Source organism: Quercus lobata, chromosome 1, assembly GCF_001633185.2.
Source record: "Quercus lobata isolate SW786 chromosome 1, ValleyOak3.0 Primary Assembly, whole genome shotgun sequence".
Classification (NCBI taxonomy): domain Eukaryota; kingdom Viridiplantae; phylum Streptophyta; class Magnoliopsida; order Fagales; family Fagaceae; genus Quercus; species Quercus lobata.
The window spans coordinates 47,846,282-47,918,370 of NC_044904.1; the positions used below are offsets into that span (position 1 = coordinate 47,846,282).

Below are 72,089 nucleotides of genomic sequence, written 5' to 3' on the forward strand. Positions count from 1 at the left end.
ATAACTAGAAATACAACGATACGAATTTTATTTCTTTAGAATGTAATTAGGATTCAAAGCCAAACACCTTCTCACTTTAGGCCAATGTAATTCATTTTCAAATTATAAAGTCAAAGTTTTTATTTTTATTTTGAAAAAATTAAGTAGCAACTTCATGACAAGTCCCTTAATTTAAGAGGACATATCTGCACTAGAATCTCTATTATGAGATTTGCTACTAGAGAATCCAAATAATCTATGACTTATTAGGTTATTGTTCACACAACTACCCACTTCTAGCATTCCCCAACAATTCATATGTAGGATTATCTTCATTAAAGAGCATTCTCATCAAGAATGCTAAATGCTATATATGCTATTTTTTAACATCAAATTTGTAAAAAGCACACTCCATCAAGAATGCTAAATGCTATTAATTTTGATATCTTGTTATAGTGCACTCTCAAAAATGAGAGAGCACTGTAGCAAGATGGTATAATTTTTTAATATTTTCTCTTTCCTCTCTCTCTCATCAAGCTTTTTTTTTCTTTTTCTTTTTTTTTTCTACTCCAAATCATTCTGTTTTTTTTTCTTTTTCTTTTTTTTTTCTACTCCAAATCATTCTGTCTCCCTCTTTCTCACATCAAGCTTTTTTTTTTTTTTTTTTTCTCCAAATTACAACCGATGTGGAGATTGGCATGTAGATCCTGCTCTTAGATTGACTCCGTTCGAAGATTTTTCCTCCGTGTGTTGCTGTTTGATTGTCGTTGGGTGTTTTGTCGTGTGTTGATCGTCGCTATGGGTTTGGCTTTGGCTTTGGGTTCAATGTTGGTCTTCCTTCGTGTTGTTGTTTTTGTTTGATTGTTGTTCAATGTTGTCGTGCATATATCTAATGTTTTTGTTTGGTGTTTTTGTTTTTGTTTTTCAGATTGGTGGATGCTATTGTCGTTTTGGGCTTGTGATTTTGGTGGTTGTGGTTGTTGCTATGGTTGTGGTTATGGGTGATGGTGATGGTGGTAGTGATTGTTGTGGGTGTGGCCAGTGGTGGTTGGTGGCAGTGGGTGTGGGTGTGGGTGTGGGTTTGATTTGCTGGGTTGAGATGGAAGAGTGTGAGTTTGTTGGATAGACAGGTGGGTATGGGTGGCTGGTGTTTGTTTTTTCCCGGTGGTGCTGGATATGGGTTTGCTGGGTTGAGATGGTTTGTGTGAGTTTGCTGGGTTAAGAGTGACAAAGAGGAAGAGAGAGAAAGAAATATATATTGAAGAATAAAGATAAATATATATATATATATATATATGTATATATATATATATATATTTAAATGAAATGGTAAAAAATATAGAACCTTTGATGTTAGGTGTATTGTAAAATGGGTTGTTAAAATTGATAAAATGGCTTTTTGAGATGCTAAATGCTAAATTTTTTACAATCTTTGATGAGAATGCTAAGAGTTTTTTTGGATGGGATGAGTTTTGAGTGATATCACTCAATTTTCTGTTTCCATCATCCAAATCGTGTTGGTCCCACGGATGAGCATTTGTTTAGATGAATTTTGGATCATTATTTTCATTACTCAATTCTCTGATTTTTGAGTGATGAGTTATGGAAACTAAAAATACATTTTAGGTGTTTTCAGTTTTCATAACTCTGTTTTCAATGGCATTTCCGTAATTAAACATACATTGAGGGACCCACTAATCAAGTCAGCCACAACTTTTGACTTTTTTTTTTTCTCACTAACTTCGGTGATGTTTTTTTTCTCACTGGGTTTGGTTTTTTTTTTTTTTTTATATATAATTTACTGGGTTCGATGAGTTTGGGTATTGGGGGTTGAAGGAAAATAAATAAATAAAAGCTGCACCAAGTGATAGGTATGGGGCACACAAACAGTTGAAAAATATTGAGTGATGACAAGTAAGTGATGGTGCCAAACGGGTGGGTGTAGGGAGTTAGAGTATTTTAAGTGATGAGTGATGAGTGACAAAAATTGAGTGATGAGTGATGAGTGACCATTTTTTTTTAACAAACAAGCCCTAAGAGACTAATGTGGCCTACTTAAAAGTTTATCATGATTATTTAATATTATTATATATCTAGACTTATTTTATTTATTTATTTATTTAATATACACCAATACATATATGCACATATATATATACACACACGTTTATTTTCTTTGGACAATTTCTGATCAACTGGAAATGGCATGAATCTTGTTCAAACAAATTTGCATGGGAGATGGGCCAATATATCCGAGAAAATTATTAGGTATTCCCGGAGTACCATAAATGCATAGTCCCCCATTTCACATGAATGATGAGTTCCACCATGAATTTAATTAGTGGGACCCACCATTCATGTGAGAGGAAGGAGTACACATTTATGGTACCCCGGGAGTACACAATAATTTTTCCAATATCCGAAATTCTGAATTCCCTACATTAAATTCAATTAATTGAATGATAAATTTATCATCCCCCACCCCCCAACGAATTTGTTCATCATACATTAAAATTAAATTCATTTTTCTTTATATCTCATTGATGCAGTTCAAAGTCTGTTACGAGTTGAAACCCTAGCTTTAATTCCATGATTAGGTTGTACAATCAACTCTTTTCTTTTCTTTTTTCCTTTTCTTTTTTTTTTTCCTTTCTTGTTTTGAGTACAAGGATTTACAATAAAATATAATTCCTCACCTTTTTTAATATACATCCTTTCTTTCCCTTAGGGAAATAAATATACAAAGAAAATTGTATCTCATTCATGCAGGTCAAAGTAGGGGTTTTGTTGTATTTTGCCTTCTAATTATTTCTTTTTTGGTTTCCTTGACCAATTGGCGAAAGAATCTTGTAGCTTACCCTTTGTTACACTAACTTACTATATCATTTATTTCCTTATCTTTTTTCTCAATTTTTTTTTAATATTTTCTTATCTTCCTTTGTTTCCCAAAAAAAGAAAAAAAAATTCAAATATTATAGTAGTTCGTAGTCTTGTACAAGTATTTCTTCTATATTATAGGTGCCTATACTAGTCTAATTAGTAAAGTTTTTTCATGAGACTTAAATTTAAATTGAATCTCGTGCAAACTAGGGATCGGGGGTTCAAGAGAGAAATAAATTTTTTGTTCCCATTGTGTAACCCAACAATTAAAAAAGAAAATTCTTGTAACAAGAATCGTACATCATTTTCAATGGTCATTTGTAGCATTTCAACCCTTTTTGTGGGGTTTAAATGGGGTCAATCTCCTCCTCAACTTTCATCTAAAAGAACAATAAATATTTGAATTTTTGAATAAGAAAAATACCCAGATGAAATATATTATGATATAGTATCATAAAATATCGTATGAGAATAGCATAATGAACATTTGAAGTTAAAATTATTTATTTATGTGGATTTTAAGTAACTCCATTAGTAAAGTTTTTTTGTTATTAAATAAAAGATTTAAGATTGGAACCTTATCTACAAAAAATAAAATAAAATAATGTCTTGACTTGATAATAAAAAACAATTATCATAAAGTGAATGTTATGGGTTACAAATATTCTATTGTATTTATTGTCTATTAAAAAAATATTTTTATTCATATATTTATATATAATTTTTTTATTAAAAAAAAGAGGTTAAAAAAAAAAAATATGTGTACAATGATAAGTATCATAAATTTGGTGTCCTTCGTTAGGGTTGGTTCGGAATCCGCTTATTTTGCTGAAACTGAAAACTTTTTGCTAAAAGTACTTTAGATAAAAGTAAAAGTTAGTTGAAATAGTATAATAAGACTCATGAATAGTATCAAAAATTAAAATAAAACCCATAAATAATAATAAAAATAAATTAACAAAAATAATCTTGCCAAAAAAACAGACGCTTTTAGTTACACAAGAGTAGAAGGCACATTAAGGTCATAATTAAATAGCAAGAAAACCGAGGAGAGCAATATTGAAAGGCCAAAATAAAAGCAGTGGGGAACTGGGATTTGCATTGGAGAAATCAGCGGAGCACCCGTGCCTTCTTGGAAAGAAGACCAACTAGCACTGCAGACTCTCTCTCTCTCTCTCTTAATCTACCCTTGCCTTTGCACCCTTATCCATGCAATAACTTCTCTCCTCCATCGAATAAGAGATTTCCAAGAAAATTAAAATTAAAATTTTAAAAAAAAAAAACTTTAATAAAGAAAGCTATATAAAAATTACATAAAGACTCCAAACCCATGCCCCTTCTTTTGCTCCCATGCCCTGTCTCCACGTTAATCACTTCATGTTCTCCATTTTATTTTACATTTGCATGCATGTCTATGATTAGAAATTTTATTTTCCATGAAATCAATTCCTACTTACTCATTAAGTGTCCTTTTAAGTTGATATATTCTAGCAGTGTTTTTAATAAGTAAATAAAGATATTCACAGTGTTTTTAATAAGTAAATAAAGATATTCACAGTTCAAATCTCCTACACTTCATCTATTAAATTAATATAAAGAAAAAATGAAATTCTCTAAACAAAGCACGCATATATGTGTGAAATTTTAATTTTAATTTATTTTTTAGATAGAAGACAATTTATAAGATCACATTATATATTGAACATTCATATAATTAATGTTGCCATTTTATCATACCCTTCTTTTAGTACACACTCCACATACTTTTTTAATTATATGTATATGCCGACAACAAATAAAATAAAAGCTTATGGTTACTTACGGTGTGGACCCACCAAATTTTGTGGATTTCAATGAGAGAGAGAGAGAGAGAGATGGGATTTGGGCTTTCATTTGTCCAATATTATAAAAATAATAATAATAAAAAAATGCATGCCTCATGCGTGTCTGTGTTTGTCCCTTATTATCTCAAATAGAATCCTCTCATAAGCTAACAAGCCCTAGGAATGCTCATTCTCGTCTCTTTCTTGGGCTTTTCATTCATCTTGATTTTATTAAATCCAAAACCCTAGTAGGCTTGGAAACTCTGTTTGGGATTCAAACCTTTTTGACTTTGACCACCTTAACTTAACTCTTCCCCTTCTTTACATTTGAACAACCCAAATATATATATATATATATATATATATATATATATATAAGAAAAAGAAAACTACATGTTACTTCTTGAACTAAATGCAAGTGAGATTAGTATCTTGGATTCAAGTGTTTACTCCATATATAGATAGCTACGTTGATCTTCTCTCTTGACATGTGTGTGTGTATATGTGCCAAATCTCTCTATGGTGGCATGCATGAACTTATTATGTAAATTAACAACATACACTTTTGCTTAATTTGCATTTCTTTTTCTTTTTAATCATTCTGAGAAGGTAAATAAGCTTTTTGTTTCCCTATATAAATGTTTCATACATATATAGTATTCCATTTCCATGTAATACAAGATTTACGGTAAAGTTTAATTTATAAACACTTTCTTTACAAAAATAGCAATGATGGACAAGCAGCCTTAGCTAGCCAAGGATACAAACAGGACTGCTATCAACACTGTTAAAATAATATATAATAATGCCTAAAGTACATATAGTTTTTTTATTATAATATTTTGGTGAGCATTTTTTCTTGCTCTCAAACTCAAGTTTTCTACGGCCTTTTACACATTATATTTCGTTTTTTATTCTCAAAATGAAGCATAGTCTTTTTCTTTTTTTCTTTGGTCAAAACAGCTGGCAAGGGTAATCAATATACATTTTTGGTTATCAAAATTCTCTAACATTTCTAAATTTTAATTTTAGAAAATACAAGTAAAATTCGTACTGATTTTTCTGTTAAGTTTTCAAAATACATTGGAATTGCAAACTATCCATTTTTCTTTTTTCTTTTTAATATTAGACTACTAGTCGTATTACTTATACCTTTTTGTATGATGGAATTTTATATATTAACCTCAAAACTCAAAAGGTAGCACAAAGTTAAGGTGGTTAATTCATGAAGTTACGTATGATCCATGAGAGATTTTAAGGATTAAGAAAAGCTTGAATTAAGGAGTTATGATTATAGCCATTTAACGTAGATATGAAAGACTGAAATTGAGCTTGAAAATAAAGTGAGAAATCCTGTGATCGGCTGAAGCTAATCTAATAGGTTAAATTACATATTTGGTCCTTAGCTTTTGAATTGTGTCAATTTGGTCTATAATTTTTCAAAACCATGTCAATTTAGTCCATGCCATTTTCTCTTTAATGAGAATTGCTGACGTGACAACCGCTAAAATAAAAAATTATTTTATTTTGATGTGGCAATAAATTAATTTTTATTTTGGTCATTTACCAAGTCAGCAATTTCTATCCAAGAGATAATAGTAATAGGGATGGCAATTTTTCCCCGCCCCTCCTTGCTTAGCCCTTGCGCAGGTTTTGTCCACCCCGCAAAAGTGGTGGGGCGGGGATGATGAGATTTTAGCCCCACATGAGGTAGGGCGGGGATGGATTTAGACTTTTTAGACCCACCCCGCTACATGTTGATAAAGGATATAATTGTAAATTTTTTATATCCTAAAACCTACTATTTAAACAAACGTATCAACATTAGTTTATTTTATTTTGCCCGACGTGGCTTTGTGCCTCTATTTTCTCTCTAGCAAGGTTGGAAATAAGGTACCAATTTTGTTATGTATTATTAGTTTAGATTATTTTGTTATGAGTTATATTATGCGATTTTTATTTTTGTTGTGATATTGTCTTGTTAAACAATTGGATAATACTATTTAGTTTTTGCTAAAAATTAGTTTGATTTAATGAGATAAATTTAGTTTTAATTTCAAGTATATTTTTATTAATGAAAGATGTTTTATTAAAAAAAAAAATTTGCAATTGTTGTTGGTCAAATATAATTAGGGGTGGCAATTCCTGTTCACGGGTCAAGTTCATGTCGTGTCGAGTCATGAGTATTTAGTTATATGGGTTGAACCGAACTCGACTTGTTTACTAAACGTGTTAGGAATTCTCAAGCCTAATACGACTTGTTTATTAAACAGGTCAACCCGACCTGATACGTTTAAATCGTTTAATTAACAAGTTATATAAAGGTGAATACAAATAACCTATTTTATGATCTATTTAATTAATATAGTATTTCTATATATATATATATATAGTAATAAACATATAAAAATAACCATAAATTAAGTAATAATATCAAAATAACTAATAAGTTTATAAGTTAAACAGGTCATACGGGTTCGCATGCTAAACACGTACACGACCAGTTTATTAAACAGGTTAGCCATGTCAACTCGAATATGACCCGAATCTATTCAGCCTCAACTCATGACCTGTTTATAAACAAGTTAATCATATCAGGTTCACAGGTCATGTCATATTTTGTCAACCCTAAATTTAACAAGAAGTAGAGTTTTACGGGGTGGGACAGGGTTTCGTGGGGCCCAAAAGGGAGGGGAAGGGCAAGAAAAATTTCTCTGTCATGTAAGGCTGGGCAGGGATGGGTCAAGACAAAACCATGCAGGGTGGGGTGAAGACCCCATCCTTCGACCCCGCCCCACTCCATTAGCATCCCTAAATGGCAAGGACTAAAATGACACGGTACTGAAATGTTAGAGGCCAAATTTACAGAATTTATAAGTTAGAGATCTAATTGAAATATGGTGTGAAAAATAGAGACTAAATACGTAGTTTATCCAATCTTTTTTTTTTTTTTTTTTTTTACAAGATAAAAATTCTACTCTAACCTAATCTAAATATATATGCGTGTGAAGCTCCCTCTTGGAAATTTGAACCCCGGCTCTTACCCCCACACCCCACAAACACTAATACTTGTGGAGTGACCACTGCACCAAGGGTGCACAGTAGTAGTTTACCCAATCTTATATTTATTGAATTTTTTGTTTTCCTTTAATCTTCTCTCTCCCTCATAAAGTTAATTTCAATTTTTTCATTCAAATTTTAAAATTATAATGTCATTTTCTCTCTCCCTAGTAAAGAAATTACATACATAAAAGACGGAGTGCTAATGTGAAATTATAAAAATAAATAAATAAACTAAAAGGACATGGATTTAAATTAATGTGACATGAAATCTAATTAATTTAACAACAAATAGATGGAAATTGGTGGCTTGATGAAATAGATAGCTTTAAAAAAAATTAATGATAAATTAAAACTATTTAAATTTGTAGAGACAAAATCGAACTTAGATCAAATTCCATGATCTGGTGAATTTCATCCAAATCTGAAAGTTGAAGGTTGAAGTTGCTCTTAAGGATATGGGGACAAAATTTTACCATAATAAAAAATAAAAATAAAAATAAACTTAAGACCTTTTTCTTTTTTTTTTCTTTTTTTTTTTCTCTAGATGCAGTTACAATATATCTAAAGCTAGCGTTCAAGGGTCTCTCTATTAAGATAAGATGGGTGTTTCTATTATGGAGAAACTACATTGTTGGTCCTTAAAATTAAAATTTTCCTATTAAACGCTTTTGGTCTCTAAAGTTTCAAGTGAGCGCTATTGATTCTTAAAATTTTTAAAAAAGAGCACTATTAGTCCCATCATTAACTTCAGTTACTTTACTAAAAAAAAAAAAAATCAGTTACATTATTTGCTTATGTGTCTAATAGAAAATTGACATGGCATATTTTAAATGATGTGACAACCTATTTATTATTAAAAAATTACACATCACATTAACCGTGTAAACCTAGTGGTGTCAAATGAGTGGGTTTGGAGTGGGCATAATTGGATTGGGTATATAAAACTCATTTACCCATTAAAACTCATTTAAATAATTGCTTCTAACTCAAACCCAATCCAATTATTATGGGTAAACCCCAACCCACCCAATTACCCAATTATCAAAATTACCAAAATGTCCCTAAAGTGAAAAACTCAAATCTCACGACTCCACCCAGCCTTATCCTTCTCTGGTTCAAAAAGTGAAGTTGGAAAATTTCATCAAATCTCAATAAAGTGAGAGAAATAGATGTTTTGGGTGACTATGAATCTGCTATGGATATAACTGAGGAAAAAAAAAACTCTAATTTTTCTCAGCAACCAAACACTCCCCAAGAAATAGAAGTGGAAGTGAAAGTAGAACCCATGGAAACGTCTTCTTCGATGGCTCCGACTCCCAACTCTCCTCCAACCTTGCCGTCCTCCGCCTTTGCTTCATAACCACCAGCTGTGCCCAGGAGTTGGAAGAACCCATGTACCCTAGTCTTGATCGCATCTGTATAGCCGAGCCATGGCGGCACTTGTTAGTCACTGACTCCGCCATTGTTGAGAGAGTGAAGCAAGAATTTGGTGTTTCTAGGTTGGTTTGCTTAGGTGGGTTTAGGAATCTAAATACATGATTGGAGGTTGAGAAAATGAAAGAAACTTTTAAAATTTGAAAACCTAGTGAAACGATTAGAGAGCTCCAAATTCAGGGATTCTATGCAGAATAAAGCACACCCAGCCACCCAGTACATTTCTCCCAATCTATTTCTAGACTCTATTTAGAGTATGTTTAAATACCGCTTATTTGTTGAAAATTAAAAACTTATTACTAAAAAACACTGTAACAAAATAATTTTTAAACTATAAATAGTGTCGTAGGACCCACGACAGACTTGCTTATGCATGTTTTTTGAAGTTTGGCTAGGTCATGAACAATGCCATGAGACCTAGCCAAAAAATGCAAAATGCCTAATAATCCTTAGGCAAATGCACGCTTAGATTTCGAGAAAACATAGAAGAAAATGCAATCCGAGAACTTTGCATTTGGAGAAGGACCCGGTTTTAATGGGTTATTTGGGATTATTCTTTTATATATATATATATATATAAATATATATATTATTTGGGATTATTATGATGTGTATATATAATGTGATGTATAATTTTTTTAAATAATAAATCGATTGCCACATCAATTCTCCGTTAGACACATAGGTAAACAAATTAACAGAAGTTAACTAAAGGACCAATAAAGCTCATTTTTAAAACTTTAGGAACTAATAGCTCTCACTTAAAACTTCAGGGACCAAACTTTAAGGACCAACAATATAGTTTTGCCTTTTATTATCAATCCTACAACATGAAATTTACAGTATTTGATTTGAGCACAAACACAGTAAACTCAGGCTCTCTTTGTGCCCATGGAATTATACAATCGCGTTATGGAGAAGTTGCAAAAGGTTGCATGTAATACAACTAATAGTTGCAAGACTGATTCTCAAAAAAAAAAAAAAATAGTTGCAAGACTAAATTGATCACTCTAGGGAAATTTATGGACGACTGGCTTAGAAACTACAAATAAGTGTTGTTGCTAAAAATAACTTTTGGTGGAAATTATTTTCAGCGAAATCACTACTTAGAGAGAAATCGGAACTTTATATATTTGAAGAATATGAATTACACTTTTCCACCTCTAACTTTCATGAGTTCATCATCCCATTTATAGTCTCCTCCCAAACTATCAATTTTCTCGATTGAACCTTGTACGGACCGAGAATAGTAGGCCAACTCCTAAATTTTCATGCCTACATCCATTGGAATAACCTTGGCCCAATTTAGGCCCATACAGACTAATGGGCCTTTTTTCTCCCTTTTGCGCATAAATTCTCCTACATGAGTATGCTAAACATTCAAATTCACAAAAATATTGTACTGAGTAGGAGAGTCTGTAACTAAGTGTAGAACTCTCTTGTACACGGGATGTATGCAAGAGGTTCACAGTTGAAAATTTATGATGCTATCATGATAATATACAATTACTTACAAATACATGAACATGTGAAACATCTCTCTTTAAGCACAAAGAATGGCATACTTCCAAGGGCTAATCTGAAGCATCTACCACTCCGGAAGATTTCACATGCTTGCTGACCCTTTGTTCAACCCCCAACCATTTTTGGATATATTTAAAAACTGTTTTGTCGCATAATAATCCACGGTGACTAGCTTCAACTGCTACTCTTTCAACTGCTAGAAATCCATCAGCCTGTGCAATGGAAAGAGAGATTGGTTGACAGAGCTTAACTAAAATGCAAGAGAAACTAATGCTTTAAAAACTTCAACATTGTGTACAACAGGAGCAAATTAAATAATCAAGCAAGAACGTGCTACAAATTTCTGTTCCTGGAACCAAGTAGAATGTAAATTTAATTCAAGATTGCAATGTATACAACATACATACCCAAAGATGAACTTAGATACACAGTAAGATCATAGCAGCATCAGGAACTAATATCACAAAATAAATCTGAAATGTTCACTTAGCCAAGGCTAATAAAAATATGTCGTACCCAGTGCACAAACCTCCCAATTAGCCAAGCCTTATAAAAAAGATTGTACCCAGTGCATAAAGCTCACTTTTGCCAGGAATGGGAATTTATGTCTTGCTTACGCCGTCGAGTTAGCTATCTAACGGATTGATTCTATTAAATATGTCCATGGCCACATTCAAACACATAGGATGATGAAGCAAAATACTTTAGTGTATAAAGTATTCACGTCTTAAATAAAAAATGATCAAATCATGGCCTTTCAATGACAACCTTTCTCACCATGTTCTTTCTTGAGCATTATACACATAAATCACAGATTACATACACAACCATAGTTGTCAAAACATGAATTGTATCGTGAATCGATTTTTTATTTTTCCATATCGTATATCGTATCGTACTGTAAGATATACAAACACTTAATGAAATTTATAAAGAAATTATAGATATACATATATAAAATATTCATTATAAATTTTAAATATATTCAACTAATGACTATTTTATTCATCACTTATGTAATAATATTTAACAAGCTAACTAAATAAATCAAACTAGCACGTGCTTATAACATACACATTCAAATTACTTAAATTCAAAAGTGATAATATATTACAAACGACCCAAAAATAATAATTTATTTTCATTGTATTGGCTAATCAACCTTATCTAAGTCAATGCTATCATCAGGTTTATCATTTTGCAAACCTATTTCTACATTAAAATTTTTTTCATTGTCATTAACATATACTATCTCTTCTTATTCTTTTTATTTAAATAATTTTAAAAATTTCTTCTGGGCATTCTAGTTTCTTGGACTCATAACAATATTGACAAAATAAAAAATAATTATATTATCAATTAATATCTTATTTATGGTATATAAAATAAATTTAAATACTAAAGTGAAGTGTAAGTGTATACTGTGTAGTTCAAAATTTGTAGAAGAAAGAGAGGAGAAAAAAACTTATGATTATGTTATTTTATTAGGTTAAATTAAGTAACCTAATAATTTTGTGTTTAAAACAAGTCTAACAACTTGTTAAATTCAAATAAAAGTACAAAATTTGACAATTCATTTTAAACCATTTATCTATGTATTGTACAATACGTATAATTTTACGATACGATACGATTCATACGATACACACACTGTATTGTACGATTCATGAGCACTTACGATACGTCGATATGATACGAAACTTTTTACATACGATACTATACGTATCGCGTATCGTACGATACTGACAACTATGTGCACAACTGCATGTGTATTAAGCTGATCACAGTATTTTACATCCCCAAAGTTTTAAGGTTAGCACAAATTATAATTGCATATGCTAGAAGGTTACCAGAACTCCGTCTATGTTTGTGCTTAATTCCATATATTGTGTTCACAGCCAATCACAAGCCCGTTAAAAGGAGGATTGTAGTAGATTGACGGCTTAACTAAAATTTAGTCACTCTATTATGAATGCATCCAATATAGATCCTCTTTGGGGCGTCCCCTACATACATGTGGCAGACCCAAACTAATCTTGTTGAGGACCTATAGCCAAACCCAAAAAAATTGGGCCTAAGGCTTTGTTGTTGTTGTTGTTGTTGTTGGAAGGTTATCAGGATTACCTTTTCATCCTGTCTAGACCAAATATCTCTAGTAACATTGGTACTATTCAGCGTCATCCAATATTCCTATAATTTATTTATTTTTATTTTGTTGTGGTGTATCACATGAATGTAGCTAAAATGAGAATGTTAAGATGGATAAATGGAAATACACGGAAAGATTGGATTCAAAATTATGAAATTCTCCTAAAGATAGGGGTGGCCCCTATTAATGAAAAAAATGAGGGAGAGCTTTAGTTACCAACCAAGAATTTGAATTGTTATTTCAAGGTTTTGACACTGGACATCGTTATAGATGTTGTCCTTACATACTATCAGCTGAAATTATGCATCAAATGAAAGGTCAAATAGAGCACCTGAGTTGATTCAGCAGGAACTGTTCCATCTCCATCAACAAAAGAATACTGGGGCTGGAACAAAAAAGGATACAAGTTATAAATAGAGAAAGAATAGAATCAATGTCAGTAGCTAAGGCACAAGATCAAGGCCATGGGTGCTAGACTGTAATCTTTAATTCCAGGTGTATAAAGAATGTTGAATATTGCTGAGTAATCAATAGTTTTTTTTACAAGTAATAAATTTTATTGATGAGAAAACACAATAAGGTTCTAAGATTACATTGATCCATAAAATCTAATAAATTATAGAAAGGATATGCTCCTTCCACCATCATCCACTCAAGCAATGTTCAAAAAAATTGCATCTTCACTTCTAAGATAGAACTCCCACAACCCTCGAAAATTCCAGCATTTCTTTCATGCCAAGTGCACCACATCAAGCAGTGAGGAATAGCCTTCCATATTGCGCTGTTTCTATGTCTTCCCAAACCGCCAACAAGCTAGTAAATCTACAACATCCTTAGGCATCACCTAGTGAACTCCAAATAGCTCAAAAACCATATCCCATAATTCTCTAGCAAAAGCAAATGAGTCACTATCTCCTCGTCCTGCTTACACATACAACACCAACTGGTCAATATGATATTTCTCATCCTTAGATTATCTGCTGTTAAAATTCTCCCCAAAGATGCAGTCCAAATGAAGAATGTAACTCTTGATGGAACCCTGGGTTTCCAAATCCTTTTTCCATGGGAACTTCATATCTCCACTAGGGGCTGAAGTCCTATAGTAAGAACTCACCTCAAAATACTTCTGACCTGCCAGCTTCCAACATATTCCATCCTCCCCCTAAATGTGGTAAGGTTTCCTTCTGAACGTTCTGGTTCTTACTGTTTTTACAGCTACCATGCATGAGTTCTCCAACTTTATTTCGGAGCGAGGCCTCATTGATCTCCCGTTGGAAGGGGAATTTTTACTTGGTCTAATTCTCAAGAAGTTGCTTTGAAGGCTAGGCTGGACAGATTTTTGTTCTCTGCAGATTGGGAGGACACATCTCCAACTGTTTGTCAACGAAGAATGTCTAGGTTGTTATCGGATCACTTTCCGATTGTCCTTGAGGGTGGTTCTTTTCAAAGAGGTAGGAGGCCGTTTAGATTTGAGAATATGTGGCTTAAGGATGAGGGTTTTCTGGATAGGGTGCGAACTAAACTTGGTGGGATTCTTATCATTTTCAAGGCACTCTGAGGTTTGTTCTGGCCAACAAACTAAAACTCTTGAAAAATGACTTCAAAAGATAAAATGTGGAGGTTTTTGGTAATGTTGAAGAACGAGTGAAACAATTGTGGAAAGATCTTTGTGATCTGGAGATGACTGAGGAAAGTTGTGGCCTAATGGAGGAGGAAAAGCTGGAATTGGAAAGAGTCCAAGGTGAGTTAGAAAAAGCTACTCTTTTGGAAGAAATTTGTTGGAGGTAGAAATCTAGAGTCCTTTATATTAGAGGAGACAAGAATACTAAATTCTTTCATCGTATAGCCAACTCTCACAGGAGATTTAATTCCATTGATAGGCTTATGGCGGATGGAGAATTGTCTTCAGGTCCAGAGGTTATAGCAGAGTGTATTTCTCACTTTTATAGGTAGCTCTATTTTGAAAATGTGGCTCATAGACCTACTTTAGATGATGTGGAATTCTCTAGTATCTTTGAGGCAATGCCCTTTGGCTAGATAGGGTCATTTGATGAGGAAGAGGTGTTTGGGATGATAAATGATTTTGATAGTGATAAGGCTCCTAGCTCGGATAGTTTTTCCATGGCTTTCTTCCAGTCTTGTTAGAGTGCTTTGAAGACAGAAATTATGGAAGTGTTTCAGAATGTTCATTCTCAGGCTGTGTTTGAGAAGAACCTTAATGCTTCTTTTCTTGCCTTTATTCCACAAAAGGTTAATGCTGTGAAGGTCAAGGATTTTCAGCCAATTAGTTTAGTTGGTGGGATCTAGAAGATTATTTCTACGGTGTTGGCTAATTGGTTTTGAAGGGTGGCACATGGGCTTATTTCAAATGCACAGAATGCATTTGTGAAAGGTAGAAAAATTTTGGATTCCGTTTTAATTGCTTTAGAATGTATTGATAGTAGATTGAAAACAAGGATTCTAGGGGTGTTGTGCAAGTTGGATGTGGAGAAGTCGTATGATCATGTGAATTAGATTTTTTAATGTAATGCTTCAGCGCTGCCTGTGGGTTTTCAGAGAAATGGAGAAAATGGATAATGTGTTGCATTTCATCTGTCAAATTTTCCATTTTGCTTAAATGGTAGCCCATCTAATTTCTTTGGAAGTTCTAGGGGGATTTGGCAAGGGGATCCCTTATCTCTGTTGCTCTTTATTGTTATGAAGGCTTTGAGCCGTATGTTGGATGTGGCTACAACTGTGGGACAATTTTTGGGCTTCTCTATAAGCAATTCAGCTGGTACTTTGATGATGGTGTCTCATCTTTTATTTGTAGATGACACTTATTTTTTGTGATGCTGACCCTAATCAGATAATTATTTTGAGGGCGATTCTAACCAGATTTGAAGAGGTATCAGGTTTAAGAATTAATTTTGGGAAATCTAAGTTGGTACTAGCTAGAGTGGTGCACAATCTGGATGTTCTGGTGGGGCTGTTAGGGTGCAAGCAATCTTCCCTTACTTTGAAATATTTGGGCCTTTCCTTAGGTGCTAAATTTAAGGAGTTGTCTATCTGGAATCCTATTTTAGAGAAGATGAAGCGGAGATTAGCAGTTTGGAAGAGGCTGAATTTATCTAAGGGGGGTAAGGTAACTCTTATTAAAGTTCTCTCTCCTCTTTACCTACTTATTTTCTTTCCCTTCTTCATATACCTGGGAAGGTGGCTAATCGCATGGAGAAATTGCAGAGAGATTTTCTTTAGAGTGGAATTGGTGGTGAATCTAAATTACATCTGGTAAAATGGGCTAAGGTTTGAAAGCCTATGCAGGTTGAGGAGTTTTAACTCTGCCTTGTTAGGAAAATGGCTTGTTAGGAAAATGGTTGTGGACTTATGGCATGGAGACATGCTCTATGGAGGAGGGTTATAGAGGCGAAATATGGGAATGTATGGGGTTGTTGGTGCACAAAAAATGTGACAAGTGCTTATAGTGATAGCCTGCAGAGATTTATTAGAAGTGGCTGGTTGAACTTTTCTAAACTCCTACAATATGATGTAGGTGATGGTACTAAAGTGAAGTTTTGGAAGCCTGTGTGGTGTGGGGATTGTACCCTCCAAAAGGCCTTTCCAAAACTCTATTGTATTAGTAGGGCAAGGGAATCTTCATTGGCAAAGGTTATGTGTTGGTCTGCTGGGAGGGTTCATTGGAATGTTCAATTTTGTCAATCACCGCAAGATTGGGAGCAAGAACCTTTCAATCTGTTTATGGATATGGTCTATTCTTTGACTGTGCGGAGGATTGGTCCTAACAAGGTTTGTTGGAAGCCAACAAGGAGTAGAAGTTTCGAGGTTAGAGGATTTTATCTTTCTTTGTACCCAACTACTCTCTTATCCTTCCCTTGGAGAATGATGTGGCAATCGAAGATTCCTCCAAGGGTAGCTTTCTTTTCATGGTTTGCTTCCTTAGATAAGATTTTAACTACAGACAATCTTCGCAAAACAGAGTATTCTTGTTCTTGATTGGAGTTATATGTGTAAGAGTTGTGGGAAGTTGGTGGATCACCTTCTTCTTCATTGCCCCATAGCTTGTGAGTTGTGGTCATTGGTGTTCTGTTTGTTTGGAATTCACTGGGTTATGTTGCATAAGGTTATTGAGTCGTTTGAGTCATGGCAGGGTAGGTTTGGGCAACATCACAACATAGACTTTTGGAGACTTGTGCCGCATTGCTTGATGTGGTGTATTTGGCATGAAAGGAATGCTAAAAGTTTTGGGGGATATGAACATTCTATGCTAGAGATTAAGTCTTTTTTCTTGCAAACTCTCCTTGAATGGAGTGTGTGTGGCTGTCACATTTTTCTTGTTTTTTCCCTTCCTATTTTACTTGATCGTTGTAATTTTGGTTCCTGATTTGTGCCCCATAGTACATCTCCAACGTACTCAGATTGGCTTTTTTTTTAAAAACATTTTATGTTACCTATCAAATAAAGAAAAGGGTGGAGATCCAGCTCCTATACCTTGCTATGCGAAATAACTCGGACAAATTCCTTTAACGGAATGTCACCACACCAAAGATCACCCATCTCCTTACTTCAAAAGTTATAAAATGCAAGAAATTAATCCATCTCCTAATATATTTCCAAAGGCTCACCCCAAGAGGCCCATTCATAGCAGTGGTGCACCAACCTCCCTCAGAAAAATACTTCCTATCTATCAACCACCTCAATAAAGCCACTCTCTCTCTCCCAAACCACCATGATTACTAATCAGTTAAAAAAGGGAAACTAATTGATGAGCATATTAGTTTCAAAATGTGACTGTGATGGTTCAGGATACTTTCCCGTTTAACTTATAGCAGGATCAAGATTACACAAACAAATCGAATCACTCACCAGTGAGTGGCATATATCAGACAAGTCCTCAATTGGAGATGTTTCCGAACCATAGCTGCATTAAATATGCATATGTCAAATGCACCTCTAGCATAAAACATTTTCATAATTATGATCAAAGGTTAATTCAGATATTTTCTAAAGAAAAATCTAAATTGTGTAAGTTCAAAACCACCATAATGTAAATTGATACAATCAGAATCCTGCTCTCACCCTTCATCAAATTAATAGTTAAATATCATCAATAATTAAGGTTCTATAAAATAGATCCAAATCCGAGTCTTAGTGAAGTTCCATATTGATTTCGGATTTACAGAAAGGCAGGTCATTTAGCAAACCATTAGTTCTCATCAATTCATACTAACCATTGGATCAAGTTTCAAGATAAATTTCATTTGTATTCACTTTCCCCAAAAACTCCAAGTCAGATATTGTTAACATCAGGAATACGTGCATATGAAAAACAAACGTCAATGGGCATGAATAATTCAAGTTGGTTAAAATGAGTAGGTTTTGGTGAGGAGAGGTTCAAATGTTTGACTGAGTATATCATGCATTCCAAACCCTTTGTAAATGTTCATATTTTGAAACAATCAAGGGACTAGTTGGCCAATTCTTTGAAAGTTTTCATCACTGACTTAACCGAAAAAATCCTAATTATTAAATTAATTCACTTACATACCAAACATCAAAAGGTGTGTCATATGATGTTCCATAAATGTTATAGAAGCAGACCCCATCTGGTAGTTTAGCATCATACATAACTTGACGAGTACCAGCAGCCCATTTCAGAATCTCAAAGTTAAAGGGTAGAGCTACAGATTCTCCATCATGATTTAGCTGCAATTAGTAAAGATGATATAAGCTTTTGGCTATTCATAGAAGACTTTGCAATGAAAGTAGACAACCATGGGGGAAAGAGAGAAAGGACACAATTGCATCAACAAATGTAAGCAACAATAAAAAATTATTGATGATTTGTCAGACATAATACATACACACACACACACATATATAGGAAGTTGCTGACAAGTCCAGGAATAAAGGTTATCAGATTTCATAAGGCTTGAAAAAAGTTTCTAAAAGATAAAATCAAGTAAACGGGAAGAAAGAAACTATATTTCTAGTATTTCTTATTCTTCAGAACAAAAGAGCATTGATCTATCATTTCTTTTAACTACTTTAAGAGTCAAGCAGGGGATGTTTTAATTTTATTAAGTTCTCTAACATGGTGAAATTTTATCTTTCCTTAATTGCTAGAGTTATCTTGATACAAGCAGAGTGTCTTCCAGGGACGTATTCTATTTTATGATATTTGGATTTATTCTTCTCACCTTGGAATCATATTGATTCTAGAAAATTAATGCTGAAAAATCCAAGCGCGACCTTGTGCTATTTGAGAGAAAAGAACTTAAATACATGATATTAAGACCAATACAATAGAAACACCACAAAATTATAATTGTGAAATCACACGAGGAGATTCAGGACAAACATTGATAATTTTCACACCAAAATAATTATGAAGTAGTACCTCATTATGCCTCAGTGCTTCTTCAAACAGAGTGATAATTTCAGTTGGGCCATAGGACTCCAAATCGACAGAAGCTTCCCCATACCCATCATTGGAATGCTTTCGCCAAACTTGAATTTCTGGCTGCTTTTTCCACTTGAATTCTGGATTTCCCAACATCTCATAGATTGATGGGCACTCAACCAACTATAGGGAAAAAGAGGCATATGTTATCGCATAGTACTTGTATTAACCAAGCATAAAAAGAAATAAATGTTACAGTCTAGCATTGAATATGGTGAGACAGAATCATTATGAGATACACTAGGAATGAACTCTCTAAATTGATCAAGATGGCAGATAAAACCAAATAGAGATTCCTTGTCACATGGGACTGGAAGCACATATCTGACTTAAACCAGATAACGTAACAAGCTGACTACGTAGTAAATTGTAAATGCAACTCATGAGAACAATTTATACTAGTCTTCAATGTGGTTCCAAGCACCTCTGTAACTGAACTGCTGACCTAAGTCAAACAGAATCAGGCAGCCTCAAATAATTTTCTACATGTTACCCAGAAAGGGCATATAATTGTCCAAACAGAATTCTGAGGAAGTGGCAGTCATGCTTCCAATTTTGTTCTACTTAATCATTTTCTTCTGAATCTGCCTCTTGTTATCACTACATATCGGCTATGCTTCAAATTGGAAGAAGTTTCATTAAGAAAAATGCTTGGCATGACATAAATAAGTTTCCAATTTTGGGTTTAAATCCACCACTTGGGCTAAATACTCAAATAGAGGAATTACCAGCTGGTGCATCGTCCACCTTGATACAAAAAAGTAGCTCTCAAATCCTTCAACAAACTGTAGTCCAGTTAAGAGAGAATCGTTGATGCATCCTGGTGCACCTGTTAATTATACCTCAGAATTAATATAGGAGCACACCTTGATGAAAAGTAAAGAAGAATAATGGAGGGAGAAACAGAAGATTTCAAAACTGTAAATTTAAGCTAAAATTATTCAGGTTTTCTAAGGATATTTTTGGACTTATGGCTCTCTAGTGATTCATTGAAATGATAGAAGTATAACTTCATTGCTACAATTATGCACCTTTTTTACATTTTTACCCATAAAATTTGTATTTACAATCATTTCTGCGAGCAACATAAGATTTCTAAAAGGAGACCATAACGAACACATTGCTTGCTTATAAACTTCATGCAAGGCAAAGAAACAGAAACAAAAAAATACCTATAAAATCGAATAAATAAATAAAAGTAAGAATATAGCAATTGGACAAAAAATTATGTTTGTGGATTCATGCAGCCAATTCCAAGTAGCTTAGATTAAGTCCAACTTTAACAAAGAAGAACATAGTCAGAAAATAAGGGTATCAGAAATGAGGATGCTACATAACTTGTAATAAAAGGAAAGATGTAATAACAAACAACAGCATTCGTGACCAGCTGAGAGCCAGATGAGTGAAATCTCTTAAGGTGATTCAGTGCATCAAACAACTATAAGAAGGTATCATCAATTGAAACTGAAAGTTCCTCTAAAATCTGAATTACTACATCCTCTTTTTTTAAAGAATTTAGCCCGTGTGTCCAGAAACAAGCAGTACCAGGTCAACAGGGGACCTGTTCTTATGGTTAGGAGTTCAATAAAATCAGAGTGTCATAATTTGGATTTACAGCTCCATCAAATTGCATTTGTAATGCATAGAATGTGAAGGGTAGCAGCAATGTTGGCTCAGCCACTTTTCATGTTTATACTGCCTTAACATGTTCCAGCCAGGTGACATCACTGATGCAGCATCTACGGGCTTTATACTATTTTTTCAAGTGGTTTCACATTTCCAAAAGGTTTTATTCAAAAAAACAAAAAGTTAAAAGACTGGGAAACTTAAACTTACATCAAGCTCATAACTCTGATGAACTTTCATCATATTAATAATAAAAGAAGATGAGTTTTACATTCCTATTCTTTTTATTTCTTTCTTTTTGGCTTCAGCAAAAACCAATTATTTTGACTTTCAGCAATGGAGCAAAGTTATTCTCACAGCAATGTAGAGAACCTTCTCTTTGGACCTATTATGTAATACTTCTGATAATAACTAATAAAAAAAGGGAATGGAATCATTTTCTCTTGATCTCAGAAAAATCAATCAATTATTTGAGGCAAATTACATTGATATTTAAAATTAGAAAATACAAGAAATTATTTCCTGAACATAAAATTGCATAGCATAAAAGAGAATCAGGAAATTACCTTGAAAAGGGCAGGCTATGCAAATCCACTTATTCACATACTTGGAAAATACCTGTCGAAGAATAGTTATATTGCTACTCATGCCTCTTATGGCACAAAAAGAGCTAACTATTTTTCGCATATGTTCCATGAAACAACTAGTCACCAAAAGAAAATTTGCGCACATCATTATGGAGCGACATGAAACACAAAACTAGCAGTCCACCCATTGAATGTGAAATTATATTGACTTTTCTACCACCAGAAGCTTGGTGAGCAGCTTTCAACTTTACTTTAAGACCTTCCATTAATTTGTCAATTCTGCCAACAATACATTGCATATGAACTATGAGCAATATTATGGAACTTTTAATAGCTATAAGACACTTTTTTTTTTTTGCAAGTATAAGACACTGTTGCTATAATTAAAATTTGGCTAGAGATTAAGTCACTTAAAAATTGCATCACCAAATGATCAACTTTAGCCATCAAAAAGGCAACTGATACAATATGAATTACCTATTGCTTTGCCGGAAATCATAACCATATCCAAATAATGTAGTTCCCTTTTTATACCCGCATCCAACAAGCATATTTATTATATCATGGAAATGATATACCTCTTTCAAATGTAAACATTTTACCACCTGGAACATCAAGGAAAATAATATCAGAAATAAATAAAAGAGAAAAAATTAATACAATGGTAAAAGGTGACAGAAAGAATAAGAAATGAAAATTTTAAAAGTAATAAAGACAAAATGAATGTTTCTATGGCTCTCAAACCAACTCTCATGATTCAACTAAACCTTTTTCCTAATTGTGTGCAATTCCAAGATCCTCACATGGATCAAAACGTGTATTCATGCAATGCAAATCCCGGGTTTTTAAAAAAAATAACTATAAAACACACACTATATTATAAGTTAGCCAACGTTTCAAACTTATTGCATTTCTAACAATTCGAGTCCAGTGGAGTCGATTTGCCCAGAAAGTTGGCCTTAGGAAATCGAGTTTACTGAACTCGATTTCTATACATAGAAATCGAGTTTAATAAACTCGATTTCTATGTGTTGTCCCAATCAATAAAACTAAGAATCTGCTCATCATTTCTGCTCAAAAAATCTCAACTCAATTCACATTACACCCAAAAACAGCTCAAAAAATCTCAACTCAATTCACATTACACCCAAAAAAAAAAAAAAAAAAAAAAGAACATAAGAAACAGAAAAAAAAAAGATTACAACCTCGGAGCGGAGGGGCTACGGCATCGGAGCGGAGGGACGGCAACGGCGACGGAGTCTCAGCTCCAGTCATTCTCGCTCCGTCGCCGTCCGTCTCTCTCAGATCCGGTCATTCCCGCTCCGTCGCCGTCCGTCTCTCTCACTCTCATTCCCTCTTCTTTCGTGTAAAACATCATCGTCTTTGGCGCCCCAGATGTTGAAACGGGAAGCTTTGATAGAAAGAAGAGAATGAGGGAGTTGGAAAGTGAGTGGCGAAGGAAGGAGAGGAGGTTGTGGGTTTGGAGGAAAGGTGGCGTTTGGTAGAGAGGAGAAAGAGAACAGAAAGGGTTTTGGGTTGAAGAAGAGAGGACCCAATGGGTTTTGATGATGAGTCTGTGAGGAGAAGTGGAGGTTTGAAAATTGATGATACTTGGTCGAAGAAGTTGGAGCTGATGGAGGTGATGAGCAGAACTGGGTTTTTATACATAGAAATCAAGTTTATTAAACTCAATTTCTATGTACACAAACCGAGTTTGTTAAACTCGGTTTCTATACATAGAAATTGAGTTTACTGAACTCGATTTCTATGTATAGAAATCGAGTTCAGTAAACTCGATTTCCTAAGGCCAACTTTCTGGGCAAATCAACTCCACTGGACTCGAATTGTTAGAAATGCAATAAGTTTGAAACGTTGGCTAACTTATAATATAGTATGTGTTTTATAGTTATTTTTTAAAAAAACCCGCAAATCCCCTCCCCCTTCTCCCAAACCCCTCAAAAAGAAATATAAATTCAAAATGTTTTTACCACCAAGTAAAATCACTAATGTATAGTATTATATACTCTCTAAAAAATAAAGTCCAAATATGTTTTGTGAATTCCAACAAAAAATTTTTAGTTCTCAATATTATGATCTTATTTAAGAATTAGAAAGCAAAATTTTGAATCTCACAATTGAATCCATGTAATATTTTAGAGAATATATCTAAAGTTACTGAATTTTCTTTTTACTTTATATTCCAAAAATAATTTATCTATCTAATGACAACATTAAATGAGCATGTACAAATGTCACCCAACAATTAGTTCTACTTAATTAGATTGCAAAATTTATACACTTATTTCATCTAATTCTAAATAACCTTTCCTCCCACCACCACCACACCCCCCCCCCTCTCCCCCCACCCCGTTTCTCTTAAAATAGCATGTTTACTCTCTTTTGTCTTTTTCTTTTTCTTCTTCTTTTTTTTTTTTTCTCTCTCTTAATGCACTAACATATAAATTTGCACCCCCCCGCCCCTTATGGATAAAGCAGGCAACTATCATCTGAAAATGGGTTAGCTGGAAAATGGGGAAAGTCCAACTTAGGCACTTCATCACATGACCACATCTATTGCAACGCTGATGGGAAGAAGCATTAATTGATTATACTCTGAAAGCACAGTAATGTGTGTTTTGAAAACAAGGGAACATACGGTTGATCACATCAAAAGAGATAGAACAGGAGATGGGTAAATTTGAACATTATTATGGGCTATTTGTTTCGCTGTATCAATGGCAAATAATTTTTTTTTTTTTTTTTTTTTTTGGCAATGATTTTCAGTGTGCAAAATCTAAAGAACACAGCAATTGAACAGCTCAAAAACCTAAAGCCAAGCCCAAGAGAATATTAAGGGGAGAGAGAGAGAGAGAGAGAGAGAGAGAGAGAGAGTGTGTTTAATAGAGTGAATTGGGGGGGTGGGGGTGGAGTTCCCAAGTACTAACAGGCAGAAAGATCAAATAAGGACAATAGTTCCAAAGTCAATAATTTATGGTGATCATAGGCAAAGGCAAGAAAGAAAAACTCCCTCCTTAATTGCAGAAAGGATGTAAGTCAGCTGGGCCCCTTTGCATGAAATTACTATTTTTTAGACGATTTTCACTCACAATTAGACCTAGTTTAAATCATGTTCACTATTGGTGGTCACTCGATTCAAGAACAGCTGCATATTTTTTATATACTTCAGATCAACCAACACCAAAGAATTGGAGAACTTCCGCAACCATCAGATGTCCTAAAGAATCAAGTTGTACAATCCAAAATCTAGTAATCCTTGCATCACAAAATACTGTATGCTACATCAGTTCAGGACTATGAGAATCCATGGAAAGGATCATTGATCATACCCACGAAGGATCTAAAATATCAATTGCATATAGCCCATAATCATCATCTGGGACCAAAATTTCAACAGAATCATCCAATGTTTCTGTATAGCCTGAAAGACATAAAACATAAAGTTAAGCCAGATTTTCTTTTTTCTTTTTTGCTCTTTTTTGGATTAAGTAAATTCAAGTCAGACTAATTTAAAGAAAGCAAGCTACTATACCACTAAGTAAACAAAATAACGCAGATAATGAAAAGAAGGTAAATTTGCAGATGACACTGCTACTATCTCTCCAAACAGTTGAAATTGTGTTATCAAACATCATAGATACGAGAACAGTAACACTTCATTAAGAATCAAAATGAATGAGCGAGCAACATTTTGGGGGTTGCCATTGGGGAATTTAAATATAAGTCGGAAATTATCAGTAATTGTAACAACAACAACAAAAAAAATCAAAATCAAAAGTCTGAGAATTTCATATCTTTCAAATTTTTGGAATTTAAAAAAATTACTGATAGTTTGGAAATTATTAGAAGCATCCAGGATCATCATTATTAATGACAACTAATGATTTTCATAACGAAACAATTTAAAATTTGTGAAAATAAAATATTACTTACAATTTGGGAACCATGAAAATTTTTTTTTTTTTGATAAGAATGATATATATACGAAAGGCTACTCTATGCATGAAAAGCACATAGCAAACCCAAAAATTACAAGAAGAAAAAAACAGAGAAAATACATAAAAGAAAACCAAGCAATAGATTAATTACAAAAAACAAAGAGAGCTAAGAAAAGAAGGGAGAGAATCACTAGTCGTGAGTCCCCAAGCCCAAGACCAATCAAAAAGAGTTCCACTAAAAGAAGCAAACATCTGATCATCGAAACTATCCAAATCCTCAAAAGTCCGCCGATTCCATTCCTTCCAAAATACACCATAGTATGCACAACGGAACTAAATTCCAAATCTGAGACGAATGCTTCCCCAACCAATCCCATTAGCCAAAAAGCAAATCTAGAATTGATCTAGCTATGACCCATGACAATCCAAAAGTTATAAAAACAAAGCTCCACAACCGATAAGCCATCTCACAATGAAGTAAGTGGTCTACAGTCTCCCCACAGTGTTGACACATAATACACTAGTCCACAAAATCCAAGCCCCTCAATCTCAGGTTATCACCCGTTAGGATCTTATTCCAAGCTACACACCAAATGAAAAAAGAAACACGCTTGGGACCTTAACTCACCATATACCTTTCCAAGGAAAGACAACTGAGGGAGAATCCTACAACTTGTTATAATACAACCAAATGTCAAAATCCCCATTAGGCTTCAACTTCCATCTCATCCGGTCTCCAACATATTAAAGGAGTATTGGCTCCCAAAATACGAAGAAAATGCAACCCTTCATCCATCTCCCAATCATTAAATTCTCAAATAAAACAAACATCCCAAATTCTTCAATCCTCCACCCCCTGCCTTGACAAAGAAGCTTCTATAGAGGCCTCCCTGTCAATAGCAATACCATACAACCTCGGGAAAGCCAATTGGAAAGGTTGATCCCCATACCACCCATCCTGCCAAAATCTCTCTATTTCCCAACCCAACAACAAATTGAGCATTTTTGCTAAAATCCTCCCAACCCATACGAATACCTCTCCACAAACCACAACCATAAACTCCCGTACCTAGCTTAGAAGTCCATCCCCCCAACTCTTCCCTAAACTTTGAAGCTACCACCCACCTCCACTATCGATTCTCTTCTTTCCCAAACCGCCACAGCCATTTCCCCAATAAGGCCTTATTAAAAGTAGTAAGTTTCCTTACACCCAAACCACCATTGGCTATAGGCACACAAACTTTATCCCATCCTACCAAATGAGTCTTGCTATCACCCCATAGAAAATCCCTTTGCAACTTTTCAATTCTATTAGCCACATAAGTAGAAACGGTGAATAGCAATAGGAAATAGGTAGGAAGACTAGATAACGTACTCTTGAGTAGCATCAATCTACCCCCCTTAGACAAATACAACTTTTTTCACCTGGCCAACTTTCTCTCAATTTTTTCCAAGATAGGATTCCAAATTGAAGGAGTTATGCAAAGCCCCCACCACCCCTCCTACTCTCAGCTTTAAAACCACGGATTAAGCCAACTCCCTCCACTCCTCTCAACATCCTACTGAAAACCTCCATCATAATCAAAAACAAAATAGGAGATAGCAAACCCCTTTGTTTTAAACCCCTTGAGCTACTAAAAAAATCAGCTAGAGACCCATTAATCAAAACAAAGAACTGAACTATGTATATACAAGTGTGACTCCACTTACACCACTTCACCCTAAAGCCCATTCTATTCAACAAATCCAGTAGAGCCTCTCAACAAGTTTACATATGACCCCAGGAACCCTACTCTTCACTCGGCTATTAACACATTCATTTGCAATAAGAACCGAATCAAGGATTTGTCTCCCACCCACAATGCAATTCTGAGTCTCAAAGATCAACTGATCTAAAACCATTCTCAAATGATTTGCCAAAACCTTAGCTAAGATTTTATACACACTCCCCACCAAGCTAATAGGCCGGAAATCTCTAATATTAGAAGCATCATTCTTTTTTGGAATTAAATTAATGAAAGTAGCATTAAGAGATTTTTCAAACTTACAATGTTGAAAAAACTCTTCAAAGACCGCTAAGACATCTCTCTCCACTACTCTCCAACAATGATGATAAAAAACCATAGTAAACCCATCCAGACCTGGAGCTTTGCCCCCTTCCAAGTCTCTTACAACTTAAAAAATCTCCTCTCTCTCAAACTTCCTTTCAAGCCAAACCCTCTCCATATCCCAATACAATCAAATTCCAAACCCTCCACAAAAGGCCTCCACCCCTCAGACTCCTTATACGAATTTCTATAAAACTGTACTACCTGAGCAGTTACCTCGGATTCCTCCTCAAAAACCACCCCATCCACCTCCAAGATCCTCAGATGATTATACCTTCTATGGGAGTTAACCATCTTGTGGAAGAACTTGGTGTTATTATCCCCTTCCTTGATACATACCATCCTAGATTTTTGTCTCCAAGAAATTTCTTCCAAAGAAAATAGATGCTCCACCCGGGACCTCAAATCTACCCTACAACATTTCTCCCCATCAGTAAGACCAAGATCCCCTTCCTTAGCATCTAATTTTTTCAACTCCTCCAGTAATTGTTTCTTATGACGCTCTACACTACCAAACTCTCGGCGATTCCACTGCACAATGTCCTCTTTCAGAGCCTTTAATTTTTTGACAAGCACAAAACTAGGTGTACCTACAAAAGAATGCCGATTCCACTAGAATTGAAATAATGAGGACAAGGAAGAGCTCAAGGAAAAAGAAGATTAAATATACAAAGATTCAATAATTGTGATCTAGTTTTGATGTTGGACCTTCTTTGCACCTTTGATAGGTCATTTTAGTTAATAGTATTGAGTCTTTTAGGTTGAGAAGCTGCTGGATCAGTTTTAATTAAGTTCTATTAGAATAAGGGCAATTTATTAATTTCCAAAAATTTGGAAAGGGCTGTCATTGGCCGTACCAAAGGCTCATGAGTCTTATTTTATGTTTACGTATTATCATGTCTTTTATTTAACTATTATTAGTATTTCTATTCATTCTAGGAATAGGTTATTTAGAATCCAAGTCCTACTAGGAAAAGGATAACTATAGCCTCTACATAAAGACTCTTTTGTAGTCATGTTATTTCATAATATTTTGATTATTAAAATTCAGCAACTTATTTTAAGCTTTGTTTGTGTGATGCAAACTTTTCCGAGGTGTGATGCCAAGGAACCCTAGGTGTGATGCTTTGGAAGACCTAGGTGTGATTGCCTAGTGTTTTATTTATGTTATTTTCTATTTATCCCCTGTTTCAGCCCCAACAACCATCAACATTCATACTTTTCTAACCTAAACTTTTAAACAATAATCCTTATTCAAGAATTCATCAAGAAACCGACTATAGTGCTGAACTTTTTTTTTTTTGATAGGTAAGAAATATGTATATTAAAAAAACTACTAAATGTAAAGTAGCACCAACATATCAAAAGTACAAAAAATAGATGGAAAAGCAAAAATATAAAAAAACACTAATTACAAAGAAGAAGAGAGCTAAGGAATAAAGGAAGAGAATCACTAGATGTGAGTCCCCAAGCCCTTGCCCAATCAAAAATGGAACCAGAAAAGAGAGCAAGCAGTTGGTCATCGGATTTATCCAAATCCTCAAATGTCCACCTATTGCGTTCCCTCTAAATACACCACATCAAATACAACGGAACTAAATTCCAAATGTGAGATGAATGCTTCCCCAACCAATTCCACCAACCAAAAGGAAAATCTGACACCGTACATGAGGGGACCCATGAAATCCCAAAAATTCTAAAGACAAAGCACCACAGCCGATAAGCCTTTCCACAATGTAACAACAAATGATCCACTGTCTTCCCACAACGACGACACATAATACACTAGTCAACGAAGTCAAAGCTCCTAAACCACAAGTTATCTCCCATGAGAATCCTATTGATGCAGGACAACCTAGGCTTCCCACCTAGATTAGTCTCACCGTAGACCCTAGGCTTCCCACCTAAGGTGTTTGGATTCACCACCAAACAAACAAAATGCAATCTCTGCAAATAATCTGAATAATAATAATCATAGTCTGTGAATACAAAAGAAATCATCTGGAGCTTTATATGCAACTTCCAGGAATCACAATGATAAGGATAAACTCTCTTAAACAAATCCTAAACAATCTCAAATACTAATCTGATAATCCTAATAATCTCGAATACTAATCCAATACTAAAGATAAACCCAAGTAAAGATAACATAAATGAAAAAGATAATCTCCACAGATGTGCTATCATGTAGTGTCCGCACCAACCCCCCTAGGGTGGGAGAAACTCGACCCCATCGAGTAAAGCTCACAAGGATCAAGTGACATCAAAATAACCTCCCTCAAGCCACAAGCTCACTGGATTAGCATGGTGCATCTGTCGACACTCATATGTGTTGGTGATAGGAGGTAGAGATGAGGTGGTAGCAAGTATATCCAAGTAAGCCTCCAAAAGAGCAGGATTAAGCTACTGCAACTTCTCTTTGGTGATCCATGTACAATCAGAATCAGGCCGTCCTCGCCAATGAACCAAGAAGCGCTGAACTATTCCATCTCTCGTGAAAAGAGACTACTCATCCAAAATAACATCAATAATATCTTTATGTGCCTTTTGGAAACAAGATGGTACAGGGCTAGGGATAGGGTTCGCCAATGAAGAAGAGGGAGGATCATCAAAAGGGTCATAGGGAATAATTGTTGGACCTTTAAAAGCAATTAAATCAGCAATATTAAAAGTAGAACTAATATCATAATATGAAAGTATATCAATCACATAAGCATTAGGTCCAAGTTTCTTTAATACCTTGAATGGGCTAACACTGCAGTTTCTTAACGGTTCCAAAAGGATACCATTTAGGCCTGATACAAATCATCTCCTACATCAAAGTCTAAATGACGTCGATGTAAATCAGCCTAAGTCTTATACTTCAAATTACTAGCATGAATTCATTTGTTGATCTCTTTATGCAGCTCATGCATGTGACTAGCAAACTCTACTGCAGACACAGAAACCCTATCATGTGAGGACATTGGGAGAAGGTCTAAAGGTCTCCTAGGTTTATAATCATGAACAACTTCAAATGGACTCATACCTATGGACCTATTGACTGAGTTATTGTATGCAAATTGAGCTACAGGGAGTATAGATTCCCAAGTCCTACCATTCTTACCTATGAGACACCTCAGAAGATTTCCTAGACTCCTATTAACAACCTCAGTTTGACCATCAGTTTGAGGATGGTATGCTGTGGAGAATTTCAATTTTGTCCCTATCATATGCCAAAGGGTCTTCCAAAAATAGCTCATGAATTTAACATCCCTATCTGACACAATTGTTTTAGGTAACCCATACAACTTAACAATCTCATCAAAGAAAATCTTGGCTACCTTGGATGCATCATAAGTCTTAGAGCATGGAATAAAGTGAACCATCTTAGAGAACCGGTCTACCACTTCAAAGATGGAATCAAACTTCCTAAGGATATAGGGGAGATCTAGTATAAAGTCCATGCTAATATCCTCCCAAGAATGGTGTGGAATTGGTAGAGGAGTGTAAAGACCAGTATTTTGCTTGCAATGCTTAGCCAATTAACATTGACGACATTGACCAATTATCTTGGCAACATCCCCCTTAAGACTTGGCCAATAGAACTACCTTTCCACCTCTTCAATTGTCTTATAACGTCCAAAATGCCCTGAAAGTCCTCCTGCGTGCATACCAAAAAGTCTCTAACTGATGTGCGGGGGATACAAAGCTTATTGGCTTTAAACAAGTAGCCATCTCAAAGGATAAAATCATCAACAACCTGAAGATGCTCAGTCTTAAGTGTAGTGTACACTTCTCCAAAATCTGGGCAAGATTCATACTCTTGCAACTTCTCAAACCCTATGACTTTTGTGCTCATTACAGAAAGTGACTCTACGACTCAAAGCGTCAACTACCTTATTCTCAACACCAGATTTATGTCTTAAAACAAAAGAGAATCTTCGCAAATACTCAACCCAAGGAACATGTCAAGCATTAAATTTCTTCTGGGAATTGATGTGTCGGAGAGCATCATGATTAGAATAAATGACAAACTCATGGGGTGTCAAATAATGGCTCCAATATCTTAAACCTTGTACCACAACATAGAGTTCTTTGTCATATGTTGAATACTTCTTCTTAGCCTCATTAAATTTCTCGCTAAAGTAAGCTATTGGGTGACAATCTTGGCTAAGAACTCCTCATATGCCTACACTAGACATATCACATTCCACTTCAAAGACCTTATCAAAGTCTGGTAGGCGCATCATCAGTGCTTCTGTCATCTTCTTCTTGATTTCCTGACATGCTTTACTAGCAGCATTTGACCATTAGAATTTGCCTTGCTTCATACAATCAGTGATTGGTGCCATGATTGTACTAAATCCATGTATGAAGCGGTGATAGAAAGTTGCAAGCCCATGAAAACTGCGAACCTCATGAATGTTCTTGGGCTCGGGCCAATCCACTATGGCCTTGACCTTTTGTGGGTCAGCAGAAACTCCTTCAAATGAGACCACAAAACCTAAGAAAATGACACTATCAATGAAGAAAGAGCATTTCTTTAGGTTGGCATACAAGTTTTCTTTCCTCAAAGTGAAACAAACTTGTTTAAGATGGCCCAAATGTTGCTCCTTTGATTTGCGATAAATGAGGATGTCATCAAAGTACACTACCACAAATTTGCCCATGAAAGGCCTTAGTACTTGTGTCATCATTCTCATAAAAGTACTAGGAGCATTTGATAAACCAAATGGCATCACAAGCCACTCACATAGGCCATCCTTTGTCTTAAAGGCAGTCTTACATTCATCACCTGGGCAAATCCTAATTTGATGGTATCCACTTTTCAAATCAATCTTAAAAAAGATTGTGGCTCCTGACATCATATCAAACATATCATCTAACTTAGAGATAGGAAAACGATACTTCACAATAATCTTATTGATTGCGAACTATCCACGCACATTCTCCAGGATCCATCTTTCTTTAGGGTCAAAAGTGTAGGGACTACACATGGGCTCAAGCTTTCACGCACAAATCCTTTGTGCAAGAGCTCATCCACTTGTCTAGCCATCTCATCATGTTGAGAAGGGCTCATTCTGTAGTGGGGCAAAGTGCTACTCCTGGGACAAGATCTATGGTGTGTTGAATATTACGCATACTCAGGCAATTGATTTGGGAGCACCTTAGGGAAAACATCTTGGAACTCTTGAAGCACTGACCATACTTCTTTTCTTGGTTCTTCAAAGCTATCTAGTGCAGCTTCGTTAACAACAAAAGCAAAGATGGAGTCTTGATTGACAGCTCTTTCAAGTTCTTTTGAACTGATGATGTTCATACTTTGCCTTTTGGGCTTTTCTTTAGCCTTACTTGCACTAACAAATTTAGTTTTGACTAGGTTAAGCTTAATCCTCTGTCCATTGTGCATGAAAGAACAAGATTTCGAGACCATAAAGAGTGACATCTAAATCATAAAGCCATGGTCGTCCCAAAATTATGTGTCCTACATCCATTGGAATCACATCACATGAAATTTGAGCCTTGTATGAAAGGATGTGAATAGGAACAAGGCACCTTTCCTTGATGGTGATAGATGAATCATCTACCCAAGAAACCTTAAAGAGGGTTTAGGATGGGCAACTAACTTCAAACCTAAGAGAGAGACAAGTTTAGAAGAGACTGCATTAATGCAACTTCCACTATCAATTATAACCTTGCAATTTGTGGTTCCACACTTGATAGAGGTTTGGAAGATAGTATTTCTTTTCCAAACTGTGCTAGAGTACACCTAACAACCCTCGTTACAAGAGTATCAAGACTATCCTCACTAAGGTCATCAAAAAATGGGAGGGCTCTAATGCAAGCTAATTGGGTGGAATCATCCTATCCTATTTCTATAATGTCTTCAATGTTAGGCTCATAGACTACTTCTTCTACCTCCTCCTCTCCATCCAATTCTTCAATCAACAAAGTCTTATTAGGACATTGGGGAGCCATATGACCAAAGCCTTGACACTTAAAACACTGGATTCTAGAATTGGGCCTAAATGTCTCTCTAACCACACTTTTCCCTTTGTCTTCTGGGCGCAAGGGCCGATTGTTGGGATTGGGTCTATTTTGGGGACCTTGTTGGTATCTACCTTGAGGATTGTCTTCTATGTGCAGGGGCCTATTGTTAGGGTAAGGCCTATTTTGAGTACCTTGGAGGTACCTACCTTAGGGACCTTCAAAATTGTTGTAAGGCAACATGCGATTGTCAAATCTCCTTCCACCTTGGGGCCTAGGGATCAACTCTAAATCTTGCACTAAGGTATAAGCATCACCAAGAGTTGAGATCTATCGGGCCACCAAACCTCTTTGAAGATCATAATTGAGACCTTTCCTAAACCTACTCAAGGTAATTGGCTCATCTTCAGTCGCATTGCTACGTATCCTATACTCTTCAAACTGCTCTATATACTTAGTAGCAGACCTATTGTCTTGTCTCAAATCATGCCATTGATCCAACAAGTTGCCTTGATGAGATACTGGGAAGTAATTTTCATTGAGCTTTGCCTTCATTTCTTCCCAAAGTTATAGGTGGTTGGTGGGTCTTACAGAGGTGGTTGACAACACTATCCCAATAGAGTTTTGCCCTTCCCACAAGTTTCATCTTGGCAAATCAAACCTTTCAGTCCTTAAACAATTCATACCACTCAAAAAAATGCTCCATCTCTCGCACCCAATCATTGTAGACTTGAGCATTCCTAACTCCATCAAAGGTAGGGGCCTCTACTTTGATATGCTTTGCTAAGTTGTCTTCATTGTCTCTATGGTCTTGCCTAGGATGAGGGCCATGTCTATTATTATTTCTTCCATTATGTGCATTACCTCTTCATACCTACCTTCTAAGTGGCCTAGATGGGCAGTAAGCTCTGCAATAGCTTGTCTTAATTCATCTTGGGGAGGAGGATCCATGTTCAGGCGAGATTGAGGGCTAGACTGGGATTCAAAACTAGACTCTAATTTGGAATTAGACTGTTCTTCAGAACTAGTTACTAGACAACCACTACGCAAATGCATGCAAGAGATCAACAAATTAATTCTAGCAAGAACTTACAAGTTGATTACAGTGAGGGAGAGGAGAGGTCTAGCTACCTCAGATTAGTCACAAAATTTTCTAGTTTATCTCTGTTGTTATGGGTGGTTCCATTTTCTTTTTTGTCGAGTCCAGGACTTTCGAATTCTCCGTTGAGGAGGGAGGTACCTATTACATGTTGCACATTTTTTAGAGAAACCAGAATTCTCTCCGATCAATTTTTATGGCCAAAGAGAGTGCAAAACGTTTGCTTGCTATTGTGGAGGATCTCATGTCTAATGTAATTCCTGGAGATTTTGCACGAACTTTCAGGGATGGTGATAAAGTATTTATTCTGCAATTGGGTTCCAATGCACATGGTAGTTTTTTTATGACCTCAGAACTTGTCCATGGCAAACAGAAAGGCTTCATTGTGGTGCCAGCAGGAAAATTGGGTAGCGGGTGGAGAGGGTTTAGATTTCATCTTCAAAAGGCTATTGCCCCTAAAACACTAGCCGTCAAACCACCGTCACAATTTGATTTGAAACCGACAATGGAGAAGTTCCGACAGCAAAATTCCAAATCCTTTCCGTTGGCAATGACGGAGGGTGATTAGAGAGATGGAGGTGGTAGTAAGAAAGGAGAGCAATTAATGCCAAATTTTCAAAATTCAAACAAAGCAATTTTGAACAATCAGAACCATGATTCACTCGATATGGATGCTGGGAAGGAAAGAGCGCTGCCTGAGGCTAAAATCACATTTGAGATTAACGAATACATTAGCAGTGGCACTGACTTATCTTTGGATGTTTGCTTGAGATTGGACCGTGGACCAGATGGTAGGTGGGAAGTTAAGTGGTCCAAGGTCCAGGAAGTGGGTCAAAATTTTAAGCCCACAGAAGGTTATTTTAAGCCTACAGCCTCATTCAACCAAGTCAACCCAATCAAGCCAAACCAGTCCACACTTTTAAACCCAAGCCCATCTCTGTCTGGAGGCCCAAAACAAAACATCTCACTTCCTCCTCTTCTTTTCCAACATGCAAAACCCAAATCCCAGGGAAATCTTTGGCATCAGTCTCGACGAATTCTGTGAGAGGTAATAAGAGCTCCGATGTAGTGATTGCCGAGCTGATGCATCCTCAAGCTGTTCTCGGTAGCTCTCCGATGCTAGCCCACTCGATGAAGGTCACTGATGAAGCCGAAAATGAGATTCTCAGCTCTGATGAGGCCGATGAGACCAAGAATGGGTCGGCAAACACCTCTAATTGTGAAGAGAACTTGCAACAAGACATCCAGTTGATTCTTCAGGAGCATTCCGACAATGTTATCAAGAAATGGGGGAATTCAGAGCAATGAGTGCTTGAATTGCGAGATGGAAGGAGGGTGGCGATTTCAATTCAGATCTCTTTGCCGCCGGGTGAAGCCACAGAGGTTTCAAAAGACCAAAATCAGTTGGCCTTGGTTCCGTTGAAATCTTCAAACTCCTCGGGCTATGTGTAGATTTTCTGACTTTATCTCTCTTCATGGGTTGATGGATATACCTTTGGAAGGCGGCTTTTACACTTGGTCCAACACATCCTCTGCATCTAGAATTGATCGGTTTCTTGTATCTCCGCTCTTGGCAAATCATTTCACACAGTTTTCCAAAAAAAGGATGTCTAGAGTACTTTCAGACCACTTCCCAATTCTAATAGAGGGTGGGAGTTAAAGGAGAGGTAGAATTCCTTTTCGTTTTGAAAATGTGGTTAAGGGTGGAAAATTTTGTTGACAAAGTGAAGGCTTGGTGGGCATCCTATTTGTTCCAGGGAACTCCTAGTTTTATACTAGCTAAGAAGTTGGCAACTTTGAAGTTGGATCTAAAAAAGTGGAATGAAATGGAGTTTGGCAATGTCACATATAAGAAACAGCAACTTTGGGAGCTATCTCCAATTCGAAAGCTGCCTTAACTGTCATGGCTAGAGATTATCGAGGTGCTGTTATAAAGGTATGGGCTAAAGTTATATCCAAACGGTCTCCTCTCCAAGCCGAAGCTGAAGCATTACTTTGGGCAGTTCAGCTTGCTAGCCGAGAAAGATGGTTCTCTATCACTTTTGAAGGTGATTGTGAGGTTTGCTTAGATGGGGTCCTAAAACTTAAGGGCTGTCCAGAGTGGGTTATTGAGAGTTTGATTTTTGACATTTTATTCGCTGCTGAGTCCTTTCCTGCTTGTTCTTTTGCTTGGGTCAATAGGTCTTGCAACCATGCTGCCCATGTAACTGCAAAGTTTGCTATTGAGTCTAATTTGTCTTGTTTTTTCATTTCAGGCAATCTTCCTCCTAGTATAGTAGATGCTTGTAAAAAAGATGCCCCTCTTTGTTTCTCAGTTTCTTAGTTAATATATATTGAAGTTTATCCCAAAAAAAAAAAAAAAAAAAGAGAGACAACAGCTTTGGAGCAAGTTGAATGATTTGGATACTAAAGAGGAGACTCACCCATTAACAGCCGAGGAAAAGTTAGAAAAAGTTAATCTCTGTACGCATATTGAAAAGTTTACTCTTTTAGAAGGGATTAGTTGGAGGCAAAAGTCTAGGGTGCTGCACTTGAAGGAGGGGGACGCCAATACCAAATTCTTTCATAGAATTGGCTAATTCTAACAAAAGAAATAACAATATTGAAAGCCTTATGGTTAATGGCAGCTTGTCCTAAGATCAGGGTGAGATTGCAGATTGTTTTTCTCAATTTTTCAAGAAGTTATATTTTGAGCAGCAAGTTGATCGACCATTTCCAGATGTGTTGGTTTTTCCAATGATATCCAGTGACAAGGCGCTTTGGTTAGAGAAACCTTTTGAGGAGGGAGAAATATTTGATGTTATACAAAATATCTCTGCCAAAGCATGCACATTATTTACCTCTCCTATAAGAACCATTTCACTCATAGCTAAGTTAAAATTCAAACCGATAACAGCCTGAAAACAAAGTAGCAACAATCAAACATGTAGGATTTGCACCCCCGCTGCATCACAAAACAAAATAGTATCATCCACAAACAGCAAATGTGAAACACATTCCCCTCTACCCCTCCTATAATCTACCCTAAAGCCACTAAGTAATCCTGCCGTCTCCATTCTCTTCACCATCCTACTAAACACCTCCATCATAACTAAAAATAACATGAGAGACCGTGGATCCCCCTATCTCAAACCTCTAGAACTACCAAAGGAGTCAACTGGAGACCCATTGACTAACATAAAAAACTGAACTATAGAGATACAAGTTCGAATCCAGCTACACCATTTCTCCCCAAAGCCCATTTTCTTCAACAACTTCAGAAGTGCCTCCTAATTCACATTGTCATAAGCTTTCTCAATATCTAACTTACAAATCACCCCCAGAGTCTTACTATTCATCCGGCTGTCAACACACTCATTGGCAACGAGAATTGAATCAAGGATTTGTCTACCTCCCACAAAACTATTCTGAGATTCAGATATCAGTTGATCTAATACCACTTTCAATCGATTTGCCAAAACTTAGGCCAAGATTTTATACATACTCCCCACCAAACTAATAGGTCTGAAATCTCGAATGTTAAAGACATCATTCTTCTTAGGGATTAAAGCTATAAAGGTAGCATTAAGAGATTTCTCAAACTTACAGTGCTAATAGAACTCTTCAAAAACTGCTAAAACATCTCTTTCTACAACTCTCCAGCAATGATGGAAAAAGGCCATAGAAAAGCCATCTGGACCGGGAGGTCTATCCCCTTCCATATCTCTGACCACTGATAGTATCTCATCCTTCTCAAACCTCCTCCCCAACTCCCCAATTTGATCAAACTCTAGACCTTCCACAAAAGGTCTCCACTCTTCGAACTCTTGATACAAAGTTTTATAAAATTGAACTACCTAAGCAGCCACTTCTACTCCTTCCTCATAAATCACCCCATCCACTTCTAAGAAACTCAGATGGTTATATCTTCTATGAGAATTAGCCATCTTGTTGAAGAACTTAGTATTATTATCACCCTCCTTAATGCACAACATCCTCGATTTCTGTCTCCATGAGATCTCCTCTAGAGAAAGAAGATGCTCTACTTGCGATCTCACTTCATTTCTCTCATTCATCTCCGTTTCAGTGAGTCCAAGAACCCCATCCTTAGCAGCTAGTAACTATAAAGCCCCCAACAATTCTTTCTTCTTACAACCAACATTGCCAAATTCTTGGCGATTCCACTAAATAATGTCTTCTTTCAAAGGTTTCAATTTTTTAGCAAACACATAATTAGATGTACCCAAAAAAGAATGGCAATTCCACCATAAATCAACTTTATCAACAAACCCATCCATTTTCAACTACATATTCTCAAACCGGAAGGGACTTTTCCCCCTCGCCATACCCCCTACCTCCAAAAGAATTGGGAAATGGTCTGAAACAGGTCGTGGTAGAATCCGCTAGATCACATCCGAAAACTGTTGCTCCCAGTCATGAGACACCAGAGCTCTATCAATCCTAGACATGGATGGCTGGTCAATACCACTAAACCATGTATAACTCACTCCCTCCCTCCAACGGCAAATCTATCAAGTTTAGATCCTCAATAAATTCCGAAAACTTTTCCATAGCCGAAGTAAGCCGAGACCCACCCCTCCGTTTACTAGGAAAACGAACAACATTAAAATCACCAAAACGGCACCAGGGAACATTCCAATACTGCTGAATACCAACCAACTCATCCCAAATATAACCCCTCATATTGTTGTCATTTGGGCCATACACCCCTGAACATGCCCAAATAAAACCATCCTTCACACCTTTCCATTGAACCGACACCGAGAACGAACCCACCAGAACCTCCAACTTTTCTAAAACCCTTCTATCCCACATAATCAAGACTCCCCCAGCCATTTGATCAGAATCTAGAACCACCCAATTCACATAAGAACAACTCTACAAACTGCAAACCATCTATCAATCCATGCCATCAACCTTTGTTTCTTGAAGGCATACAACATCACACACTTCCACTCCCGTAACAAGTTTCTCACTACCAAACATTTCTAGGAGTCATTCAATCTAACATTCTACGAAATCATTTTCATCTTCATTAATACTTTTATTTCCCCACTGCTTCCTTTACTACACTACCAACACTCTTATCACCCATCATAATTAACTGAGGAAATTAAATTCCTCAACTCTCTTTTTCCTTTACCCGTAGAGAAGGCTTGCCTTTTGGTTAACCACTGCTTTCTTCCGTCGTTCATTAACTACCTCCATCTCCCTTTCTAGCCTTTGAAGATAGTCAATGCACAACCTCTCATGACGGTTCACAGAAAACTCAACAACTTTACTAAAACCTGGGATCCTATGCTTCACCCAACTTGAAACATCTAGCCTACTACCAAGACCCAACACCTCAGTATCCTTGTGCATTTCCATCGACAGTTTCAGCCCTAGAGGAGCAATAGTGGACAGTAGATTGCAATCTGCCAAACTCTCCTCCTCACCCAAAAAAGCCACTTCTGAGAAAGCCCTTCCCTCCTCCATCGAGACACCCAAATCAAATAGGCCACAATCTAACTTTGATTCAATCAACGCTAAATTGGGCTAATCAGTCTCAACAACATCTATCTGCCTGGTGCACTTGTCATCCACCCCCTGAATCAAATGCACTCTACTCCCACTTCCAGCTTTATCCACACCATTGACACCAAAATTCACCAACCCAGCATCCGTCATTCTCTGAAGGGAAACTGCCAAGAAAATACCCATCGAAAGTGGCATATCTACCCTGTCGGCCTTACCCAGAGCCACTACGGAGTCATTGAAGCTGACCCCTACACTATCCAACACCATCTGAGTCACTGTATGGCCTTTAGAGCTTAACCCATTAGAGGAATTACATCTAACCTCCATCGGAGCCACCCCAAGGCAATCAGAACTATTCCCAGCCACCATCTGACGCACCGCGAGACCGTCGGAGTTGAAACCATCCGAGAAGCTACAATCAACCTCTATCGAAGCCACCGCACTTCCATCAGAGCTGATCCTAGCCTCCAACTGAGTCACCGCAAGACCGACGAAGTTGAAACCATCAGAGAAACTACTATTACCCTCTATCAAAGCCACCGCAATTCCATCGGAGCTGATCCCAGCCTCCATCCGACCCACCACAAGCCTATCGGAGTTAAGACCAATAGATAAATCACTATTGACCATCATCGAAACCACCGCAAAACCATCAATGCTAATCCCAACCTCCATCCGAGCCACCGTGAGACTATCAGAGCTGGTCCCAGACAAACAACTGCACTGAACAACCATCAGAGGCTTTGCCTCTCAATCTGCCACCACTTCAATGAGCATCGGGGACTTGGGTTTGTTTGAGAGAGCTTCTGCCGTTGTCACTGAGTAGGCCAAGGGTGTCAAACTGGCCTTGGCAAATGGCTCACCCATTTCATGAGAGCTTGGGCTTGAGAAGCTTGCTACGGTTAGGCCCACTTGGGTTTCAAACTTAAAAGCCCACAATTGGCTTATTTTTACTTGTTTCCCGTGAGCCCACTTTAAGCACTTTAGTCTACCTCTATTATAATCCCATGAAACCCTCCTCTTTCCTTTCTCATCTATCTCCATAGTCAAACCTTTCCCTGTCCAGCATGCAGTCCTTAAATCACTCCCAATAACATAAACTGCTTCTTTTGAATTTGAATTAAACCGTAACGGAAATCTCAGTTTATTTCCTGCCAGTATTTTCTCCCCCAAATTAATATCCTTATTAATGCTCCGAGGTTTCACAGCCCCTCCACCAAAAGCTAACAAGCAAGAATTGACCACCGGTCTACCGCTCACCACCTTCTTTGCATGTTCAAGATCCGGCACCTCCATCTTCTCCTCTCCTATCTGTGTCTTCCCCTTATCTATGACACATAATTGCATCAGATGCTTTCTATCCTCTACTTTTACGTGATAGCCTCGCACCATTTCAGCAAAAGTTCTAGAGTTCTGAATCTCCAAATTTTGCTTGTGCAGTGGAGCAACCAATTTCAATTGGCTTGAGCCGCCCACCGCATATTGTGAAGGATACATCATCTTTCTTAATTCAATCCCGAACATCCTCCAACATTTTTTACTTCGCCTTCAGGGATAATGACCGACCTCCTAAAGCCACCAGCTTTGAGTTTAGTCAATAATAAGAACTGCCCAAAAGAGTTGGCGCTCCTTTGGAGAGTATAAGCAATATCACCGTCCCTAAATGTAAAAAACTGTTTGGAATTAACCCCAACAACAATGTGCTCAATATTCTTCATCAACCATTGTGCTACATTCTTCCCCATGAAAACTGACCTCATAGAGTATTTGCCATGCTCGAAAATCTGTAGTGAGAAATAACATCCCCCTTCCTCTATAACTAATTGAAGAAGCTTGGATTCAATGAAGAAACTATGATAGCCCCCCATATCTAATCAGAGAAGATGAAAAGAACAAAATATCTGGCTATTCTGAGGTAGCCAGGCCTCCTAGGGGAAGGGGGGAGAGAATTTTTTTCAGAAAAACTCACTAAAAAATAACAATTCTACACATGAAAGTATAGAAAAAGAATTAAGTTGATTGCTTTTCCATGAAAGAATATAGTGCTGAACTTCTTAACGATCCTGCATCAAATTGGTATCAGAGCCCAAATTAGCACTATGAAAGCATGATAGATCCAAAAAGGCAGAACTATATCTATACAATAGTTGACAGATTTGAAGGGTTACATGCTAATGTCCTTCACAAAAGCAGAAATTCAAGCAATAGGTTGGATCCTTATAGAAATCCTTATGAGAGACTTGATTATCGCAATAAGGCTGGAGACACAATGAAGAAAGTTCATGTAGAAGTACCATATTTTGCTGGAACAATTGATGCCCATGTATTTTCAGATTGGCTTGCTTCTTTGGAAAGTTATTTTGAGGGGTATGACATGCCCGATGAGAGTTGGGTCAGTTTTGCTATTATGGAATTTATTGGACAAACTCAGATCTGGTGGATAGATGTGGAGTATGATCATCAATGTGCTAGACAACCTCCAATTGTTAGATGGGATTACATGAAGTAGCAGCTAAAACAAAAGTACTTGCCCTGTCATTATGAAGATGAGGTCTTTGAAAAATTCGCAACTCTTAGGCAAGGTAATATGTCAGTAGCTGAGTATATGAACAAATTTGAAGACCTCAAAATTTGGTATAGAGGAATTGAAGATCCACAAAAAATCTTAGCCCGATTTAAGTCAGGATTAAGGGCTGAAATTCGGAGCTGAATGATTACACAACAAACTCACACAGTTGCTGAGGCATTCCAATGAGCTTTATAGATTGAGAAGCGTTTGAAGCAGCCCCTTACAGAAAGGTTTTCTTCCTAAGCTGGGAAAACACCTTTGAGAGAGGTTGACTCTAGAGCATCCACTGTGCAGCCAAATTACAAAGTCCATATTGACTACAAAGTCAATACTGCTAACAAGTTGAAAGTTAAGGCTACTTTGGCTAATGATCTCCTAGAATTAGAAGAAGAGACATCTCTTCTTTCGGTTGTTAGGCGTATTCTTGTTGCACCCAATCAAGAGGAGAATTGGAAGTGTACTTCAATATTTCAAACCATAGTGCGTCGTGGAACTAAAGCTTGGATGATTATTATTGATGGTGGCAGTGACATGAATGTTGTTTCTGAGGCTACTGTTGAGAGGTTGAAGCTACCAATGGAACCACATCCAAAACCATACAATGTGGCGTGGATAAATAGCACTTCTATTTTGGTAACTAAACGATACTTGGTTCCTATTTCTTGTGGGCAATATGGTGTGATGTTATTCCTGTGACTAACACATATCTTATTAGGTTGCCCTTGGCTCTATGGTCAAGATGTGTATCATTTTGAAAAGAATAATACATATCAATTTGTGTTCAATAATGAAGCAATAGTATTAAAGCCTATGAGTTCAGGACAAATGAAGCAAAAACAAGCAGTCAAGCCTAAGGATGTTGCTGCAACTCAGAAAAACCTCAAGGATATTATTGAAACTCTAAAACAAAGAGCTATACAGCCACAAAAGGAAGTTGAAGAGCTGGAACAAGATGCTGATAAGTCAGAAAAGTTTGCTAAAATGGTAGAACAACCAGATGAGCAACTAGTGGACCCTAAACAGCAAGTGTAACAATCAACTCTTTTTTTTTTTGATAAGTAAGAAGAGAATATTATAAATAAGAGAATAGCAAGAGAAATACAAAGAGTTCACGGTAGTGAACAAAGGAAAAAGGAACAAAAAGACAGAAGTAGCCCCTAATCTACTCTAATAGATGAAAGAAAATCCAAAAGGATAGAACAATCCGTGAAACCCCAACATCGAGACCAATCAAAAAGGGTCCGCTGGCAAAACTCTAATAACTGAACCACAGTTTTCTCCTCATCCTCAAAAGACTGTCGATTCCGTTCAGTCCAAATAGTCCACATTAAACAGCCTGGAACCAAATCCCAAATATCAAAGCTATGCTTCCCAATCCAATGATACCAACTAAATAATAAGTCCACAACTGAACCTGGCATGACCCAATCAATCCCGAACAACCGAAGCATAGACATCCACAAAAAATGAGTTATCAGGCAAAAAAGTAATAGATGATCCATAGATTCCGCATTGCAACAACACAAGCAACAACAACGATTCACCAAAGGACGACCACGAAGCATAAGATTATTCAAAGTAAGAATCTGACCATGGGCTGCTGACCACATGAAAAAAGCCACCCTTTTAGAAACCTTAACTTTCCAAATTCCTTTCTAGGGGAAAGTGGAAGGAGTTGCATTTCGAATTTTATGATAAAAAAACTGAGTATCAAACTTCCCATTGCTATTAGGATCCCAACAAAGCTTGTCACACCCTCCACCCCTAGGAATTCGGGTTTGGATGAAAAGAAGAAGGGAAAGGGACATGCAACAAAGTCCACGGAGCCAGAAGAACAAGCAGAAGAGTCTAATCAGCAAACTGAAAAATGTCAACAACTTGAAGATGATTTAAAACAGCAACTTACAAGCTTAATGGAGGAAACTCTAGAATCAAAAGAAGATAGCATGATGAAAGAAGGGAACAAAGAGATGGAAAAGTCTTTTCCAACACTTCCACATGTGCATCAAGTTAAGGATGTGTCACTTGCAATGGTGGTTCCAATTGTTGATTTCGTAATTCCTGAAAAAGTATAATGTTCCCATTGGGGAGCAGGTTGTTCCATTGTCATCATGGTTTCAAGCACCAAAGAAAAGGAAGGCACTTAAAGTCAAGCTTTTTATCCAACCTCAAGGATGCTATTCAAGAGGCCCAAGATTGTACTACTTCAACATTTCAAAACTCAAGGTCGAGTTTTCTCTAACGAAGGGAGAATGATGAGGACAAGGAAGAGCTCAAGGAAAACAAAGATTAAATATACAAAGATTCAAGAATTGTGGTCTAATTTTGATGTCGGACCTTCTTTGCACCTTTGAAAGGTCATTTTAGTTATTAGTATTGAGTCTTTTAGGTTGAGAAGCTGTTGGATCAGTTTTAATTAAGTTCTATTAGAATAAGGGCAATTTGGTAATTTCCAGAAATCTGGAAAGGGCTGTCCTTGGCTGTACCAAAGGCCCATGAGTCTTATTTTATGTTTACGTATTATTAAGTCTTTTATTTAATTATTATTAGTATTTCTATTCATTCTAAGAATAGGTTATTTAGAGTCCAAGTCCTACTAGGAAAATGATAACTATAGCCTCTACATAAAGGCTCTTTTGTAGTCATGTTATTTTAGAATATTTTGATTAATAAAATTCAGTAACTTATTTTAAGCTTTGTTTGTGTGATGCAAACTTCTCCGAGGTGTGATGCCAAGGAACCCTAGGTGTGATGCTTAGGAAGACCTAGGTGTGATTGCCTAGTGTTTTATTTATGTTATTTTCTGTTTATCCCCTGTTTCAGCCCCAAACAGTCGTCAACATTCATACTTTTCTAACCTAAACTCTTAAACAATAATCCTTATTCAAGAATTCATCAAGAAACCTAGTATAGTGCTGAACTTCTTAACGGCCCTGCATCATGAACTCTATCCACAAACCCCTCCGTCTTCAACCACATATTTTCAAATCTAAACGGACTTTTCCCCCTTGTCGTTCCCCCTGCCTACAAGAGAATTGGACTGTGATCTGAAATAAGACGGGGTAAAATCCTTTGAATTCTACTCGTTTTAAAATATTGTTGGGAAGATTCCATGAATAATTTAGATACTAATATTACAAGGTATAAATTCTGGTTTTATTTGGATGGAAAATTAGCAAGCTCAGGGTAAACTACCCATTGTTTGCTTGTTGAGGGAAATTGTAAAGCATAAAATGATTAATAAATAAAGAAGAATGGAGGTATAGTTTCCTTGAAGTTATTAACAACCCCAACATTCACTAACCGAGTTTCTGTTGTTTTCCTACATTTCCCTGGCAACCAAACACTGTATACAAGCTTATATAATCACCACCATTTTTCTTTCTTTTGATTAAATTACCAATTGTCCCAAAGGCTTGAGTTATTGGGATATAGTGAATTTAATCATTTAACTACATACTTCTAACACTCCCCCTCACATGTGAGCCGAAAATACTTTTTAATAGATGAGGCCCAACACGTGAGAATTTAAATAGGAGGTAGAGTGGAGGAGACAAGGATCAAACTTAGGACCTCTCGCTCTAATACCATGTTAAACTATAAATTGTCCCAAAAGCTTAAACTATTGGGATATGGTGAATTTAATCATTTAACCCCATACTTCTAAGAAGGTCTAGCAAAAAAAATAAATATCAGCTATAACTCATCTCAATTCAACCAAACCTAGAGAGAAAAGTAAAACCTAAAAATTTACATTTTTGATTCTTCTCTCTACAATTATTTGCAATCAAGTAATGGGCCTTCCATAAATAAATAATAAAAAATAATAAATAAATAAAAAGTAATGGGCTTCATATTTAATCATGCTCCCAAAATACTTAACTTCTCAGCAACCAAAAAATATACAAAACCAATGTTTTTCCCCTTTTCCTTTTAATTTCCTCCACTCTCTTCCCAACCAAACATAAGCCTCACAAAAACAACTTACATAATCAAATTAAGCACAAAGTTTAACGTACATGCAAACACACACACATACAAAACATATTAGATATACACTACACACAAGTTACCATTTCATCAAATATATATATATATATATATATATTTAACAAGTTTCCATATTTAATCATACTTCCAACATCCTTAACTTTCTCACCACCCAAGAACATACATAAACATTCTGCCCCCAACCCTTTAATCTGCTCCCCTCTTACCAATCAAACCCAACCCCACCAAAAAAAAGTTTTCATTTTTCTTTCCTTTCCCTTTTATTTTCCTCCACTTTCTCACCAACCAAACACAACCCCACCAAAAAAAAAAATCAAAAAACACAAGTTAATCACAAAGTTAACTTACAAGCAAACCCACTAATACAAACATAAAATACATACACATATACACACTTACTACACATACACACTACAACATACATGTTTATTTATTTATAGAGGGAGAGAGAGAGAGAGACCTGTGGTGGGGTTGTAGAGAGACCAGAGCTTCTTCCTGAACTCAAGGTCCGCGAGGAGGATCCGAACCCAGACCCGGGTCTCGAACCCGAACTTTTTCTTCTTCGAGTGTAAAATGGAGCCGCCCATACCGGACACCAGTAGGACTGGGTCGAGGTCCGGACCGTCTTTGTCGTTGTCGGAGCTCCGGTGGTTTCCGAAGCACGGACATAGACACAGACCTCCGAACATTTTTCTGGTCCGACCCGGAATACAGAATTATTCGGGTTCAGGTTTTTCAGGACCGGTTCAGCGAACAGAGTTAACGAGTGATGGTTGTGTGTGCCGTTGCGCTCTCTCTCTCTCTCTGTGAGAGGTTTTAAAAAGAAAGAAAATATATATATATATATACCAAATAGGATTTGCACTTTGACCCTTGTTTTTTTCTTATTTTTATCCAAATTCTTTATTGTTTTTTTTTTTTTTTTTTATCAACAATCCTTCCTTCACATGTAAGAAATGATTGTTTTATAAAAATAAAAAAATTGTGAATATGTAAAATACTAGTCGCTAACCCGTGCGATACATGGAATAATTCAAAATAAGTTGTTAACAATTATTTTTATTGAAAGTAAGTAATTAACCTACTGAAAGAAATAAGTTTTTGTTGACATTTTTCCTTCAGAATAATTTAACTTAGAAGAGTAGGTGTTGCATTCCGTCAATGATCAATAGAATCTTTTTAAAAAAAAATCATACCCAACAGCTATATAAAATGGCCGAATCCCAATTACACTACCAAAAATAACCTATAGTTATATATATAAATTACATTCTCACTTTTTTGACTGACCACACATAAGTCATTATTAAAAAATAATAATAATAATAACGCAATGATACAAAAAGAGAGAGGGGGGGATGAAACATAAATTTGACATAGGCACCAGAAATTAATATCGAAAACTAAGAGCATACTCAGAAACTTCAAACTTCAAAGAGTCTCTCAAGTATATAGAGCCCCTAAAACAATTGGGGTAAAAAACCATTTTGAGAGCGGAATATATTCTTAGATCCCTTCATAAATTAAAATAAGGCAAAACTATAATATTGGTCCCTCAAGTTTACCCTATGTGCGCAATTGGTCCCTTAAGTTTGAAGTGTGCGCAATTAATCCCTCAAGTTTTCAAAATGAGCAATATAAGTTCTTTTATTAACTGTCATTAACGGTATTACTTATGTGTCTAACTAAATAATGACTTGACATTTTGTTTTAATGATGTGGCATATTTTTAATTAAAAAATTACAAACTAAAATTACACATGAGAAACATTATTTGCCAAATTAAAAAACTATTTTCTACCTATTGTAAACACCCAGCTACGGCCTTAAAAAAAAAAAAAAAAACAAACAAACACCTAGCCAACCACAAGACATAGAAGGGGAGAGATTTCATTGTTACGGAATAGACAGTTGAGCTTTGATGAAAGAGAAGGTTCTTCTTCTTTTTATGCTTCAAGTAGTACAATAAGTAGAGTTTTGAAAGGGAAGGCTCCTCTAAGATCCAATTCAAGCTTGCCTATAAGTATGCTAAATGGTATAGTTGGTGAGACCTATAAAAGCAACAGGACTGTGCTTGAAGTGCTGAGTTGGGTGCTGATTTAAATCATTGGGTGTATGGTAGCGTTGCAGGTTTGGAAAGGGTGACATAATAGCGTTGCCGTACAATAGCATTGCGTCGGCTGGGGCTTGTTGTTCCCTCTCTCCCTTTCTCTGTCTCGTGGCTAGGTGTTTTTTTTTTTTTTTAAGCTGTCATTGGGTGTTTACAATTGGTAGAAAATAGTTTTTTTAATTTGGTAAATAATGTTTCTCATGTGTAATTTTAATTTGTAATTTTTTAATTAAAAATATGCCACGTCATTAAAACAAAATGCCAAGTCATTGTTACGTTAGTCACGTAAGTAACACCGTTAATGACAGTTAGTAAAAGGACTTATATTGCTCATTTTGAAAACTTAAGGAACCAATTGCGCACGCTTCAAACTTGAGGGACCAATTGCGCACACAAGGTAAACTTGAGGGACCAATATTGTAGTTTCGCCTTAAAATAATAAATGAAATAAGCCTTTCATAGTCATCATTATTATATTTCCACAGAAACTATACATGATAATCACAATAACAAGCTACAAAATTTGTACTAAAATTATAAACTTTGACACTTTCAATGACGATAACTATCAAACTGGTAGCAGGAAAAATTAAATTTGAAACCATAATGGAGATTAAATTATAAGCTTACTATTTCAATCAAATTGAATAGAAGATTGGAATAATCTTTTAAAAAAAATAAAAAATAAAAAAAACCAAAATGTACCTCTCAAAATATGATTTTGAATAACATTTAGCACCAACTTAACAATAAATTAAGGATAATTAACATATAAAATTTAAATAGTAAAGTCATTTTGGAAATATCATATAGCCAAGTTTCAACCAATATAATCAAATCCAATGACGCCAACACATATTAGAAAATTCATATAAGGTTAGCACAAAATGTTGCTTAGATAAGCATATCAAAGCACTCTGCAAAATAGAAGTTTTAGCAAAGATGTGAAAAAGAATGGCTTACTAAATGGGCAGATAATGTCACCTACTTAGGATTATTAGGTTGAAACCAATTTGATCAACAGAACATTGTAGAATATAAAACATTGCAGAATAAAGCTGAAAGAAGCAATCTTTTTAAGCAGAATTTTTTAATGTTACGATGTGCTCATGCTCATTATATTGATCATATATTAATCGATTCCATTAATAAAATACCACAACTTATCAAACAAAAAAGTAATAACTTTTATGTAATTCTTTAGACTATCTTGTGTGTTTATTATATACAAAAAGGATTGATTGAAATGGTGAAAATTTCAACTGGGTTTCACACTACAAACAATGATGCATGTTTAAAAGTATAGAAACAAACACAATATACACACTCATATTAGATGTGTATTGTGCATATTTTGAAAGAGGAATTTTATCAAACAGCTAAACTGCATTCAACTGAGAAGCAAACCTTTTAAAGTCATATAAAATTTAAATAGTCAAGTCATTCTAAAAACATCATATAGCCAAGTTTCAACCAATATAATGAAGATACAATAGCTACTAAGAGGAATATACACCATAGTTAGCATCCAAGAGGGGCCTGTGGACTATTTACAAAATATTGTTTGTCCCTAGCTGCCAAAGTTTTTGCTAGTGCAAATTAGCACAAAGACAGTCACACATGAGAATTCGAGAGAGAACAAAGTGGATAGATGATGATCAAGCCATATAAGAGAAACTCATGCACAAACACAAACAATCAGAGCTCTAAAAGCCAAATATTTCAAAACCCATCACATGCACACCTAACCTTGATACCTTATCATTCACTTTTGAAGAAACCTCGTTCCTTGTCTTCATCTTCCTTACGTGGATTCCCACTTTGTCAGATTCTCTTCATCTTCTTTATGTGGATTCCCACTTTTGTCAGATTCTCTTATGGTTTCTTGATATATATTTTGAAATTTTAAAGATGAAAAACATATTAGATCAGTTAAACTCAAGACTTATTCAGATGCAAACAAAGATTAGCAACTCAAGTAAACTCAATGTAAGATCACAAAAACTATATATAATGTAAAACTGATGATAAATTTAAACGTTTGTGACAAATTTAATGCATCAGATACGTTGATAGTACACCAAGTTTCAACTTGTGTGTTTTTTCAAAATAATTGAAAGCCAGAAGGCAAAGAAGCAACTAGGAGAGGAATACCGGAGGCAGGGAAATGTGACCAATACCCAAATAGTGGAGAAGATACATGACTGGAGTGGAGACAAATAAGGCTAGCGTTTTAGGGTTTGAGAAAGGAGCAGAGTGAAGCGTGACTAAAAGATAGAAGAAAGAAGCAGATGACAAAAAGGGTTGCCGTGGATCTGATAGAAGAAAGTTTTATTACTTTTTTTTTTTTTTTAATATTGTGTTGACGTGGAAAATTGTGAGAGTTTCAAAGGTTTCAGTTATATATATATAGATATATATTAAGGTTTTCAACCCCTAATAAAGCATTCCAAGTTTAATTATCAGTTTGGTATTTAACTTCTATCATGTGTTTTAAAATGATTCTTAATTTTTTAAAACTTTTTTATTTTTATTTTTTAACATGTTCATGAGTCAATAATTGTCTTATTGTTAAGTGATAGATATAAAAATTTGTTGTAACAAATAAAGTAAAATAAAACACTTATATTTAAAATTTAAAAAAAAAACAAAACAAAACAAAACCTATTTAAAAAGTTACGTGGATACATGAAAGGATCTAGAATTGGGAATTTCAACCTCAAGAGGTTGATTTAGTGGTTTCTATGAGTTCATGATATCTATGAGATCTTGGATTCGAAACCTCTTGTTAGTATCTTGGGGCCACTCTCATGGGATTTCTCTTTGTAATAACATTGTGCATGTGAGATGGGAAGACTGCATACACCAGAAAGAATAATCAGATACTCAAAGAGATTTGGACACCCTTGTTTGTCAAAAAAACAAAAGAATTGGGGATTTCAAATCCTTAAACCCACTCGAGGCTTAACATAAAAAATTGGGGGTAGGGGTGAGATTAAGCTCATGTTTTTTGACAAATCATGTTAGAATTTAGTCCACTACAGACCACTTTCATTGGTAACTTTGTTCATTAGGGTCACCACCTATATAGTTACTCATATGACAACATATGTCCATATTTAAAGTTGTATTTTAATATATAACAATTTCGTAAGAGGGTTTTATGTTAAACATTCAAAAACTCTAAGAGGGTCACATAATTCACGGTTTATAGTGTATTTAAAATAATATTACAATAGTCAATACAAAGTGTTTTTTTTTTTCTTAAAAATAAAAAATGCATTTGGCGAAATGAAATATTCTATACACAATTAAAGTATAGGTGGGAGATGAAACATAAATAATGTGATAAAGAGACACCAAGGCATAAAAAGAAAGTGTGTGTATATATGTGTCATTGTTCAAAGCAAAATAAATTACAAGGTCAGACAAATTATACCTACAAGTCCTTTTCAAATTTTCACCAAAAAAAAAAAAATGCCTACATATTTAATTTAGCTATGCATGGAGTGTGATGGTTGTACCTAACCGCCAAATGGGTCAGAGTCATCTACATCCGGTGGATCAACAACCCAACCAATAACCAAAGAACATGTGCACAATTTGTACAAGATCATATTATATAAATCACATGGCGTTTGATATGTAGATAGAAGTTGTGTACTGTTTTTATGGGAAAAAAGGTTGATAGAAAAGGTATTAGATCTAGTCAAAAATGGAGTACGATAGTGGTGTGGTATCTGAGGCAGGATATCCTTGTGAAGCAGTCGTACAAAATCATATATCTATGGGGGTTGTTTGGCACTGTTGTTTAAACAACAGTTTTCAGTGTTTAAACAATAATAACATTTATGACATGTAATTCTATAACACTCATACATGTATGTCCACAACACTGAAAGCTAAACAACAATATTTAAACACTGCTACCAAATGGACTAGATTTTAGATTTGAATTTGGATGACGAGATGTTTTATCTTTTTCTTTTTTCCTTGTGAACATTTTTAGTTATCTATACTACTATAAATTTATACAGTTTTCCTAAAAATGACTTAAATCATTTTGTGTATAATTGTGTAAAATTTTAAGTCTGTTATGTTAACTGTATAAATTTACACTAACACTATTTATTTTGTTTTTAATTATTTATTCTTTTTTTACGTATCTCAAGAATGAGGAAAGAGAGTGAATGGAGGTTGTTATGTGTGAAAAAAGATAAATGATTAAAAAAATCAAGAAAGCTTGATATTTTAATAAAATGTAATTTAAAATAAATAATTTGATGTGGGATGTTTTGAAAAGTGAGTGTAAGGGGCCTAGAAATAAGACACTAAGAGTTAAAAGCGAAACTTAGGTTTATTTCGACTTTATACAACTAATTTGTAGAGTATAGGAATGTATATTAGTTAATCTTAAGGTCAAGTTTGATAAATAAGTGCAACAGGGAAATTACAACTCAAAGGGAAATCAAGAAGTTAAGTTCAAGCTCTTCCTTAAGAATGCCTGAGGATATGTATAATATAGTTAATATTTAGGTAACAATGCGCAGGGAGCTACAATACTTTTCTCTTTCTATTCCTGTTATAATTTGATTTCCCTTCCCCCTTTCATTTGGCTTTCCATGCCCTTATATACCAATATTAAATGCATCCTTGCCCTCCATCTGGATGGTTGAGGATCCTCCTTTAGATACTTATCCCATCGAGGCAGTGTTGGTGGCTTAGATATGCTTGGTAAGCTATAAGAATACTGTTTAGGGGTCATTTCCCCATTAATGTAGCTAGCTAAGCTGGTGCAAAGCATTGAATGTGGAGGTGAGAGGTGTTTCCTTTAGGAAACTTCCTTCCTTCACCCATGCATGTCTTGTACTCTTCGTTTGTCATCTTCTCCCTTATCCTTGACTTTTTGAGGTACTAGCTGTCATTTGGTCCCTTAGTCCTCCATGGGTAAGTGTAATCCTCGGGGTATGGTTGCGTTTCTTTGCTTGGGCTGGTAAGTTTATCTTCGAGTAAGGTACCCCAATCCTCGGCCCTCCCACAATAGCCCCCGAAAACCTTGTTCTTTTGAGACATCCTGAGAGTAAGGTTTTAAGGTTTTAGTAGAAGGTGGGAGTGTTGTCACGCGAAAAATGTGTTTTCACATGGGAATGTCATTTCACCTGTCTTTTGAGCATTCCTGATGCTTCAGAATCCACGACGCTATAGTTATTGCATCAGGCGGCTGCTTGTCTCTTCACGTTCTATGGTGCGATGATGATCCAATGGTCTAGATTCTTTGGGATTAATGAGCGGGAAATTTACCACTCATTTCCCACCCCTAAAAAGGGAGGATGGGGATAATTTTCTCCCATTTTTATGCTTTTGTGATTTACCTTTGAAGTAGCTGCTAGGGAGACTTCCTTCCAGAGCTCGTAAGTGCCTTTAGCCTCCTACCCCACTTTTGTAGAATTTCTCCCTTCAATTTTCATTTTTGCTTAATAGGATAGCATGGGTAGGTTCGCCAAGCTGGTTAATACACCCGAGGGTATGTGTGATACCCCAATTTGATTGATTGTGTGATATGTGTGGGTGTGTGATGAGTCCCACATCGGGTATTTACTGGGTTAAACTGGGCTTTATTAACAACTATAAGGAGCTTCAATTGTGACTAGTCCTTTTGAAGTATAGCGCAGATGTGGCTAGCGCTTTTCCTTGGGTCGTTACATATGGTATCAGAGCCGGCCCGGTAACCCCGTCTGGGCTCAGAGCACTACCCCACAAAGTGGGCCCTAACGAGGACGTTAGGGATTTAAGTGGGGGAGATTGTGATACCCCAATTTGATTGATTGTGTGATGTGTGTGGGTGTGTAATGAGTCCCACATCGGGTATTTACTGGGTTGAACTGGGCTTTATTAACAACTACAAGGAGCTTCAATTGTGACTAATCCTTTTGAGGTACAGTGCAGATGTGGCTAGCGCTTTTCCTTGAGTCGTTACAGTATGGCTACCTTTAAGGCCAAGTATAGGATCCACGAGGACGTAGAAATACAATACTATGAGTTAGGAGAATGGCATGTGAGGAGACCTATCGATGCAATAGTTATCCCCATGATTGCCTTTATCGAGGGTGGGATGGAGATTCCCATGGGTAAAGTGACGAGGGATTTTCTCATCAACTTTAGGCTTTTCTACCACCCAATGTTCTCCCAACCTTTTTAGAGTCCTCGGCAGTGTAGATATGTTATACTGAAAAATAGGAACCCACCTAACCCATCACGACATAAACTAGGTTTACAACTGCCAAAGAGGGAAGGATATGGGCTACTATTTTAAGTGTAAGGTTCCAGCCATTAGATTAATCTCTTGTATTCCCAAGACCAATAAGGGTATGGACGAAGATTTTCTCATCATCTCGGGTGAATGACATGATGGTTTGCATTGCCCTACCCAAGATGGGGAACCAGGTGGGGTGCCCCAGGACTTAGTATAATCAGAGTACCCCCTCCCTTTCCTTTGGTTTTTCTTACCTTCTATTTTGTTTTTCTTGTACTTCAATTTTCTTCTATTTTTCTGACACATTTTTTTATTATTACAGATGAATTCCATACCGCTCCGAATCTCAATCTGGTGAATTTTAAGGACCTCAATAGGATTTTGAAGTCCGAAATTTTCCTCCACCGGGATGGACAGCTTCGAGCCGTTCACGTGATCCTCAAGTTCACACCAATTTCCAAATGCTTCCAGTCCTTGAAGCATGTGATCAATGCCAAAGATCCAAGGCTTGCACTAATTGACGTGGCTGTTCCTAGATTCTTGACTGAGCCTCCATACCAGGTCTTTAGGACGCCGAACTATCCGATCAGCTTGTGGCCAGACTTCTTTACCCCTAAGAAGAGACAATCCCTTCTAACGAGGAGCAGGAGGAACCAGCCTCGGAGCCTACTCATGTTGATACGGAGAAATACTTTGAAGTGTTCAACCAAGTTGATATTGGCGAATCCTTTGAGTCTAGTTCTTAGCCCCAAGTTACCGTTCAAATCAATACTAACCAAGAGGCTGTTGATATTCCAGAGGGGATAGTGCTCGAAGAGAAGACTCTTGATTTGATGACCCTGTTAACGGCTTATACTGAGGAGAATTCTCCTGCAGTGCCAGTCATTCTGAGGCCGCCTACGCCTGTCCCCCCTCTCCCTTCCCCTTTTAAGGCTGCCAAGAAGAAGAGAAAAAGAAGGAAGCACTTGGGGAAGGAGAGCTCTGAAGAGGGAGAAATACCACCAACCTCCCAACAAGAACCTTCTAAAGAGCCTAGACTTACAAGGGTTCAGCAGAAGAAGGGCCCTTTCGAGGGGGCAGGCAGCACCGTTGAGGGGGAGGAGCGTGCTAATGTCCCTTTTTGGAACCCCGCTTTTGTGCTAAGCATGAGGATGCCCTCACGTCCAATGCTACTCTAAGAGATGCTCAAAAAGGTAGATCCGGGCTAGTCTAACCTCAGCTAAAGAGCAGATCAAGCTCTAATTGATGGAGCTGGAGGGCAAAGATGTCGAAAAGGCTAAGGCCGAGCAAACTGTGTATGATGCTGGCATGAACAAGACCGTCAAGTGCCTAACTGCCCAACTAAGAGACGTTGCTCGGGCTTTTTGCCACAAGGTATGGGGAGAGGCTCTCAATGCTGTGAGGGTAGATGCCAATTCGAAGCTGAGGGGGCCTTCTAATGTTTACTATCCCCCAGCTCTTCGGATTACTCCTAACCCCTCTCCGCAGGTGTCCAACTCGGTGCCTTCATCCTCGGTGCCTCCATCCTCTAAGCCTTCCTCTAAGAAAGAGAAGAAAGACATAATCCAAGTAGTAGAGGTGGAGTCAGAGGAGGTTAAAGCAAAAGAGCAGCCCAAGGGGAAAGGCAAAGGAAAAGAGAAGAAGACTGCTGAGTAGACCTGCTAATTCTAAACTTAGGCAGATTTTGTGATAGTCTAACTTGTAATAGGCTAGTTTTAATAGTTAGCCCTTCTTCTTCCTCTGTCCTTTTCTTTATCCTTCTTGTGAAGATGTCGCTGGACTAAATGAATAGAAAAAGCTTTTGAATTTCATATTTCATATCTCATATTTCATCTATTATCTTGTTTTAATTGTGTATTTACTCTTTGCCTTGAAGCCTTTAGCATATTTTGTTTACTTAATTCCATTTTCTTTTTGCAAATGCCACTTTGATTGAGACATGTGACTCGAGGAGTGATAAGTAGCCGAGGTCTCGTATAACACTTAACCAATTATATAAAGAGTTAATTTACCCAAGGCATGTGACCCAATGAGTCAAACATGGCCAGAGTTCTGTTTAACACTTAACCAATTTCAATAAGAGTTAATTTACCCAAGGAAAATGACCTGAGGAGTTAAACATGATCGAGGTTCTGTTTAACACTTAACCAATCTCAATAAGAGTTAATTTACCCAAGGCATGTGACCCGAGGAGTCGAACATAGCTGAGGTTCTGTTTAACACTTAACCAATTTCAATACAACATAAGATAAAGTGTTTAACCATAGAGAATGATCACTGAATAACAAACAAAAAGTTGAAAGAAATCCAAAATCTCATTAATTATAATATTTACACAAATTATTTACATTCCATGGCTAAGGAACACTGATTTCGTCCAAGTCCTCTAATAGATAAGCTCTTACTCCTACTACTAACGTAACACAATAGGGTTCCTCCTAATTAGATCCAAGCTTTCCCCAAGCCGGATTCCTAGTATTTCTCATGACTTTCCTTAAAACCAAGTCCCCTGGTAGAAATGTTCTTGATCTTGTGTTCTTGTCATATCCCTACCTTAACTTTTGTTGATAGTGAGCTAATTTCACGTGGCAAGCTCCCTTTTTTCCTCGGCTAGGTCCAAACTAGCACATACGAGTTGCTCATTTTTTCTACTATCAAACTGATCCATTTTCATCATCGGGAAACTTGCTTTTAATGGAATGACTGCTTCGGAGCCACAAGTCATCAAGAAGGGCATTTCCCTAGTGGACAGCCTCAGGGTGGTGCGGTACGCCAAGAGGACGTGGTGCAACTCATCCACCCATTTTCCCTTCGTTTCATCTAGCCTTTTCTTTAGCCCGTCTACAATGACTTTACTAGTAGCTTTAGCTTGTCCGTTGCTTTGAGGGCACGCCGGGGTAAAAAATCTATTCCTTATACCCAACTCTCCACAATATCTTTTGAAAGTCTTACTATCAAACTGGAGTCTGTTGTCAGATATGAGAGCATGGGGCACCTCGAACTAAGTGACAATATTCCTCTAGACAAAATTTTTTATGTCTTGATCCCGTATAACTGCAAAGGGCTTTGCTTCGACCCACATAGTAAAGTAATCTATCCCAACAAGGAGCTATCTTCGGTTGCTTGTTGCTCTCAGGAAAAGCCCGAAATGCCACAGATTAGAGAGAGGGTTTAGAGTCCTCTCGGGTTGATGAAAGTTTGGTGCATACCTCTAGCACTAATCACATTTCCTCACATAATCTTAAGCAATTTTCTGCATGCTAGGCCACTAATATCCTTGTGTGAGGGCCTTGTGTGCCAAGGATCTTCCCCCCGTATGACCACCATAGATTCCTTTATGCAACTCCTCTAGTAGTACTTCAACAGCTTCAAGATGTACACAAAGCAAGTAAGGTCCTGCATACGACCGCCTATACAACTTTTGCTCTTTTGAGAGCCAATACTAGGGTGCTTTTCTTCGGACCTACTTGGCCTCGGCTTTGCCCTTAGGTAGAGCTCCTTCCTTCAAAAATGATACAAGAGGGTCCATCTAACTCGGACCGACATATATCGAGTGTACTTGAATTGGAGCCCGATCTTCCCAGCCCAGCATCTTTAAATCCTCCACCATGATGAATCGTGGCAAAACCCTTCCCAAGGATGTGGCTAAAGTAGCTAGAGAGTCAGCATGAGAGTTTCTGCTTCGTGGTATTTGCTCTAAGGAATAGTCTTGGAAGCTTGCTTGTAGCTGCTTAACCTGACCTAGATACCATTGCATCCTTTGGTCCTTTGCCTCGAACTCCCTTAATACTTGTCCTACGACAAGCTTTGAATTATGAATACTTTCACTACTTTACCTCTAAGCTTCTTAATAGCTTCCAATTTGGCCCGAAGGGCTTCATACTCAACTTCGTTGTTGTGGCCGAGAAGGCCAGTCTCAATGACTTCTTTATGGTTATACTCTCGGGAGATATGATGAAAATCCCGACCCCTGATCCTTTTTGGTTGGCTACCCCATCAATATACAACTCTCAAGACAAGGGCGACGGTGCTTGTACTATCATGATATTTTTATTGAAGTCACACTTTTGCTTGGGGCTCTCCAATAATTTATTTTAGTGGCAACTAAATTAGCTAGGATTTGTCATTTGACCACAATCCGCAGTTGGTATTTTATATCAAATGCTCTGAGCATGGTACCCCACTTTACTATCCTACTTGTATAATCAGATTTTTGAATGAGGGCCTGCAAAGGAAGTTGGGTGGGGACGACTATTGTATGTGCTTGGAAGTAATAGGGAAGCTTCTTGGTAGCGTGTACGATAGCTAAAATAGCTTTCTCCAAAGGCAGGTATCGGGTCTCTGCCTCCTGTAGGGATTTACTTACATAATATACGGATTTTTGTACCCTTAAATCTACTCATATAAGAACCAAACTTACGGCGTGATCTGTAATTGCAATATATGCATATAAAACTTCCTCTTTCTCAGGTCGAGACAGGATGGGTGGATTGGCTAGGTACTCCTTCAAATCCCGGAATGCCTGATCACACTTTTCCGACCAGGAAAAATCCTTCCACTTGTGAAGCAACTGAAAGAATGGTCTACACTGATCCACCAACAGAGAAATGAATCTATTCAAGGTCGTGGTCATTCCTGTCAGGTGCTGTACCTCCTTGGGATTCCGTGGTGAGTGTAAGTCGTTGATCGCTTTAATCTAGTCAGGATTCACTTCAATCCCCCGATGAGTGATCATATATCTCAACAAATTTCCTGATCCAACACCAAATGAGAATTTTGAGGCATTCAAGTGCAGCTTATGCTTTCAAAGGAGAAAGAAGACCTCATCCAAATCCTACAAGTGTTTTGACTCAAATTTGCTTTTTAGTACCATATCATCAATGTAAGTGTGAGACCGCACCCCCGGCTCGTTTTTGGTAGTGTTTGGCTAAATCCACGTGAATGGGTGGAATTGTGTTATTGCCTCTCAAAATGGAGGTTCGACTGATTATATCTTCCCTTTTAAATTAAGGGTTTTACAATGGAGTTGCCACTTATTTAATTATTGAAAAGAAAATAAGAAAGCCTTAATTTAAAGATTCATCATTTTATTAATTTGAAATTGAATGTACATTGATCATAGGAAATTACATGGTTTTGATCTTAGATACAATCTAAGATAAAGTACATGACTTTATTTCCTAGTTACAATCTAGAAATTAACAATTACAAGGATAAGCATTGATTTATCAACTCTTGATCTAAGCTCAAAGATTATATTACAAGGTGGGAAGGTGTTAGGCACCCACCTTACCCGGTGAAACCGGTCTTCTAGATTATGGTCGCCAACATTCATATCATATCATCCAATATGTTTTCAATCAATTTGCATGTTGAATTTAATGTGTGTGCTTGTGATAAACCCTAATTCAATTTATTAAGTATTTCATTTGGATTGAAAAATAAATTCTAGTAAATATGTGTAGATGATGATATTCTAGATTCAAGGATTTGAGAGAATTATGAAATAAACATGTTTTTCATATTTTTGTCGTGGATTTAAGATCAATACTAGTATTATGTATGAACATGTGATGAACAACCAAGAACATATAAAGAACACATATGAACATTTAAGAACATTCAAACATATTCAAGGAATTTAAATTAACATTAGCATGCTTTAATCCTAATCTCATCATAATAATATAAAAAAAACAAATTAGGGAAAGGGATTATATCTGCATGTAAGATCCACACGGTGGAGGAGGAGGCTTTTGATAGAGATCCTAAAGGTAGAGTAGAAAAGAAGAACTAGGAGAGGGAGAGTGAGTCTCACTCAATACCTTGAGTTTCAAAAAAACAAAATATGACAAGACTACTCTACTTCACTAGAACCCAAGAGAGGAGAAGAGAGAGGGGTTTTTGTGTGCTTTGGAATGGAGGAGAGGGGGGGGGGTTTATATAGTAGTGGTGGAAAAAATATAAATGGAAGATCATTTAATGAGGGTTGACAAAGGATCAAAAAGAATCATTAACCCAGACCTTATTTTAGACTTTGGGGAAATCTGGTGTATTAAATGTAGATGTTAGTGAGAGTGAGGAGCAAGCAAAATTCGGTTTTCCCGTAACTACTATAATAGTTTGTAGAGCCAAATATTTTGAGAGATAACAACAAAATGGTGAGCAAAGGTCATTTGTTAGAAAATAATTTCAGCACAATTAATATTAATAGGTCCCAAATTGATTTCCAATTAACATTAATAGGCTCCAATCACTCATATTTCAGACTTAATTAGTTCCAAAATAACCCAAATTAAAAAAATAATTGCACAAATTACTCATTGAATAATTAATGTTTGACTATCTAATTAATTAAGTATATGCAACCTTACTATAAAATGTAATCCTAACCAATCAAATTATGACACGTCATTAATCTCAAATTGATTATAATTATAACCAATTGGAATCAATTGTTCATAATCACATATAGTTGGACTTAATTTGTGATGTGCATCTTGACCATTAAAACTTGATTTGATGATAACTTTCAATCTAATGATCTGATTAGGGCTTATGACCAGTCGATTTGATCGTTATAACATCAAGATCATTTTGGTAAAATGAGATTAAAAATCTAATGTCCAAAATTAAGATTCATATTTCCAATGTAAAATTACCCTTTTACCTTCCATGTAAGGTTAAATGTGGGTTGTAAAATGGGGTATCAATAGTAAGCCTTAACATTCCTCCCCAACTGGGTTTCGAACATTCTGGTCACTATTCTTTGGTAGGTAGAGCCTGTGTTCTACAGTCCGAAGGGAATCACTCAATAATGATAGTTTCCTGTTGGGGTTAGGAATGTGGTCTTTTCCTAGTCAAGCAGTGCTAGGGGGATCTAATGGTATCCTTGGAAAACATTCAAAAAACTCATTCGAGGATGGCCAAACATGGCATCCACCAACTGGTCTATTCTCGGGACTAGGAAAGGGTCTTTAGGGCATGCCTTATTTAGGTCTATGAAATCAACACAAACTCTCCACTTTCCTGACTTCTTCTTCACAACCACAGTATTGGCCAGCCATTTAGGATAAAAAGCCTTCTTGATCGCCCCAACCTGTTTAAGCTTGTTGACTTCTTCTCTTACTACTTTTGCATGCTCGTTAGAAGAGCGCCGAGGTTGCTGCTTCCTTGGTTTTGCCTTGGGATTCACATTCAAATAATGATATATGAACTCTGGGTCAACTCCTAGGTCCTCATATGTGCTCTAGGCAAAAACATCTATGTTTTGCTTCAAAAATGTTATCAGCTCTTCCTTTTCACACGGGAGTAATTGTGCTTCCACCTGGAAATATTTCTCGGGGTCTTCCCTGATGACCACCTGGTCTAGGTCCTCGCATGGTGCTTTGGTGCTCTTCCCCTTACTCAAGGCCCCTGAAACCCCAAAAGTTGACTGCTATGCGTCTCGGCTCTCATCGGGGGGACTTAGCTGCAGTGCTTGGTGCCTGGCCGCTGCTATCAAATATTGCCTAGCCATGGTTTGACATCCTATCAATTCCGTCCCTCAATCAGGTATTTGACCTTTTGATGTAACGTTGATGAGCCTCATTGCATGGAGCCAAGGCCGAGTTAATATAGCCGTGTAAGGGGAATAGACATCCACGATGACAAAACTTACTTCCACCACTTCATCACCAGTTTGTATAGGTAGCTTAATCATCCCCTTGGGGACCACAGTCCTCCCATCGAAACCTACGAGAGGGGAATTATACTTATCTAGATCCTCAAGCTTCAACCCTAGTTCTTAGTAAAGATTAGGGTACATGATCTCAACTCCACTTCCTTGATCCACCATGATTCTCTTGACATAAAATCCTCCAATCCGCAATGTAACCACTAAGGTGTCATGATGGGGCTGGGTCGTACCCAACTTGTCTTGCTTTGAAAATCCAAGGACTTGGTCTAGCTTCATCTTTGCTCTTTTAAAAGCATTTTCTTCCTCTTCTTTCTCGGAATGCTGGGAAATGGTTAGCACTAATGTCGACGAGGCAATTTGCCTATTTGGGTTGGCGAAGATGACATGTATAGTCCCCAATGGTAGGCGTGGCGCTATCTCTCTTTGATACCCCTGGCTTGATGCTTCTCCTTGACTAGAAGTTGAATGTGTAAATTGATTAAGCTTCCCAAACTTCACCAATTGACCCAAGAAATCACAGAGAGTCCTACAATCCTTGGTTATGTGTCCTCGATCTTGATGATACTGACAGTACAAATTTTGATTTTGTTTGGTGGGGTCCCTACCCATTTTATTAGGCCACTTGAAGTAAGACTCGTTCTTAATTTTTCCAACACCTGATATATAGGCACTTTGAATATCGAATTCACCACCGGAGTACTAATTTGTAGTGCTTGGTTGTAAAAATCCCTCCTTGGTCAGTTGGAGCCGAACTTATCAAGCTGATGATCTCTTTGCTCGGGAGCGAAGGCTTTTGCTTTGCCTTTGGCCTGAGTTTGGTCATCCTCGACCCTTTTGTGCTCTTCGATGCGGTCCATCAGCTAATGCATACTTCGAGCTAGCTTTATGGTTAGAGATTTTCTTAAATCAGAATTTGTGGGAAGCCCCACCTTAAAAGTCCTGACGGCCATATCCTCAAAATCACTATTTATTTCATTAAATAGCTCCCTATACCTATCAGAGTAGGTATTCAGGGTTTCCCCTTCCCTTACTGCCATTGAAAGGAGAGCATCTAGAGGCTTGGGGATTCCACTGCAGGTAAAGAATCTGGCCCCAAAAGCTCTGGTAAGCTCTTCGAATGAATCTACCGAGCCCTCCTCCAACCCATTAAACCATCTCATGGCAACATGCTTGAGACTGGAAGGAAACGCCTTGCATATGAGGGCTTCATTCCTCATATGAGGGCTTCATTCCTCGTATGAATGGCCATTCTTTGGTTGAATTGGCTAACATGTTCCTTGAGGTCTAACTTTCCATTGTATATTGTAAAGATGGGCTGTGTAAACCACCAAGGGAGCTTCATCCTTTCTATCCAGCGGGTGAAGGGAGATTTGGAGATTTGGCGCAACGCCTGACTCATGGCATTTCTCCCCTTGTCCTTTCTACACCTCCACTATACTTCTCGAGATGATTGAGGTGACTTGGTATCATATTCGGTTGGAGGAGTTCTTAGACCTCCTTTGATAACTTCGCTCTTTTGAGCTTGAACCTGGACAAGTAGTTGGGGTTTTGTTTCGCCAGTCATTTCCTCAACGTCAAAGTTTCCTTCGCAAATGATTCGCCTCCCTCCTATGGCTATGAGTCTCCTGTTTGCTGGATAAATGGCTTCGTGGCCTTGAATGACTACGGCTATTGTAAGTAGAGTATATAGGTCTGGAATGCACGGGTTCAGCCCAAAACTCATGATCCCTGCGGTTTTCTAAATTGACAAATTGATCTTGGCACCAAGAACTTACAGACTCTTCTTTATTTTCCATATTTCCAATCAATATATTAATCAAACTAAGCGTGGAAGAAGACTAAGTGAAGATTTCCCACAAACGATGCCAATTATAGAGGGCCTGAAAATAAGACACTAAGAGTTAAGGGCAAAACTTAGGTTTATTTCGACTCGATACAACTAATTTGTAGAGTATGAGAATGTATATAAGTAAATCTTGAGGTCAGGTTTGATTAATAAGTGCAACAGGGAAATTACAACTCAAAGGTAAATCAAGAAGTTAAGTTCACACTTTTCCTCGGGAATGCCCGAGGATATGTATAATATAGTTAATATTTAGGAAACAATGCTCTGGGAGCTACAGTTCTTTTCTCTCTATATTCCTATTATAATTTGATTTCCTCGTCCCCCTTCATTTGGCTTTTCATGCCCTTATATACCAATGCTGAATGCATTCTTGCCCTCCATCTGGATGGTCGAGGATCCTCCTTTGGATACATGTCCCATCGAGGCAGTGCTGGTGGCTGAGATATGCTTGGTAGGCTATAAGAACACTATTCAATGGTCATTTCCCCATTAATGCAGCCAATTAAATTGGTGCAGAGTATTGAATGTGGAGGTGGGAAGTGTCTTATTTAGGAAACTTCCTTCTCCACCCCTGCATGTCTTGTACTCTTCATTTGTCATCTTCTCCCTTATCCTCGGCTTTTCAAGGAGCCAGTTGCCATTTGGTCCCTTAGTTCTCCTTAGGTAAGTGTGATCCTTGGGGTCTGGTTACGTTTCTTTGCTTGGGCTAGTAAGTTTATCTTCAGGTAGGGTATCTCGGTCCTCGGCCCTCCCACAGTAACTATGTAAAATAGAAAAAGTAAGTTCTTATGCTAAAATATACCGAAATATTTTCACGAGCTTATGCAAATACTCTTACAATTTTCACTCTTTATATATATATATATATATATATCATTTATATTTTTTTTCTTTTATGAACAAGTATCATTTATACTATGTCCCTTCTATCATGATCTTTCAAATTTTCATGTTAAACTATTTAAAAACATTTTTTAAAAAATTATTTAAACAACATCATTTTTGTGTGGATTAATGGTAAGATTTTAATGAATTTTGACCGAATGTGTCCAATGACATTGTAATGCTCAATTGTATAATTTAAAATTTTTAAAATTAAATCATTGATTTAAAAGCAAACTCAAATTTAGAGGATGTAAAAAAATTTTTTTGTATAATTTGTCACATTAATTTTTTTTTTTTAATCTAAAAATGATATATGATCCAATCAACTAACGAATTTTGCTGATACCACCGCACACCCTTGGTGCGATGGTCACTCTATAAGTATAAGTGCTTGTAGGATGTGGGGGTTAAGGACCAGGGTTCAAGTTTCCAAGAGGGAGCTTCACACACATATATACTTAGATTAAGTTAAAGTAGAAATTCTATTTTGTAACTTAAAAAAAAAAAAAAAAACTAATTTTACAGATTTAATCTAAAAATGATATATGATTCCTCCATCATATTTATATAAACTTCTCATTTCTTCCTTATTCTCTTATTATTGAATATAAAAAAATTTAAAGTACATTTTTGTATTTCTAAAATCCAATATATAAATTTATTTATTTTTTCTTAAATTTAAAATTTTTAATTTAAATCCCCGAAAGTTTTGAAAATATCATTTTATTGTTTTCATTCAATTATCACATATGGTATTCATAATGTTGGTGTGACAAATTAAAATTTTGACATCTATATATCATATCATATACTATATATAATAGCAGAAACTGAGAGAAAGTTGATTCCTACAATTAAGGAGGTGCTGCCATATAGGAAAAATGTCCATCTAAAATTCAGCCACGTATAAGTTAAAAAGTGATAAATTACATTGTTTCACTACATAAAAACACTGTTTAAGAGCCCTCTTGGTATAAAAGGAAACTAACCGCTTAAAAAAATAAAAAGAAAGATTGCTACACGGAGAAAGGAGAAAGAGAGATCGATAGAAAAGAGAGACAGAGAAATAGAGAGATAAAGATAGAGGGAAGGGTGCTACCCAAATCTTCTGCCATCACCGTAAGCCTCCACTCACTACTCGACTATCGGAATCGCTACTGATAAAGTTCTGTTTTAAATTTAAAAATTTAGGGCTTTTGGTTTATATTTAGAGAATCAATTGGGTGTTAATTATGATTTAGATGGGTATTTTAGGTTAGATTTGGTTTTGATTAAGGGATACCGATAGGCCCAATAAATACCATTGTCCAGACAAGCCCATTAAGTACCATCGTCCACCCAAACCTAGCATGGATGATGGTAGAAGCACCATAAAAAGGAACATTTAATACCTCGGACGATTACAAATCAGCCAAGAAGACCGTTGGAGACTCATCACAGCCTACATTGAATGAGCCCAGAAGCATTACAAAGGAGGCACTTATGCCACCATAAATAGGGTACAACAGCTAGAAGAAAAAGGTATATATATAAGATACACTTTAGAACTAAATAAGGTACATACACACGCTGAAACACTGGTAATTTCTTTATTCACTCTAGCTCTTATAAGCCCTCTATGCCAATTCCATTAACTGACTTTACCATCAGAGACTCTGTGGCTGGCACTATACCAGTAACCACTCAGAGAGGATTCCATTCTTAACCTTGCAGGTACAAAGACGAAGCCTGTGCTGACCTATTTGGACAAACCTACTTGACTGACGATCTCGACATCATCAGTTTGGCACTGTTTGTGGGAACCTCAATTTCGTACTTAGGTTTGAAAGCATAGTTCCATTCAACTCTAAGGTCCAAATGGAGTCTGGCATGCCTCAAGACTCTGCAGCATTAGCCCTACAAATCCAAACACTCACAGCCAGCGTAGAGGAACTCATAAGGCAGAACTAAGAGATGAGATTACAGCTTTAACAGGAAGATAATCACTCCGGGACCAACCAGAATGGCAATGGAGACAGCCAAAGAAGGAACAACCACCGTCGACCAACTACCTCTGAGGGGGCGAACTCAGACCTCCTCAGGGAAATGAGAAAGGAAATGGATGAGTTGAAAAGTGCAATAAGGGAAAAAACAAATCAAAGCTTAGACAGGATAGTCAGGAGGACGGACTCGCCATTAACAACTAGAATCTTGGAATGCGCAATGCCTTCAAAGTTTTGTCTCCCACAGCTTGAGTTGTTCGATAGTCTGAAAGATCCTTTAGACCACCTTAACACCTTTAAGATAACTCGGGGTATTCAATAGCCCCCTAACGAGATACTGTGCCGTTCTTTCCCCACCACTCTTAAGGGAGTAGCATGAGAGTGGTTCACTAAGCTACCTACATCGTCTATCAACAACTTCGAGCCATTGGGCAGTTCCTTTTTACGCCATTTCATCAATGGACAATGCCTAAAAAGGTCGGCAGACCACTTGCTCACCATCAAGCAAGGGGAGAAGGAGACCCTGAGGTCATATGTGAAGCGTTTCACCAGAGAAACCTTGGAGGTAGATGAAGCAGATGACAAAGTGCAGCTGACAACCTTCAAGGCTGGATTGAAGTCCAGAGAGTTCGTGGTTGCATTCGTGAAAAGCCCTCTTTAGACGGTGGCAGAAATGCTCTTGAAAGCGCAAAAGTATATGAATGCCGAAGATGCCCTAGCAGCAATAATGGATGAGAAGAAGCCCAGGGAGAGGGAAGGAAAAGGAGAAGATCGGAGGGGACGAAAAAGAGAAAGAGGAGACTATCAGGGTACCGACGAAAATAAGCGAAAGGATGATAAAACCCCTTAGTATGCATGTTGACAAAATTTTGACGCAGATTTAAGACGAACATTACCTTAAATGGCCAAGGCCGTTGCACACCTCACTTAATGTGCGTGATAAGAAGAAATACTGCCATTTCCATAAGGACCACAGCCATTACACTAAAGATTCCAAAGACCTGAAGGAGTAGATAGAAGAACTCATTTGGAAGGGGAAGCTCCAGAAATTTGTGAAGAAAGGGGAATCCAGCAGATTTAGAAGTGATAACAAGGAGAGGCATGAAGACGTTCTGAGGGACGAGGACAACGCGTTCAACCATCCATAGAGCGTGATAGGAGAAATAAAAACAATCATGGGAGGATCGTCCACAGATGGGTCTTTCAAATCCCTCAAGAAGTCACAATAGAGGCAAGTAAACAGCATCCATAGGATACCACCCCTTAAGCAGAGAAGGACAGACAGGAACATCCTATTTTTAGAAGAAGATGCCAAAGGTGTGAAACAGCCACATGACAACCCCTTGATTATCATGCTCATGATAGAAGGGTAAAACACTAGAAGAATCCTTATAAACAACAATAGCTCTGTAGACATTATCTACCTCTCCGCTTTTCAACAGTTGAAGGTAGATCTCAAAAGGTTACGGCCTTTTAAGTCCCCCCTCCTCAGCTTCAGTGGAAATCAAGTGTACCCCAAAGGTATAGTGACATTGACAATCATGATGGGATCTTACCCTCAACAGTTAACTCGTCAGCTCGACTTCCTGGTGGTAGACTGCCCTTCCTTGTACAACGTAATAATTGGAAGGCCCACACTCAACCGCTGGAAGGTAGCCACGTCCACCTACTACCTGAAGGAAAAATTTCCAACAGAGAATGGTGTGGGCGAAGTGAAGGGAGATCAAGTGCTGGCCAGGGAATGCTACCAAGCGGTGTTAGCCGCAAAGGAGAACCATACATGGATGATCGAGGAAAAGAAAGAAGAAAAAGTGGAAGCCTTGGAAATTGTGGAGCTGGTAGACGGGGAACTAACGAAGACCATAAGGATAGGGATGACTTTGAGTGAAGAGATGAAGAGAAGGCTAGTCCAATTCCTTAAAGGCAATTTGGAAGTTTTCGCATAGAGTCACGAGGATATGCCAGACATAGCAACTGAGGTTATCCAACACTAATTGAATGTATATCCCCAGAGGAAGCCCTTCCAGCAGAAGTGGTGAGTCTTTGCCCCTAAACAAAACAAAGCAATCATGGACGAGGTAAACAAATTGCTGGCAGCAAACTTTATTTGCGAGGTCTACTATCCAGACTGGCTGGCCAATGTCGTCCTGGTGAAGAAGGTAAATGGGAAGTGGAGGATGTGTGTAGACTTCACAGACCTAAATAAGACTTGCCCGAAAGACAGTTTCCCCCCGCCAAAAATAGATTAACTTATGGATTCCACGGCAGGATACAAGCTCCTTATATTCATGGATGCTTTCTCAAGATACAACCAAATTAAGATATTAGAAGAAGACCATGAGAAGATTGCTTTCATCACAACTTAGGGGCTCTACTGCTACAAGGTAATGCTCTTCAGACTAAAAAATGCAAGAGCAACCTACCAAAGGTTAGTCAACAAAATTTTCAGTAAGCAGAACGGGAGAAACATGGAGGTATACGTAGATGACATGCTCGTCAAGAGCAAAGAAGAATCTACACACTTGGACGACCTCGAGGAAACCTACATTACTCTTAAACAATACCAGATGAAGCTAAATCCTAGCAAGTGCGTCTTCGAGGTAATGTCTAGGAAGTTTCTAGGGTTCACGGTGTCCTAAAGGGGGATAGAAGCAAACCTAGAAAAGGTGTGAGCCATATTGGAGATGACATCGTGAAGGAAGGTGAAAGAAGTCTAAAAGTTAACAGGGAGGATAGCAGCACTCAACAGGTTCGTCTCTAAAGTAACGGATAAATGCTTATCTTTCTTCAAAACTCTGAAGCAAGCTTTCACCTGGACAGAAGAGTGCGAGAAGGCCTTTTAGCCCGTCAAAAGAAAGAGAGAACCTATATTTATATTTAGTAGTATCAGCTACAGCCGTGACTGCGGTCTTGATTCGGGAAGAGAATGGAACACAACTCCTGGTCTACTACGTTAGTTAGACATTCCAAGGAGCTGAGGCAAAATACCCACAAATCGAGAAGATTGCATTCACTTTGATTATAGCATATCATAAGTTGCACCCCTACTTCCAAGCGAATCCTATTTTGGTGATGACAGATCAACCCATAAAGAAGTCGATGAACAAGCCCGAGGCTGTAGGAAGAATGGTGCAGTAGGCAATTGAACTTAACTAGTTCGACATTGAGTACCACCCCAGAATAGCGATCAAGGCACAAGTATTGGCAGACTTTATCGCTAAGTTCACAACCCCTAACGAAGAAGGAGCACTGGACGAAGTAGAGAGATGGACGATCTAGGCTGACGGGTCGTCAGCCCGAAAAAGGGGTGGAGTAAGGGTTATCCTTATTACCCCAGAAGGAGATATGCTTGGATATGGGGTTCAACTTCAGTTCCTCGACACTAATAACAAGGCAAAGTACAAGGCAATACTGACGGGACTAAGGGTCGGAAAGGCGTTAGGCGTTAGAAACATGCTCCTTCAGAGTGATTCTAAGCAGGTCATGGGGCAGATAAAGGAAGAATATGAGGCAAAGGAGGAGAGGATGCAGAAATACCTGAGGCTGACGAGGCATCTAGCCCATGAATTTGATTAGGTAGAATTCATATAGGTCCCTAGGAGCCATAACATGGAGGTAGATGAGATAGCAAAGCAGGTGTCGTTAGAAGCAAGATTGTCGACCACAGACTTAAAGATGGAATTCCAGAAGCATCCCAGCATTGAAGAGTTCCACACCTTCGCAATTTAAAGAGAAACTAGCTGGATGACCTTGATCCTATCTTTCCTCCGAGATGGACGACTACCATTGGACGTTGAAGAGGCTTGGAAAGTTAGGAAGAGAGTAACCAGGTTCACTATCCTGAACGACACCCTATACAAAAGAGGGTTTTCTATGCCCTACCTAAATTGTGTCGAGGAAAGTGAAGCTAGGTACGTCCTGGAGGAGATCCATGAAGGGATATGCGGAGACTACACAGGCCTAAGATCCCTGGTAAGTAAGATCATTAGAACAAGTTACTTTTGGCCTACTATGTAGAAAGATGCGAAGGAGTTTGTTGAATGATACGACAATTGTCAAAGGTTTGGGAATGCTCAATGCATCCCAACAGAAAAGTTAACGCCCATAACCTCCCTGTGGCCATTCGTCCAATGGGGAATTGACATCATGGGCCCACTATCCCAAGGTAAGAGATAGGTGAAATTCTTGCTGGTTGCAATTGATTACTTTACAAAATGGGTTAAAGTAGAAGCACTACCAACCATCACGGAGGCAAAGATCCAGAACTTCATATGGAAGAACATAATTTGTAGATTTGGGATACCACAAATGATCATCTTAGACAACGGACGACAGTTCGACAGCCAAGACTTCAGAGACTTTTGCTTAAGATTGGAAATCAAGAACCAGTTCTCATCTTCGGGACACCCGCAAGCTAATGGACAGACAAAAGTGACGAACCAAACGCTGTTGAAGATCATCAAAGTTCAGCTAGAGGAGGCAAAGGGCGCATGGTAGGAGGAATTGCCTAATATCTTGTGGGCATATAGAACTATAGCAAGAACCTCGACAAGAGAAATGCCCTATAGGCTCACCTA

General features: G+C 37.1%; 1 protein-coding gene across 3 annotated transcripts; it reads right to left on the reverse strand.

The window, feature by feature from the left end:
- Positions 1-10,596: 10,596 nt before the first annotated feature.
- Positions 10,597-47,559, reverse strand: LOC115991295 (phospholipase A(1) LCAT3). 3 transcript variants are annotated; one of them, XM_031115006.1, is made up of 11 exons: positions 47,219-47,559; positions 24,873-24,964; positions 22,003-22,130; positions 21,669-21,804; positions 21,505-21,556; positions 20,041-20,141; positions 19,250-19,435; positions 18,398-18,555; positions 17,716-17,770; positions 13,184-13,237; positions 10,597-10,915 (listed from the first exon to the last, which is right to left on the reverse strand). In XM_031115006.1, the coding sequence occupies exons 1-11, from the start codon at positions 47,445-47,447 to the stop codon at positions 10,754-10,756; spliced, it is 1,353 nt and encodes a 450-aa protein (XP_030970866.1). In that variant the 5' UTR covers positions 47,448-47,559; the 3' UTR covers positions 10,597-10,753. The 3 variants fall into 3 exon arrangements, with proteins under 3 accessions (XP_030970866.1, XP_030970868.1, XP_030970875.1); XM_031115008.1 differs by lacking the exon at positions 17,716-17,770 and having other exon boundaries at positions 10,810-10,915; XM_031115015.1 differs by lacking the exon at positions 10,597-10,915 and having other exon boundaries at positions 13,183-13,237; positions 18,394-18,555.
- Between the last annotated feature and the right edge of the window lie 24,530 nt (positions 47,560-72,089).

Excerpts from the sequence above, each read along its gene's own strand:
- LOC115991295 (XM_031115006.1), bottom strand. The coding sequence starts at position 47,447 with ATGTTCGGAGGTCTGTGTCTATGTCCGTGCTTCGGAAACCACCGGAGC. Across the intron at positions 22,131-24,872 it reads ATATTTTAGATCCTTCGTGG|GTGGTAAAATGTTTACATTT; the intron begins GTATGATCAATG and ends TTGATGTTCCAG. Across the intron at positions 10,916-13,183 it reads TTCCTGCTGAATCAACTCAG|GCTGATGGATTTCTAGCAGT; the intron begins GTGCTCTATTTG and ends TCCATTGCACAG.